Consider the following 70,847-nt stretch of genomic DNA (forward strand, 5'->3'; position numbering starts at 1 on the left):
TTCTAATGAGATTTTCACGTGATATAAAAAATTAAGTGTATTTTAGGTTTTTTATTTATCAAAATCAAATATATTCATAAAATTATTTGAAATTAAAAGTAAAATCACACATGATATTAAATATTAAAAAATACATATTAAAATTTTTAAAATTAATTTTTATTTAATTCACATAAATTTTTAAAATTAATCAAAATATCAAAACTAATTTTATAAGCTTACCCCACAGCAGCAACACGTATCTTCTCCATCGAACGAAGGGGAAGGAGTGTATCATACACCTTGACGTACCACAGCATTGTCTCTCTCCGTGTCCAATAATTAGTTAAGGAAAGGAAAGGAAAATAAAAAAAGGCGGCTCATTTCGTAGAAACGGAAAATCGAAAAACAGATCCAAAATTCTGTTCGCTCCAGCTTCTGCCTTCTTCTGCTGGTTATTCGCTCGTGTGTCACTAAACCAAGTCTCACTTCCAGAACCTTCTCTCTCTCTTCGTTTCCTGTTTGGTTCCTGAGAAAATTCAGGTAAGTAAAAAGAAAACAACAATTACTCACTATCTCTCCTTTTTGGTCTTTTTTCCTTCCGTTTTAAATCACCTCGCTAACTTCTTTTAAAGATGATTAATTTGCATTTGTTGTTTTGTGGTTTGTTTTGCATTAGTTATTTTGTTAATTAGAGTGTTGTTGTTGTTGTTGTTTTTTTCTCTAAGAGAATAGAAATTAGCTGATTGATAATTGCTAGTAAGTTTTTTTAAGCGCCTAATTTTATTTGCTTTAGTTGCTTTAATCAAGAATCCTTTTTTTGATATGTGAATTTAGATTTTCTTTATTGTTATTAGTTAGATTAGTCGGGATGAGCTATTTTTGGTGGTTTAAATCTTTTTTTCTTTTCCTAATCATCTGGTTTTGATGATTATTTTATAGATGAAATTGTTATTTTATGTAGTGTAAATACAATATGATAGTTATTAACATAAGCATTTGATATGAAAAGGTGCTTCTATGAACACTCAATTAGGGTTTTATTCTCTCTTTTTTTTAAGTTAGAAACTTAAAAGACTAATTTTTTTTTTAATTAAGGTGGTAAATATTGGTTTTCTTTTTAAGTAACTAGGGTTTTTCATATGCAGGGTAGTTGAGGAGGCTTGGTTAGTGGACTTGCTAGAAGGGAAGCTCCTTTTAAATTTGAGTATGGAAACAGATGATATGATTGGCCTCCCTGGTTCTATTGATTTTGGATATAAAAATGAGAATGATGAGCTTTCCAAGTCTGATTTTGGGCCAAGTGAATCTCGCTCTCAACCATGTAGTAATGATGGTAAAGAAAGTAAGGATGATGAGGAGGGTTTGGGGCTCTGTGAAGGTGTGGTTGGAAATGAAGGTATAGTCGATCCAGGGTGTTCAGGGCTTAATGTAGGTGATACTGGAACTGAAGAAGCTGCAACAGATCAGAGTAATTTGGTGCTTGAGGAACGTGATATTGGATCTAAAGGTGTCCAGTTTGCAGTGGAAACAGAGGCTGACATGGATTTGGTAGTTTCTCCTGTCAGACAAGTGAATTTTGATGTGGTTGATGCTGTCATAGTTTCCAAGAAGCCAGATATTTCCAGCATCATAGGGAACGTTAAGGACTGTTTCCTTGATACACAAAATAATAGTCTTGTCCAACAAGGCAAGGTGGATGGCAGTCGTATCCTTTCTTAACCTCTGATAACTTAATCATTTATTGTAAATTCTCCTACTCAACTCTAGATGAACCCATTAGATTTAGATCATAATTCCAAAAAAGCTTCTTATTCAGAAATAAATGCATCAAACAACCTTAATAAGTCAATCTCAATTTGAGGAATACTATATCCATGACAATCACCTTTTTAGTTGCAGTTTATTCTGATTTCCTCCCCTTTCTGTCATGTATTCCCTCAATCCAATATGCCAGATATATCAGGCGTTAAGAGAAAAAGGATGGCATATGATGAACAGCAACCTTCAGTGCATGTCATGTATAACTCCTTAACAAGGTCAGGGTGGAAGTGCTCTTAATAACTTGGCAATCCAAGAATATTTAACTGTATGTTTTGATTTCTTGTTGGATTGCTGTGACTGTTATTATTCTGTACTTATTGGAGGCATCATGTCTTATTAGAATTAGCTTAGATCCTCATTTGTTGAATTCTTGGTGATTGCCTTACTCTTCCCAGAGCTAGCAAACAAAAGCTTGAGGAACTGTTACAACAGTGGTCAGAATGGCATGCTCAACAGAATTCATCTCATGTAAGGTTCAATTTTCCTGCTAATTAAAATTTCAGTACTATGTAAAATTTTGTTTTTAATCTTTTTTAGTTTGGGTGCTTGGCTTGACCAATGCAAAGTTAGGAAAGTTTTTCAAACACATAATCCAGATTGGATTGATAGAAAATAATGCAGATATCCTATATGGTGAATGCATGCAATCTATTGTTGTTGCTCTGTGGCTTCCTATTCTTTATTAAACCAGTGCCTTGTCTCAATTATGTATCTCAATCTTTCAGGATTCTGATGAAATGTTACAATCTGGTGAAGACACTTACTTTCCTGCTCTACGTGTTGGCATGGAGAAGTCCTCTGCAGTGGTAATTTCCATTTTTTGCTTCTTTGGTCCTGAATGCATATAGTTTTAAGCCAAAAGGATTGGCCAGGTATTAGCTATGAAGAACTTCTTGTTCTTGTAACTTTAGATGCTTTAGGATGTATTTTCTGTGTTGCAATTAGCCCGTTGCTTCATTAATAAGCTAGTTGGATTACAAATATATATATTTGGTAAAGGGCAAAAAATATAGCGAAGATATTCTTAGTCATAAATTTTCTAGGTTCTCTTTCCTGGAATTCTTTTCTTGTGTGTGGCCTTAACCTTTGCCAAGCTCTTTCTTGAAGTTCCTCTCACCTCCAGGGAAAAAAAAGAAGAAAGAAAGAAAAAAACCTTTTTAACTTTAATTGGAATCCTAACCTTTGGAAGCAGATAATTTACTTGTTAGAAACTCTTTGGCATTTATCACTGTGCGATCAATGCACTGGTGTGCCCTTTTCTAAGCTAAGTCTTCATGCTAAAATTTGGAGCGCACAACTTCAGATTTTAGTATTCTAAACAATGACCATGGAACTCTATCTTGAATCATTAAGTATCATGGTTGTCATGGACCCATAGCTTTTTTAACATGGAATTTAAACAAGGAATGTATTATCCAACCATTATCTACTTGGAGCCCTATTATCACCCTGGAGGTTAGTTAAATTTTCTATCACCATTGAAAATTAGATATCCTCGGGTAGAAATTTTTTCTGCTTAAGTTCTCAGTTCTTACACAATGTATTATTGTGAGATTTTTCCTCTTTTCTCTTTATTTTACCTTTCTCATCCTATTTTGACCAGAAAATTTGCACTCTTAACTGTTCACTTTATTCATTGTAGTGCAGATGCTAAGGTTCTAACCATCATAGTGCATTGCATTTAGCTTCACTAAAAGAGGTTAAAATTTAGGATTTCATGTCTTTGCTTTTCATCTAGTTTTTCATTTGATTGGTTACTTTTTTTTGGTAGTCCTTCTGGATTGAGAACCAAGCAAGGAAACAACAAGACAATGATTTAATTCTTCTACGTAGTAATGCTGTGCCTCTATATGATCGTGGATATGTGTTGGGTTTGACTTCAGCAGATGGTCCAATTAATGTAGAAGGGTAAATGATCTTGACTTGTGTACCTTTCTTAGATTTCATGTTTTGAAAATGTTACTTTTTTGGTCTTTGTCCTACACGCTCAGAATTGTAGCAAATATCTAAGTTGCTCAAAGCCTGTTGATTGTTATGTATGTTGAACAAGCTTGGGATAGTAGCATTCATGATGATTTTATGATTGTGGCAATGGTATTGTATGTGATGTGTTGACAAATATAATGTGTTGGACAGTAAATAATCACAAGGGATATCCATGTGGACTTATTTCCAAGAATCTCTTGTTTTGACTTGTAATGCGAACCTCATTACAGACTAATTCAGGACAATAGCTTACTAAACAGAGGATCTGAGAAAGATCATAAAAACTCAAGTCTGTTCAGCACATTAGAATAGCTGCTGCATTCATATCCCTCATTTATGTAAGAAGGATCTCGCACATTACCTCATATAATAATCTGTTGGTGATTTTATACCTTTAAGGGGCCCAATTTTCATGGTGAAAACCCATCAAGGACCTAGTTATTCATTAATTATAATTCTGCTCCTATATTTTTACTGATCCAACCAGCTGTTCTTCTTGTGTTAAATATATGTTTTTGAGAGTTCCTGAATGTATTTTATCTTCCACTACCTATTGCCTTCCATTTTTGTAGAGGCTTGGAGATAGTGGATGCTGCTGCACGTTGTTTTAACTGTGGTGCGTACAACCATTCTTTGAAGGAATGCCCAAAACCTCGTGACAATGCTGCTGTTAATAATGCTCGCAAACAGCACAAGTTCAAGCGAAATCAGAATTCTAGTTCCCGCAATCCAACACGCTATTATCAAAGCTCTTCTGGTGGCAAGTATGATGGTTTAAAGCCAGGTTCTCTTGACACTGAAACACGACGACTTTTGGGTCTTGGGGTAAGAGCATACTAGATTGAATCAAAGCAAACATTTAATTTCTCCTGTAACATATTTAACACCCCCCATGTTTCTCTTACATCTAAGCCTAGAACCCATTAGAGCCTAGTTGACTCAAGTATAAAATCCCATGCACAATATTAGGCCATATCAAACTTCGTCTACAATTTACAGAGTACAAAGTACACAACGCATGAATTGGATAATGAGATGGATTGCTAGTTGAAATAGTATTGGTGTTTTGTTCATAAGATATTTGTTTTCCCTCCGTCTGATTTTGTTGAACAGGAGCTTGATCCTCCACCATGGCTTAGCAGAATGCGTGAGCTGGGATACCCACCAGGATATCTAGGTAATGCACACAATTCTACTTTGTGTCTGATATTCCAAGCCGTCATAGAATTGTCTATTATAAACTCACTTTTTTTAGTTTTTTAGTTTTTTTTAATGTTTACACTGGGATGAATAGTTGCGATTCCTCTGTTGTGTTTGATTTTCTTCTATGCTGTCTGGGTGTTCCTCTTTATGTTTGAAATTGTCATTTTATTGCCAATTTCCCCGCCAGGAAAAGTGTGGTCTTTAAAAGAATTTGAATAAGGTATTCAAGGATTATCATAAATTCTCACTGTTGCCCTTGGTTGACACATGGATTGGAGGCCTAGTTTCATGTAATTGATGTTAATGGATTGGTAAAATGTAGAGTATGACTGGATTGATTTTATAAATGTACTCTAAGCTCATGAGGCCCTAAGGCCAGTAAGAATGAAAAAGGCTAATGTAGCCCAAGGAAAATACAATTTCAAATCCTTGCTATCATTTTGCACTTCATAATTCAACTAAGCTTTAGCCAATCTCAAATAGTTTGGGATTGAGGCTCTGTTATGGTGGTTTCAACTGAGCAGATAGCTCAACTGGCTCTAGGCTCTAGCCCCGGGTCCCTCCCGGTGGAATAAGTCAAGTTGCAGGATCCTGAAAAAAAATAAAAACGAAAACAAAGTGTGTTTCTTATATCAAAATTAAAAAAAAGAAAAAAAACAGAGATGTCTCCGGTTCAAATCTCTACTTTGTAACAAAAGAAAAATCTCTGATTATTCATTGAAGGCAATAATCATATCCGAAGTCCTGCTACTGTAAATTTAGATCAGTACTTTTGTTTTCCCTGAATTTGAGGCTATGCATATAAAGGACTAGCCTCAAATACCATTGAGCTTTTTAGAAATTATGCTTGAGCTAATCACCTCCCACATATAAGGAAGAATAGACCACAGCAAATCATCATGATTCCAGAAGGGCAGTACATTGCAATAGACTAAAATTGCGGTCTTTTGGATTTCATATGCTACAATTTTCCCCATGTTGATGGTGGTGGAGTTCATTTTGCTGTTGTTGTCATCCCCAATAACTATTATTGTTGTCGGCAGCTTTTATTTATTATTATGGTTGCCATTTTAAGTCCTTTACATTCATATTTCAGATCCCGATGATGAGGATCAACCTTCTGGGATCACAATATTTGATGATGGAGATGTAGAGGAAGAACAGGAAGATGGGGAGATCATGGAAACAGACCATCCTGAACCACCAAGGAAAATGTCAGTTGAATTTCCTGGAATAAATGCACCAATTCCAGAAAATGCAAATCAAAGATTTTGGGAAGTGGGGCCTTCAGGTTCTGATCCATTTAGGCACCGATCACGCCATAGATCAAACCATTCTTCAGAAGCTACAGGCAGATGGCATCATCATGAACAGAGACAGTACAGGGATTTCATTAACGATGGGCCTCCAGGTGTTGATCCCGTGTTTAGTCCATCTATGTCAAGTTATCCTCCAAGGTATGGTCATCATGACTCTAGTCACAGTTCTGACAGCCCTAGAGATCTGAGCCCTGCCTTTGGGAGGTCCAATTCCGATAGAGGGAGGGGTGCTTTGGTATATGAGGATTTTGCAAGTCAAGGTTCTTCATCGTACTCATCCTCACGGAAACGTTCTTCTCCACAGAATATTGGTTCAGCCAGATACGAGACTGATAACAGCCGGGATGACTATGACACGGATTATTCATATCGGGATTATTCATTTCGGAGTGAGTATGACAACGATCGCTATCGCCGTCGTAGTAGGAGGTAAATGGGGGTAGTCATGAGTGTGACGGGGTAGCATGGATGCGATATTCTTTGTACAACACCCCCTATCCTCTTCATTTCTTTATTATCTAGGCTAGAGTTGCAGCACCGATTCCTTTCTCCATCAACTAGAGGAGAAGTCTTAACTAGTTTAAGATGTTTCTGTATCCATACATCGTTTGCAATACTCCTCCTGTGGGAGCCATTTAATTTTTATTATTATTTTTATTTTTTTGCATCTATCTTTGTTGCTTTATGAAAATTGCGAATTCTCTGTGGGAATTTCTAGAGGACCTCGTGGATGTGTCCATCGAATTTATTTTTCTGATAGACTGTCAAATTGTGATAGGATAGGTTGATGGTTTCTGTTAAATTTTATGTACAACTCTATGACGAATCCCACGTGCATCTTGAAAAGAAGAATAAAGAAACAGAAATGAAAAAGATAATTCGGCGTCAAATTAGTTTTTTTTCTTTTTGAAAAATGATTTTTAAAAAAATAAATTATTTTCTGATGTTTAATAGTATAATGAAAATTTTGAAAAATATTTTCCAGTATTTGGTTATGTCATAGAAAATGAGCTGGAAAATAACTTATTAATGTTTTATTTTTCTCAAGTTTATTAAAATAATGAGGAACAAATCTTACAAATTAAAAAATTAAATGAGAATAAAATTGAAAAAAAATATAATTTCATAAATTATCTCAAATAAAATAAATAATAATCAAAATAACAGAGATCAAATCTAAAAAATAAAAAAAATAAAAGATGAAGAAATTAAAATAATAATAATTAGCATTTCATAAATTATTTCAAAAAAAAAAAAGTAACAATCAAAAGAATGAAGACCAAATTTGATAGATAAAAAATTTCAATAAAAAAATGATAAGGGAAAAACAAATAATAATTATAAAAATGAGGACCAAAGTTAATATAAAAATTAAATTTTAAGAGATGAAATTAAAAAATAAATATTCAAAACAATATATATATATATATATATATATATAGCAATCAAAAGTTTGAGGATTAAATTTGATATAATCAACAAATAATATGACATTTCTAAATTTTTCACAACTTCCGGAAAGTGTTTTCCGCCCAAATTTTCCAGGAAAACACTTTCCTGGAAATCAAGCCAAATTTTTCTTTGACTGAAAAGTGTTTTCCGTTGACCAACTTTTTTAATGGCAAACAAATACAAGAAAATTTGGAAAGTATTTTACCGGAAAATGAATTCCAAGAAACAAACATAACCTTCAATATTTTACGATTTTAAATCTGATGGCTAATCCCACATGCATTTTGCAGTATGCTAATTCAACATCTTCCAATGTTTAGTCTATGTTTAAAATGAGATTTAACATGGATAATGCAAACCTAGTAAATATATTTTTAACAAATTATTTCAAATTATTTATTTGATAGTGCTCAAAGACATATCATGAAGTAAAAAATTATCAAAGGACCTTTATACTAATGCAGTGGGGTGTTTAATTTATGTTATGATTTGTACAAGACCAGATTTAACACACGCGGTTAGTATGGAGAGAAAATTTCTATCAGATCTGAACAACAATATTATGATGCAATCAAGTACAACTTCATATACTTGAGATGTACTACAAACTATCATGTTTAATAGATAATAGGATAATCCTTCAATTGTGAGATATGTAGATGTAGACTATGCATAATATTTGGATAACATGAGGTCTACCACAAGTTATGTATTTATTATGATAAAAGGGCCTATTTGTTAGAAGTATATGGTTCAGTCTCTAGTTACACTATTTACTACTAAGTCAGAATATATGACAGTAACTGTCAAGAAAGTTTTTGGTTTACAGGTTTGGTCAAAGAGTTGGATATTCAGTAAAGTGGAGTTCAATTGTATTGTGATAGTCAAAGTTTTTTGCAAAGAACCAAGTGTATCATGCAAGAAACAATTACAAAGATGTAAGGTTTTATAGGACCAAGGAATTGGTTTCTTCTGATGAACTGTTGCTTAAAAATGTTCGTACTTCTGACAATGCAGTAGACATGTTGACAAAATTTGTTATCACAAAAAAAAATTTTAAGCATTGTTTGAACTTGATGTAATGTTTCCAGATGCTAGACGGAAGACATCCCAACTTATTTTTATCTTGGGTGAATTTGTTTTTAATTTTCTTCCAAGAGGTGAATATTCGTCAAGGTGGAGATTGTTATAATTTATGGTTTAAAGACAAATGTTAGAGTGAAGTTTGGGGTGGGATTTATTTCTTGTTTTGTTGTCGGAGATGATTAATAGGTTTGAGGTGCGGGAACATCACCCTCACAGTATGGTAAAAAAATATTATGAAAATAGTTAGGATTTCTTAAACGGTTTAGTTCTAATATAAATACAGTAAAAATAAAAGTTTATTATGAATATAGATACAGAACCTTGTTAAATTTATGTTTTTTTTAATTTCTCCTATTACAATATTTATTAATAATTACTACACGTTCTTTCACAGCAGATTTTAAAAATAATTTTATATTAATATCCAGTACAGTCATCGTAATCATAAAGTGCCAACGGCTTTGCCGCAAGGGCAAAACTTTTCAGCTATGTGAAAGGTAATTAATGTAGTTGCGTATATCCCGAAGCTCATTAGCAGTGATGGTGGTTGTCATTTTGCTTAAACCCTTGTTTCCCACTATTTTTTCTGACAAAACATGGAATTATTACTCGGAAATAATTGTAGTTCAATACGCATTTTGCAGATGCCATGATGCAGAGAAAAGCCTCAAAGAGTAGGGCTCACGCCTCACACTCCTTACATACCCAGGAAAAGCATTTACTGTGAGAATCCCTACTATATTTACAGTGATCACTATACTTGTAATTGCGAAGACGGCACATTTGATACCTTCTTCATTCTTCTCTTTTCAGGTTATGGTGAATGGGATACGGTCCGTTACTGAGGATAATGATGCTATTTTAGAAAACAGGCATTCGAGAATCGACATACTTTCTTGGGTCTCTGTCAGAAGAATCATTATCAGTTTGACACACTTCGCCGAGACAAGCATTCATCAATGATGATCCTGCATCATCTCCATAATCCAACACTGCCTGCAGCTGGATCTTATTAACCAAGGAAATACGACTTTGCACTATAGTTACCTCAGCACCATTAAAGAATCCCCAAGGAATTCCATCAATTCTTTAGTTTCTCTCACGCTGAATTGAATAGTAGCCTCAAGTCATCTTCCCCTCCCCCATCCTGACTTGGTCGGTCTTATTTCTGTTGATGCAAGGAAGTGATAGGTCAATCAGTCCCGCCATTCCAGATTCAAGCAAAAAAAACCTATCTAGTCTCCGATCTGGAGAAGGAATGCTAACTGGGACCAAGCCAAGTATCGTCTGTTAATCATTCTTTGAATCCCAGTTGTATTAGTATCCATCGTCGTCAGCGGGCTAGGGCTCCTCTGCGATTGCACGACCTTTCCTCACCGTCAGGAAAGACCGTCTCCGCTAGTAATTAATGTGCAAGTTGGGCATGATTAACATCTATGCTCCAACGGGGTAGTGTTGATATACTAGTATACTTTTGAAACTTGTTTCTGGCCTGTCACCACAATGAATTGGTAAAAGCTGTTCTGCTCGAAGCAAGAGTTTTAACTTTGCTGTTGTTTTCATACATTGTCACAAGTAAACTATTATAATGTCATGGTTACATGTCTCGGCATAGGTATTATTTCAGCTTGGTATGATTCCTTAAAATCCTTGAATTTACTTAAACCTCTCGCATCACTTCATGAAACAATCATTGAGAAATATTAAAAATTCATGGACTCGTTACTTAATTGAGATGAAAAATAGGTTAGGGGCCTAAACATTGACTTTAAAGGTAATGAGAATTGGCCAAAAAATCAGTGTTCATTGAGCAACCAAACTATTTCACAAATCAATTTCACTCCTAGGTACATCTACATGATGCCATCAAAATGAATGACAAATTCAAACTAAATCATTGATTATCCAATAAGGTGTTCTTGTTTTCATAGAACATCGCCTCTTCACTCTTCCTTGTACTCGAAGTGGGCATCATACCACCTAACAGGCAGAATAGCTGACAAAGAACAAGGACTGAGACCGCAGTTTCTTCAAACGTCACTCCTGCAAGGTGAAATAATACACGTTTTGATACAACCATTTTGGATAATGTGGAAGATTGTATCCAGTGTCTAATATTCACTGGTCATTGCTACATCAAATGATCTACCTTGTTCTAAAAGATAGCAGCTCCAAAAAATCCTGAATCCTAACAAACCAAAACCAGGGGGGAAGAAAACCAGATCCCTTGCACCTGGGTTAAGCCTTGAAATCATCATAACAGTTAAACTTTTTAATACACACTACTTCACATCAAAGACCTCCTAACAACAATCCTAAAAAAAAATTGGAACAATCAAGAACCCATTTAAGTCTCACCCAACTGGAGCACAAGATTTACTATCATTACGTCGTCAAGAAAGTCCAGAGCTTCTTTCCTATTGAGACTTCACCAGGATGCAGAGACTCTTCCTCGTCATCATCTTCATCCTCATCTTCATTTTCACCTCTAGGGGTTTCACTTCTGTTCTCATCTGCAATACCATACTCCCCAACCCCTTCTGGCGTTCCATTTATCTCTTCACTCAGTGCAGCATTCTCATCCATCCTTCTTGCACTGCCATCACCGTCCAGAGTGTCCATAATATTTGCACACTGTCCACAAAAATACATCATGTCAAATAAAAATGAGAAAAGAAACACTATTGCTGCTCACACAACGTTCTATAATCATTATCCCAGAGAAAATGACATTAACAGCAGGTTTTTTGGCACTCACCCTTGCAAAGTGCATGCTTTCACCATTCTCACTGGCAGCCCCTGCAGAAGCTGCTGGAGCACTTCTCAATAGATTTCCATCCTGTGGACTACTAACACCATCATCCTCTTTCTCCTTTGCATTGTTCAGGTTTGATGAGGCTTTAGCAGTTACAACAGTGACTCCACTGACAGCCATTAAATAAATCCATTTATTAGTGGCCAGCCTTGACTGCTGGAGCACTTCTCAATAGATAGGTAACTGCCCTTCTGAAGTGCCATGCCTTTATATGGCTTACAAGTCTACTTGGAATATAATAAGGTCTATTTGGAATATAATGAATGAGAAAACTTACAGTTTGCGTAGCCGAAGATTATATTGTGTTTGGCCTTGAGTTTGATTGGGAACAACCCTTTGCCGTCTCTTCCTGCGATCACCAGCAGTGACACTATCAGAATGACCTTCACTGTCATCACCGTAACGGTCGGTCACTGAAATTTGAGATGTCTGAGTTCGACTCCGCTTCCGGGCATTTCTTGGACCTCCTTTATCAGCAAGACTTGATTCATCACGGCTTTCCGATTTCAGATGGCCAGAATCTTCAGCCTCATTTAATTCCAAAGCACCCCCCAGGAGAGCTTTGGCATCTTGGACAACTTCCTTGACAGAGCGTGTTCTGCTACCTCTTGGCCTACCCCTTTTACGAGGTTGGGGATCACGCTTTAATCCAGAAGGTTGGGAATCTTCCTGAATTTCTGGTGCTGTACCATTATTGTTGCTCTGATCATTAATCGATAAATCATGTCCAGCTTCAACCTCTCTGATGCTTGTATCAGAGAGCACCCTCTGGGCATCAAGTGAATCATTGACAATTGCAAAAGATAGCTCTGGTTCATTTTCAGTAAAATCTAATCTTTTTGACATTTCTTCTGCATTAACTTGCTCACCAGACAGGGGTGTGCCATCAGTCAAATTTTGTAAAGCAGCAGGCTCAATCCTTTTACCAGCAGAGAACTTAAGTATCTTTGATGTGCACTTGCGCAGCCAAGAAACTGGAGATACAGAATGAGCTAGAGTGGGAGATACCTCGCTATCGTGCTTCTCAGAAGCAGCCGGATTTCCATCATCAGTGGTCACATGATTATTAACCAACTTTGATGTAGGAAGGCCGTCAGCTTTCTCAATTTCTTGTGAAGATATCAAATCAGAAAGCACAAACTCAGAGGTCAATTCACCACAGTTTTTGCAACCCTTGTTTTGCTCAACAAATACAATGAAACGCTCTTTCTCTTTAATAAATTGCTCCCTGTGATCCTTCAACTTTCTACTAAGATTGCCCAGCTTATCAATATCTTCTCGCATTTCAATTTGTTGCTCTTGAAGATGCCTTTTTTTTTCATCAACTTCTTGCTTCTCTTTCTCTATCCTAAGCCTTTCCAGTTTCATATCTTCCATTTCTCTTCTAGCTACATCTCTTAAGAAATTAATATTCTTAAATTCTCTCTCTCTCTCTTCCTCAAACAGTTTCTCCTTCTCTTGCAAAAGCCTGTCCATCTCCTCCTGCCTTTTTTGTAATTCATTCTCAAGCTCAGTCTTCTGCATCTCGATGCTATGTAGCATCTGGTTTCTCTCATTTTGAGCTTTCTCAGCCATCACAGACCGCTCATGCTCCATGTTGGCCTCAAATGATTCCTTGGCCACTTGCAGAGCTTCCAGATCTCTTTTTATGTAGTTTTCTGTTTCCTTTCTTTCATTTCTTATTCTTTCTTCTTCAGAGAGTCTATATTTTTCAAATTTTTCCTTCTGTTCACAAATGCTCTTCAACTCTTTCTCAGCCTCAGCCCTTTTTTCATCCAGATCTTCCCACTCTCTCTCAAAATTCCCTTTTTGCTGCTTTAAATCATCAGCCTCCTTCAAAAGCAGCTCTTCCTGAAGCCTACATTTATTTATTTCCTCCTTGAGCTCAGCTTGCAAGCGGGCATACTCAGACCTCTCTTCCTCGCTCACTTTGAGACGCTCCTTCTCTTCGTTAATTTTCAAAAGCTGTTCTTCATTTGAAGCCCTGGTTTTTTCCAGTTCAGCTTTAAGATTTAGAAAATTCTCTTTAGCAGATTCCAGTTGGTTTTTCTCTCCCTCCAAATTCTTCTGTTCAGATCTGATGGCCTTCTCCCTCTCCTTCAGAGATTTTGACTTTGATTCAAATTCATTCTCTTTCTCCTTACACTTCTCCAGTTTCTTATCCAATGCCTGCTCTCGTTTTGCAGCTTTCTCTTCCTTATGTTTGATTTCAGTTTCCCTTTTTTCTAGCTCAATTACCTTGTTTTTGAGATCCTCATCCAAAGACTTCTTCTTTTGTTCAGCTTCCAACTCAAATTCATGCTTCTTTACATCCAAAATGGCATTGTGTTCATCAGTTAGCTTCTTAATCTCAACCTTTCGATGTCCCATGCAAAAGGAAAATCAAATTGCATGATAAGTAACAGCTAATTATATTAAAAAAGGTAAAAAAAAAATTGATAATTATAGATTTGATCTTTAGTGATCAATCAGCAAAATTCTAGATTAGTGGACCATTCTGAAGGTTTAATTTTGGAAGTTTATGTACTCTAATAAAAAGATGCACAAGAATGATGCAACAGATGTAGAGAAATGCGAGGATAATTCTCACACACACATCACCAAAACCTCACTCAAATGGGAAGAGTGAGAGAAAACTTCTTATTGGAATATCTAGATCAATTATGGTGATTTATTGTTTGCTGAACCACTAAGGAAGTTAAATCCAAATCTGATTGTCATTGTGTATGACTTATAAGTTACTTGTGGCATAGAACCAGAACAACATGCATGTAGAGCATTTAAAACATGTCATCATATGAGAACACCAAAAAAAAAAGTATTCTGCATAAACTCACTCTCTCTCTCTCATTTAGCTTTTCTTCTAGCACACATAACTCTACTTCTTTCACCTCTAATTTCTTTCTTGTAGCATCAAATTCCTGCACAGATCAGACAGATAAATTAGAATATACATTTATTACTGATTCAATAACAGAAACTGTGAAGAAAAAACATGCCTTTTCCTTTATAGTTAGATTAGTGAGCCGGTTACTAATATCATCTTCTTTCCTCTTCAAAATTGAGTTTGCATCCTCAATCTTCTTCTGAGCCTCTTCAAGATCCTTCTCTTTCTGCTTAACGATCCTATCGTTTTCATTTGCCCTTTCTTCTCTTTGGTTAATAATTCTTTGACTCTTTGATAGCCTCTCTTCTCCTTCTTGTAATTTCTTCTCCCATTCTTGCAAGTCCTCCCTTTGCTTAGAAAAAGTGGTCTCGTACACCTCTTTCCTGAGAGAAATGTAATGTCATCAACATAATTAACATGTGCACAATTTGAACTCTAGTAGTACTGAAGAGTGCAGACAAAGAAGGGAGGAAGCAGATTCAACAGTAATTAGTAAAGGTAAAGTAAATTGAGCATACTCTGCAATGAAGGACAAGCGCTCCCTTCGAAGAGAACTTTCTCGAGATTCCACATCCAGCAATTTCCTCTGAATCTCAGAACTCTTTCTGCTCACTTCTGCAAGCTTGGCATCAGCAGCACGCAATTTTGCCTCTACCTCCAGAGACTTCTCTTCAATACTCATAACTAATGCATTTGCTTCAGCCAGTTTTGAATCGGCTGTAAATTTAATGTCTGCATTTTCTGAACGCATCTCGCGCACTGCCTTCTCTAACTACATCAGCCAACAAATTCACAGATTACTCAAAGAGATTCACGGAAGAAAAGTAGAAGCAAATTGTCATTAAAAGGCGCATTTACACTAGCATAAAAAATAAAATCACAAATACGCACAAGTAGTGAGGGCAATATCAAAACTCTTAAACAATGCATGATAACATTATCTAGAGCAGGAAAAAGTAATCACAAAGTCGGACTTGAGCTGTTCATTTCACCCCTCATTGGAGAATTATTCAATAAGAGGAAGTCAAGGAAATGACCTCCGAGATAAAATATCTGACAAGCCTTCTTACATTATCAGCAATGCAAGTCATTCTCCGGGGTTTGGCAACATTCTACCTTAGGGAGTTTCTAACTTAACAGATGCTAACCCTTAACATTCCCTATGATCAAAGTATGTTCATTTGTTTAAGTTATCAATGATTAAGGGAGACAGATTATGCATGACAGCAGTCTATTTAAAAAACAAGTGAATTCTGTGGAAAAAAAATCATTTATATTATCAAAGAAAGACATTAAAATCTTACATCAAGCACACATTGTTTCTCAACACCCAAGGCTCTTCTCAAATTCTCTTCCTGCTTTTCAGCATCAGAAAGTGCAATCAAATGTGCAGCTTGTTCCCGTTTGACAGCTTCCGTTGCTTCTGTAAATGCTTGCATGAGTTCTTCATGCTTAGAACCCCACTCCTTCTTCTCAATCAAGAGAAGCCCCATATTGTACTGGTACTCAAATAGCTGGGATACAGATCAGTGGATCAAATGAGCAAAACAGTATAAAGGCAACCAACTTACAGTCAAAGAAAGACTTTGTCATTATCTGTTGGAAACTTGCATTTGTGTGGTTATGCAGTCTCAGTCTATATGAAGTTAGCTAGGACTTTATCTTATTATATGCTACTTCTTAAAGATAGCAGAACAGTGCATTCAACAATCCCACATGTTTTGCATAACAAATTGTCCAGCCACATCTTGTAGTTTCATAGAGTGCCATTTTAGTCTGTCGTTTAAATGTTTCACGAGGAAGTCTACAGTTAGGAAAATAAATAGTCTTTTTATAGCACATAAAAAGAATTCAAGTCTTTTATGATTTGATTGCATAATTAAATACTTTGATTGAGTTCTACTAATTCATATTTAAACACTCACTCTTTATCTCTTTCTTCTCTGTTCATTTTTTACTCTTTTTTTCTGAAGCAACTAGTTGTTGCAGCCAGAAAACCTAGCAAGTCATTTTTTTCAATCAATTTATCAATTTTCTAAACCAAATTTCATTTACCAAGCATATACATAACCTGAACAATCAAGACAATCCTTATTGGTTCAAACCCTAATTCCCAAGTTTTAACCAATACAAACACACAAAAGATTGTTTAAATCAGTTCAACTTCAACTCTGCATTAGTTTAGATGCATAAATGCAACAATACAAGCAGGCCTTAGAGAACAATATTTATGGACACACAGCATCAGAATTATTAAAATCAATTTCATTTGCTTAATTTCAACAAATTTATTCAATAAAGCAAGATTTACTTGCAGCATATTTGACATTGATCAGTTGATTTAATTTAGCTATCTCATCTCTCTTCTTTCTATGGGGAGAGGAGGTGAGAAGTGGTTGAATTTCAAATCAATGAAGACTTGAGATCAAACTGCTTCCATTCCACACTACTAACCGGAAGCAAAATCTAACCAAAACCTAAACACAATAAACATCGTTCTCAATAACTAAATTTGCCACCCAGAAACATAAATAATGATAGCATTTATAGCTCCGAGGAGCTTAGTGACAGCAATTGATGTAAAATGTGCAATTAAGCACTTTATTGATTTACCAACTTTAAACTCCACTTTCTTGCTAATCAAAATGGCATACGCAGACATTATCAGATCTAATCTAGTCACAGCACCACATCCAAATCAAATCTCAATAGTTTTCTATAGCACAGTGAAGGGGGGGGGATCACAATCCACAACTTCCTATTCTACGTCCCCACCATCCAATCTACTATTACAAACTAATTCCATCAACTACTTCACTACTATTAGAATTAACCAAAAATCCTCCAATACAAACCCACCAGACTAAAAACAATAGGAAAAAAAAAGTAAAAAACTTCACACTCTATGAGCACTAAAATCACAAAATTAAAAGAAAAAACTAAAACCCCATCAAATTCAAAGAAAACCAAGCTACAACAAATCACAAGAATCTTTGAAACAAAACGAAAGGCAAAAAAATAAAAGGGACCCAAAACCAGAAACTAACCTCATTCTCAAGCTTTGAAACCTTATCCGCCAAATATTCACCGTCCAAATTGGGTCGCACTCCATTAGGCGTCACTTGTTCAACAAAACCCACACTCTTTCCCTTCGGATCCGACCCGGACTCGCTTCCATTCTTTTGACCCGCTTCGCTTCTCGGCGTCAACGACCACCCCGACCACACTTTCTTCTGTGGCGTAAACATCGGAATTGCCCCTCTAACCTCACTAAATCTACAAAACCCAAATTTATAAAGGCCCCAGCAGTGAAAGAAACCCTAGAATTTCTACAGAATTGAGGGTTTGAAACTGAAGACCATCAAAAAGACTGAGAGAGAGAGAAACAGAGAGAGAGAGAGAGAAACCCTAGAATTAGAAGAGGAACTAGGGATTAATATTATTATTATTTGAATTGAAATTGAAAAAACCTAGACCGGACGTGAAATAGGTGTGAGTAAATTCCGGCGGAATGTTGCTTTGGAGTCCGGTAACGTCTCTAAAACGAACTTTTCTTTCTTCCTTTCTCTCTCCACAACTTTATATCTGTCGTACTTTCTCTCTCTATGCAAAATTTTTGAGCCCACACTTTTTTTTTTCTTTGTGTGTGCTTTGTGAGTTCCACTCACGCTGCCTTCTTTTATTCTCCTTCTCTCCCTTTTTTTAAATTTTATTTTTTAATTAGTAATGGGCCCCGCCAACATCATTTCCTATCCCAATTACCATCTCACCCTTATTCCTCTTATATTTCTGGCGTCATGCGAGGGTGGTTTGGGGATTTGAAAGGTGACTTCTGGTTTCGGAACGTGGGGGTTTAGACATAGTGACGGAAATGCCCCCGTCTTGGTGGCTGAGAGTGAAGGCGATGGAAGGGTGGTTTGGAGATTTGAGAGGGGCAGAGAGAGAGAGAGGAATATGCTGGCATGGAAATGCCACGGTGTTTCCGAGCTGTTATGAGTAAAAGAAGCATTGGCTTTGGATTTGGATTGTTGGGTGATGAAGATAAGCATCTATTTTGTCCCACGTGGATTTCAAGGACACACACACACACACACACACACAAAAGCACACGTCATCATATGCCTAAACTACTCTGAAGTCTTTCTTTACCAAGACTGAAGAACATGGACCTACCGTCTCTTTCCACAGAGAAAAAAGGGATAGGAAAGGTGAAAAGAATTCAGGAGCCTCATGTGAGTGTTTCTTTTCAAGTAGAGGAAGGACTCGAGTAAAATGGTGACTCGTCTTTCGTGAGATGTTCTTCCTCGGGTAAAGTATGACAAGTATTGATTAGTGCTTGTGCTTTTATTGAAAATGATAGTAGTAGAGATAATAATATGATTTTATTCTCATGAAAAAAGGGGTTATTAGAGATGCACAAATGTTAAAATCAGGAATGTTTGATTTTATCCAGGTTGTGGGCCTCATGGAGAAGAGTTTTTTCAAGGAAAAGTTTTTGTTTTATTGGGTTTTTTTTCTAGTTTAGAAAATTAATTTTTATGCTTAATAATTTTATTTTTTCTGGTTTGTTAAGGGTTTTTATTGTTTTTCCTTTATTTTCATGTTTTCTAGTTTGTTTAGATTAGTTTTGAAGTTTATTTAAAAAGTTGTAAATCTCTTAGTGAGACAGACTACTTTAAAAGAAATATTCAGTAATAAAATTATAAATTAGAGTTTTATGTGACAACCTTATTCGATTTCAATTATGTCTTTCTAGCTTGTTCTCTTCTCGTTTGTGTTTCCATATGTATTAATTGGTGTCACAACCCAATCATCTTAATGTTTATTTGCTTGTTGTGTGATGAAAAAACCTTGGGTTAAAAACGAGTAATAAAATACATGTGGAGATAGATTGCAAAATTATCCTGTCAGTTGGCGGAGGTCAGGAGCCCGGTGGATCATGAGAAAAGTGATCACGGATCTATGGGTAATTTTGAGAAATCATTTCAGAGACATGAGTAGAAAAGGCAACTTTTTGATCATGATAAAATGATGTTGAAATTTAATGTTTTGAAGATTTCAATTTCTTTATGGATTTGAATAAATCATTAAAATCTGATGAGGATGATGCTAAAAAAGAAAATTTAAATGCAAAATTCTTGGTTTGTGATGTCAAAAAGAAGGGAACAAAATTATATATTGTTCCAAAGATGATTTTTTATGAATCATATTGTGATAGATGTGTCTCATATGTGCTTGAGGATAATTTTTAAATTGATGGAGTCAAAGTTAATGTTATTGTGTTTTGGATAAAAGTTGTGAAGTAGATTTTCAAACCTCCTCCCGACGCTAAGATTGGTCTCGTTGCTATGATGGTTGAACTTACAATTAACAAATATGATGTTTTAAATAGAAAAGCTAAGCACGTAAAGGGTTACAAATTTTTGATTGGACATCCATGAAATTGAGACAACAACAATTTGAACTCAATGACGAGTTCTTTTCAACCTAGAAAGAGTGATGCAGGAGGATTTTTTTAGCAGATGTTATTTGTTTTCTTAGTTATTTTAATTATTTTTTATTTAGTTTAGGAAATAAAATATAATGCTTAATAATTTTATTCTTTCTAGTATATTTAGGACTTTTATTTATTTTCCTTTATTTTCATGTTTCCTATTTTGTTTAGGTTAGTTTTTTAGTTTATTTAAGGAGGTTTAAACATTTTAGTAAGGTAGACTACTTAAAGAAAAATATTCAGTAATAGAAATATGAATTAGGGTTTTGTGTGACAATCTCATTCAACTTCAATGTTGTCTTTTTGTTTGTATTTTTATCTATGTTAGTTGACATTAGAGCCTAACAATCTTGATGGTTATTTTTTTATTGTGTGATGGAATAACCATTACTGAAAGAGATAGTGGAATATAGTGTTCTTGTATTAGAGAGGATATATACAAAGGTCCTCCACGAGAAAAAATATGTTCAGAAACTGGTGTTAGGAGACATGTAGAGATAAATTGTAAAATTGAAAAAAAAGAAAGGAATTTAGGAACTAATTATAGAAGACATGCAAAGATTAATTACAAAATTAATCCATTAGTTGATGAAGGTGAGGATCCATAAGATCATAAGAAAAGTGAACACGTATCTATTGCTAATTTTGAGAAACCATTTAAGAGGCATGAGCAAAAAACATAATTCTTTTATTGGGATGAATCTAATGTTAAAATTGAAAGTTTTGATGATATTAATTCATTTATGGATTAAAATCAACCACCAAAAATTGATGGGGATTATAAAAATGGTGTTGAATAAGTAGAAGATTTGGATGTAAAATTCTTAGTGTGTGATGTCCACAAAAAAGGAACAAAATTAAATATGGCTTAAAAAGTGATTTTTTGTGAAGCATATTGTGAAATGTGTGCCTCACATGTGCTTAAAGAGAATTTTGGAATTGATAGGGTTAAAGTTGATGTTATTGTACTTTAGATAAAAGTTGTGAAGAATATTTTCAAATCTCCTCCTTAACACTAAGTTTGGTTTCGTTGTTAGAGAGGTTGAGCATGTTATTGACATGTATAATATTTTTAATGGAAAGGAGACTAATACAAGAGGATTTTTTTAAAAAAAAAAAGCTATTTTTTTTATTTATTTTTTTCCTATTTAGTTTAAGGAATTAAATATTATGCTTAATAATTTTATTTTTCCTAGTTTGTTTAGGACTTTTATTGTTATTCCTTTATTTTTTCATGTTTTCTAGTTTTTTAGGTTAATTTTAGGGTTTATTTAATGAATTGTAACACTTTTAATGAGGCATTATACTTGAAGAGAAACATTCAATAATAAAATTATGAATTAAAGTTCTATGTGATAACCCTATTCGATTTCAATTCTATCTTTCTATCTTATTATATTCTTGTTTGTGTTTCTTTTTGTGTTATGATGAGTTGCATGTAACTACATATGTAGGCATGTAATGTTTAAAGATTTCTTAAAACCAACAATTTTCTCAAATATAATTGTGGTTTGATTAAAAAAACATTAAATCATTTGTCCCATGTCATTTAAATGTGAATGTCTTGAGAGTTATTAAAGTGTTGAATATATCTCTTTCATTCAGCAACTACATGAAATTTGATATGTCAATAGTATTATTAAATCCGGCTTAGATATGTGTGGTTGATCTAAAACTTGGCTTGAACCGAGTTTTTTTTTTTTAAATGGTGAGAGTTAACTCGTGTTACTTGACGAGTCAATTGGTGACCCAATTAAGCTTATTAAAACCCAATTTGATTTAAAAAAAAATAAAATCATTTTAATGTGTTTTTTTAAATTGAAGCAACATTATTTTGATTTTTTTTCAAAAAAAATTAAAACATTAATTGATCAGGTTAACCTAAATTATCTCATTCAACTCTTAACACGGATTGGGTTTAATAACTTTGCATTAACAATAAATCATTGATCTTCTTATGAGTTAAACTTTAATTAAAAGAATTAATGTTGGACTTTGTAATCCAACATACGTACTTTAACATAAAATATTAACATGGTTTTAAAAACCAATTAATTAAAGATGAATGAGAAAGTATTTTCAATGAACCTTTAGATAACAAAAGTTTCAAATCCAAAACAGCTTTGTTGACCAAGGAATAGGCTTGTGGGCTCAAGAGTTTAGGTTTAGGTTTGATTAATAAAAAATATTTTGCTATTAAATCCTTGTTTAATCGATAATTTTTTTGGTTCCTAACATAAATATCTTAGTACATGAACTAATATATTAATTATGTGATAAAATAAATGTATTTATGAATTTTCATGAACTTTGAACATTCATCATAATTAATAAATATTCATAAATTATGAGTAATTAATGTTTTGGTTTCCAAGTCCTATAAATAGATGACTTTGATGGGTGAAAATTCATAAATTATGAGTTATTTCCTTCCTTTGTTGTTATTTTTTAAAAAACTTGTTTGTTTACTCATTCTTTTCTACTATAGAGCTTAGGTTTAGTCTCTATAGAGATATATTGAGTATAGATTTTTAAGTTAATTGGTCCTTATTTAGGAGTGCACCTAAACAAAAAGAAGTTGTTAGAATTTTAAGAGATTTATTGAAGTCAGTCCTTTTACATAAAATGATGAACAATAAAATTTTAAGGATAAATAATTGATCATTAACAACGATAAAAATTTCAAAGTAGATATTTTCTAAGAATTTCAACAAGTACCTTAAACTAGTTTTGTTTAACTATAATTTTAAAACTTTTTTTAGTTTGCATGTTAGGATTGTTTTTTCTATATCTTTTGTAAGTTTATATATTTGTTTAGTATGTATGATAGTTTTTTTGTAATAATTGCAAAATTATCATGTTTTATATGTCTGTATGATTATAAACTAAATAGATATATCCACTTGTTTAATCATCTACTCATTTGTGATTACTGGACAACACTTCATTTATATATTTTAACGTATTTGATTGGCATTTATGAATTAATTTTTTTCCAGGAGAAACTATCATACAACTAGATTTAGGGATTTAAATCATGTATCGATTTAATCAAAATATCAGAGCAGCTACTCAAGATCCATATTGTGAACCCTTAAAACTTTATTTTTTTAATTCAGTAAAAAATATCTTCAAATTAGTTTACATGTATGTATCCTTCGTATTAGTTTATAGGTAAATTAAGATCACCCTTTTCAAACAATCCTAAAATTAATGTATTTGTAATAAAAACATTAACAAGCAATACATTTTAAATATTTTATTTCATTGTGATTGTCATGTTAATATTCTAAATTTGAGGATTTCTTTGAATTATTGATTCATCATTATTTATTAGATTGATATGTTACAGAGACCATTATTAATAGTGTTGCACTAGGTGTGGAATTGTGTGATGTTGCAAGGGTTATATTATTTCTTTGTGTAAAAAATAATATTCAAGTATCGGAAACATGTTTTGAAGAAAGAAGAAAAATATGTGACTCGGTTCATAGATTCAACTAAGTCAAAAGATTAGTTTTATTTTAATTAGACGATAAAAAAATAGACAATGACAAAAAATTAACCAATTTTTTAAAAAATCTATCATGATAACATGAAAAAAAATAGTTTTTCAAAAAAGGACAAAACAATTGTGTAAAAAATGACATAAAACAATCGACTTGAGTTAACTCGAGTTATCATGACAAACCTGTAACCTTTAAAATCAGGGCCGAGTCAACTCAACTTATCTCGTCAAACATATAATCAAGGTCATGAGTTCGAGATAACATGATAAAGAAAAAATGAAGAAAATAACAAAGACAATTTTTTTTTTAAAAAAAAACTAATCCACGTTAACTTTTCAAACATGTGATTTGAGTTATTAGATCATAAGCATCCCATATGGAAAAACCATAAAGTCCAACTGTCAATCAATCAAAATATTTAAGGATGAAATTGAAAAAAAAACTCAATTATACAAAAGGATTCAAAATTAAAAAAAAATAACAATTAAAAGAATAAGGATTAAAATTGAAATACAAAAAAAAATTAATTTAAGGGTGAAATTAAAAGAAAATTCAATTTAACAAAAAGATCTAAAAAGAAATTAAAACAATCAAATAAATGATGATCAAATTGAAATAAAAATATAAACAAATATTTAATCGAATGGTAAAATTGAAAATAAAAATCAATTAAATAAAATAAAATAATCAAAAGAATAAGGACCAAATTGAAAAAAAATAACATATACCAAATTGTGATTAAATAATGAAATTGAAAAAAAAATAAAATTTTATAAAAGAACCAAGAACATAAAATTTAAAAACAAAAAAATACGGATCTAAGTGGAAATACCCATAATTAAAAGGGTAAGTCTGAATTTTTGCATGATTGACGCGAATTTCGAGGGGAGAAAAAATAAAATAGGAAAAAAATAAAGTGTTGCTGATTATAAACCACGTCAACATCGACCCACGTGCTACCCCAAATGATAAAGGATACCATAATATTTTCAATGACACAGTGAAAAGAGATTTTAGCCGATGGGAGGCACTGCTTGAAAGGTGCAGGTGCCTCCCACACATGTCAATCACTTTTTACTTTTTATTATTTTTTATATTTATTCAAATATCAAACTGTCTCTTATCTGACCTAATAATGATGAAAAAACCATTGTAAAAACACAAAAAAGACCATTGACACTAGTTTTAAATTTTTTTGCTTTCAATGACATTTTAGTCTTTTCATTGAGCTTTTTGTTTTTATTTATTTAAATATAAAATTACCTCTTAATTGACTTTATAGTGACAAAAAGAAAAAACATGTTTTAAATATTTTGCTTTCAATGATATTTTGGTCATTTTATTGTGCTTTTAAAATAAAAAAAAAGATTTATTTATACCCAAGCAATTTGGTAATGACTAATGGTATTGTGAAAAGACCTCAATGCTTTTAATAGCCAATTTTAAGTTTTTTTTTGAGTAAAAAAGCTAATATCTTGAAAATACCATTTCAATAAACTCTGTTTTCAGTAATAATCTACAATGTTTTCCCCTTATATTTTAGGTTTTATTAATATAGATTATGGTAATAGTACCAAAAAGACAAGAAAAATTCTTATAATCAAATTAATTTAATTTAAAAACCTTGAATAAATTTACAATTAAAGTGATATTTATATTCCTATCTTGTTTTATTAAAGATCTCAATCTTAAGTAAAAGCTTATTCTTAAAAATAAACTTTAAAAACCCATCTAGTCCTCCTTTATCAATCCATGACTAGTATATAAAAAGTGAAAATATTATTATTATTAACAAAAACTAATTCTCTTAGGAAAAAAAACTATTTCAATTCATATGCACTCACTTAGTTGCATTATAAATTGGAACAATGCAATTAAGCAATTCTTTTTTTTATTCCTAAAAAATTATTTTGTTTTGATTATTATTTTTCAATTTTATTTTTTCATGTTAAATTGATAAAAAAATTGGCCTTATAATTTATTTTTTTCCGCATACAATTAAGTTCTTATGATATATAAAAAAAATAGTGTCATTGTTAAATTAATTCTTAATTTTGTAGTGTGGAACTTAACTTTAGAATTTTTTTAAAATTAAAACACTAGGAACTAGATTGTAAACTAAAGCAAAAGGACATACTTGTTTTTATTTATTGTTCACGAGTAGTTGAAAAGTATATTTTGATCTTTGAAGTTTTTAATTTATTAATTTTTTATCCTTGTTTTTTTTTTCAGATTTGACATTTTAATTTCAAGCTTTATTTTATTCACATTTGAGTTTATGGGTTTGAAAAAAATAAAAGAAGTTATTGGAAAATAGAGGAGAAGAGAAAAATGATCATTGACCATATTCTTGCAATAAAAAAACTAATTTGTGTCAACATGTTTCATTTGATGAAAAAAAATCATTGAGATATTTTTTTTATCTTATGTCTTTCTAAAAAAAGAGATGAGGACTTGAGAATTTTTTTATTCAAGATAATTTTTTAGTTTTTTGATAAATTAAAGAATGTTTTAAGATAACAAATAAATTTATTGAGATTTCTATCGTATGTCTTAAATGTTTTTAGATAAAAACATAATTGTAAAGGAGGGTTTTTTTTTTATCTAAGAAGTTAGGACCTAACTTTCCGACCACTTGAGTGGCCAAAGTTTTCAACCGTCACAAACAATAAGTCATCTGTTGTTTTTTAAAAAACAAAAAAAGTCAAGGTGCATTGACTCACCTGAGTTCAAGCATTTGGTCTTTTTTTTATAAAGGTTTTGTGGAGTTTTTCTTCATGAATTTTAATTAAAATCTATTAAAATAAAGTTTTTATAAATATATTTAGGATGTTATTTTTTTAAATATCATTTAGTTTTTATTTTTTAAATAATATTATAACATTCTTTTTATAATATTTGCAAACTCTTTTTTTATAATCCTTTATGATTTTTTTATTATCTTTTTTTATTATATTTTTTTTATTGTTTTTCTTGTGAATATTTATTTTTATTGTCGTATAATTTATAGTTTCTTGTGGAAACACGTGAGTAATGTATTATTTTTATATATATTTTAACACATGAGTATTCATGTCAAAATCTAAAAAATTGTTTTTATGATTCTTATATAAAAAAGAGAGCAAATTTGTAAGATAAAGAAATTTTAGTTAAAAAGGTAACTTTTTTATTTTTATTTCAAATCATTGAATTTTATATATTTATTCTAATTGCTTTTAGTATTTATAAAATAAAAAACATAGTTAAAAAAGTTATTTATTTTCTTTTGAGAAAATATAGATCAGTAAAAAAATGTGGAATTATACTAGAAAATTATTTTATTTAATAGAATTTAAATTATTATTTTTCTTAAAAAACTTTTTTTCATACAATTAAATAAAAAAATTTAAATAGCTTCTCACAACACAAAATAAAATATATTAATACACATCTATCTTATAACCTATTGATTTATTATTTAATCAACACTAACAGTTATATTTAATATTTATTAATATATATAACTTTTTATTTATTTTATTAAATACACGCCATTCCTTTACATTTCACAATTAATTTTTTATTTATAATAAATGGCTTGCCATATAGTGCTGATCAATTGGGTAGTTTAATATAAAATAAATTATATTATTATTATTATTATTATTATTATTATTATTATTGAATACTGTCCGAAACTTATAAATTACAATACAGATAAAGTACAACTTGAGCATATTTTTCCAATTATTATAGTAGTTGGAACAAATACTTACTTATCCAGCAATTTCATTACACAGAGGGACCGTCACCAAACCAAGAAGACTCGCCACCATAGTTATTAGACCCGGTCCGGGGTTGACCCAGCCAAGGAGCCGGGTTCTGGATTTTAGGGGTCAACCCGGGTCAACTCGGGTTAACCCGAATTAACCCGGAAAAATTAAAAAAAATAAAGTTTTAATATTTCATATGAAAAAATCCATATAAATATAGATTATACATATTATGAAGTTTAAAAGAATATTTTAAAAAGTTTTTTATCCCACATTAAAAAGATATTATGTTAAGCTTTTAAGTTAAAGTATTTAAACTAAAAAAGTTTTTTATCCCATATTGAAAAAACATAACTTTTTCCTTGGAAACATAGAGTATATATACTAATGGGTTTCAAATCCCACATTGAAAAAACATAACTTTTTTCATGGGAACATGGAGTATATATATGAAAGGGCTTCAAATCCCACATTGAAAAGATATTATGTTATCCTTTTAAGTTGAAGTATTTAAACCACAAGGTTTTTTTATCCCACATTGAAAAAACATGGTTTTTTTCATGGGAACATAGTGTATATATATGAAAGGGCTTCAAATCCAACATTGAAAAGATACTATATTATCATTTTAAGTTGAAATATTTAAACCAAAAGGTTTTTTATTCCACATTGAAAAAACATGGTTTTTTTCATGGGAACATAGTGTATATATATGAAAGGGGTTCAAATCCCACATTGAAAAAATACTATGTTATCCTTTTAAGTTGAAGTATTTAAACCAAAAGATTTTTTATCCTACATTGAAAAAACATGGTTTTTTTCATGGGAACATATATATAAAAGGGCTTCAAACTCCACATTGAAAAGATATTATGTTATCCTTTTAAGTTGAAGTATTTAAACCAAAAGGTTTTTTATTCCACATTGAAAAAACATGGTTTTTTTCATGGGAACATAGTGTAAATATATGAAAAGGATTCAAATCCCACATTGAAAAAATACTATGTTATCCTTTTAAGTTGAAGTATTTAAACCAAAAGGTTTTTTATCCCACATTGAAAAAACATGATTTTTTCTTGGAAATATAGAGTATATATACTAATGTATTTCAAATCCCACATTTGAAAAAAAAAACCGGGTCTCGTCCGGGTTTAGCCGGGCTGTTGCCACAGCCAGTTTTTTGTTAAACCCTGACCGGTCCAGCCACCTGGTTTACCGGGTTCCGGGTCGACCCGCCGGGCCGGGCCGGGTTGGGTTTAATAACTGTGCTCGCCACCACTATTAAAGCCAAAAAAAGAGAGAGAAATACGGACCCTTTGCATCTATCTGCATGTACTGTTTCGACCTTGACAAAGGAACAAGAAAGCATCAATCTTTATTGAATTAAGTTTTGAGGTCATGGCAGCAGCAACAGCGGAGGCAGCCAGATCTTCTTCAAGTAGTGGTGGAGGGGCATCAGCTGATTCCTATGTAGGTAGCTTGATTAGCTTGACTTCAAAGTCTGAGATTCGTTATGAAGGCGTTCTTTTTAACATCGATACTCAAGAATCCACCATCGGTTTAAGAAATGGTAATTATTTCAATCTTTCATTTTTGGGGTTTTCTTTTCTTTTTGCGGGACTTTGCTTTCTGGGTTTGTGTTTTTTAGGTCGTGGAGACAGGGATTCTTTCAATCTTGAATGTTTTTTTTAATTATTATTATTATGTGTCAATGTGATTTTGTGATGTGGGTTGGAGCTTTGGAGTGCTTTGCATTTTGGTTTAGTCATTTATGTATGGATATGGATGTTCAAATATTAATTGTATTCAATACTGAAGCTTCATTTGTAATTGGGAGAATTTCTACTGGTAAAGAAAATTTTGGGAGCCCAGTTCAATGCTGTTTGCTGAATGGGAAATGGTGAAAGATATTAGCATTTAAACATAGCTATATATCTGAAGAATAGTTGTTGTGTTGTTTAAGAGGATTGAACTAAGGCAGCTATGGTTGCAGAATCTGCTTCATGGTCCTCTTTGGGATTAGACATTTTTGTTTATGATTCAAGGTATACTATTATTCAATGAGAGGAAGGATGCCATGTTGGTAAGAAGAAAGAATGAAAGGGAGGGCATAACACTCTGGTGCAATCTTTTACAATTTTCAATAGTGTCATGTCTTAATTGGAAGGATCTGTTGGTTTTGTAAGTCCAGAAATTCCGTTGATAAACTAGTTAAACATCAACTTCTCCATAGAATGTCACTGATTTTGCATATTACGTAAATGTAAGTTTGGAAAGAGAACACAACTGGACCAAGGGAGTGTGAATTACATCTCACTTCTGTTTCCATGAGTTACATTTCATGAATGATTTGATGAGATTTGTATGTAATCTGGGATAAGTTCTCATCCAAAGTAGATCATAGAATTTATCTCTTATCGAGGTCAAAATGCTTTTTTTTCTTAGAATGGTTGAAAGAATCCCTTTACACAGGATAACAGTATTGTTTCTAACAGTTGTGTGTGGCTGTTGCAGCTCTCATTTCTGGTCATAACATTGGTATTCTTCACTTCCATGACCCAACTAAATTGCTTATCTGACATCATTTTGTTAGATTTCTCTTCCACATTAGGGGAGGCAAGACATACTGGCAACTTGCATTCCATTTATATGGTAGTGTGTTGAACATTCAAAGGCCTAAAGCATTCTGGTGCCGCACAAGTTTTTTAAATTTGAAAATCTGGTTTTTAATTCTTTTCCGATCCTGGATATTGGTGTCTTTTATACTCAGATCTTGATGAAATCATCAAAACCAACCAGGAAGATGTCCATCTCTTGATTTTATGGTCTTTTATTTCAGTTTCAGTTGTTTTTCTACATGTTTCTGTTTCTTTCTGCTTTCCTTTTCATGAGGATCTCTATTTCACCTTGAAATTAGTTACTAATATACCTTTCTTTTCATAAAACAGTAATTGGAGATGCCCTTAGGCCTTCCATTTTCAAGTTTACATGTAATTACTAATTAAGATGGTTTTTCCTTTTTTAAAATTTGCTAAACCAACCATGAAGCTGTTTCACCTGTCAACTCTCTTTCTAAGCTACTAGTCCAAGGTTTCTCTTACATCAATGGCCAAAGAAAGGTGTTTTTCTTAAATTATCTCTTCTTTGCAGGAAAAACAGCAATTTTTGAAAAGTTAAATACTCACTGAAAACCAAATATTGTTTTGGTGGTAGGACAGCAAACCGACAGCCTGACACAAATAAATTTGTCTAAAGAAATGTACTGCATAATAAATTATTATAAGCACAATTCAAGTTGCTTCAGCCTTTTACATATGCCATGTGCTTGTCTTGTGCCCTCTTTGCATCTCTAATGTAATTATTTATAGGAAAAAATGAAACCCTCTCCTAATGCTAGATAATATTGTTAACACATACGGCAGATATCACATCATTTTCATATGAAATCAGTGATATTTCCATGATAGAAGTGTTTTCCTTAGCATAACAATAGCTTTTGTTGCTTTTATGCCTGCTGAAATACCATCTATTGTTTTCACTTTACCATACAGTTTTTTTAATAGAAAGTTTTATACTTATGCTGGAACCATAATGTGGTAAATTTGGGTCACAATCTTCTATGTTTTGTGCTAATCCTATTTTAAATTGCTATAGCACCAACCACATTTTTCTAGAATCAATGTGATTTAATATGTTTTTCAGCCACTTCAACTTTCTTGTATTTCTGAGGATAATGAAATTGTGAGTCTCAAAAGATATTAAAAGTAAGTCTTTGGTTAGAAGTTCTGTATTTTATTCCCTCTCTTTCTTCTGGTTACTTTTTAAAGATGCAGAGCATATCTTTTGGTTTTAAATTGCATCACTTAAATTTGCAGTAAGATCATTTGGAACAGAAGGGCGGAAAAAGGATGGTCTACAAGTTCCTCCAAGTGATAAAGTTTATGAGTTCATACTCTTCCGAGGAACTGATATCAAGGTATACTGATTATCTGCAATGAGAATCATATGCTGTGCATATGAAAAACCAAAGTCTGGACTAGGTGTTAAGAGGCTCTTTCTGGAAACATGCATAATATGTATTATGATCATACTTGCTATCATTGCTTATGCTTGATTTCTTCTTGGATAAACTGTCTGTATTAGACCACACAGTTTGGAACTAGAAAACATGCATGTTTTTTGTTTTTTTTTTTTCGTGTTGTTTGTAAGTTCAGAATTGTTGTCTCTGGTCATTCCTGCACCATGTTCAAAAGATTGACCGTTTATCAACCACACACTTTGGCACTGTATAGATGGTCTAAAATGAGGCATACAACTTTGAACTTGTCAGCCACAGACAGACTAGGATTTTTTTTTCATGGCTGAGTTTTTTGACACCATGTTGCTACTTGTTGGTAGTTGTGATGGTTTTGTATTTTTGCTGTGTCCGTCTCCTTTATTTATACTCCAGATGAAGTTCTGGCTAAGATGTGCTAGGCTTGATTCTGGGCACGAATTCATGAACCATGCTTGCCTGCCCTGGACAGGGAATTATATACTTGTTAAGCCCCTGCCTCTGCAGCAAAACTTTTGGTGCAGAATATCATAAATAAAGTGCCACTACAATTCTTGACACTGTTTCTTAGGACATCTCATGCTTAAAATCAGTTTCAGTTGGATTTATTAAAGCTTTGTTGCACACCAGCTCACATGAACATAAAGAAATCCTTCATTTGTTGAGTTTTGGAAAATCATGTTGAATATTTAAGGAGTTACAGTAGACCATCATTGATTTTACTGTTTATGGGCCAAACATTTTGTTAAGTTGGCCTCTGATAGTCTTCATATTTAAATTATCATTGGATAGCTCATTTGTATTCTTTCTTTGGTTCATTTGGTCACAGGATTTGCAGGTCAAATCTTATCCACCTGTTCAGACTGCAACACCAGTACACAATGATCCTGCAATCATCCAGGTGAAGAAAATAAAAATCTGAATTGTGCTTGTTGTATCTTGGCTTGACATGGACTGGTGAAAGAATGTCTTGCCTTGCTTACTCACAACATCGTTTATTTGACTTCCCTGCGCAGTCTCAGTATCCTCAAGCAACAACTGCATCCATGAATTTGCCTTCTTCTGCTAATGGACCGCTAACAGATCCAAGTTCCCATGCTTCATCCAATGGTCTTCCCAGGGCAACATTTCAAGGGAGTCTTCCCCAATATCAGCCTGGTGCAAGTTTAGAACCGTGGGGTTCGTCACATCTTCCTCCAACCACAAACACTAGTGGGCTTGCCATGCCAATGTATTGGCAGGGATACTATGGGCCCTCAAATGGAGTTCAGGCCCCGCAGCAAGCTTTGCTTCGACCCCCTCCCAACTTGTCAATGCCACCTTCCATGTTGCAATATGTTCAGTATCCTGCCATGAATGCATCCAACACTTCAGCTTCTGCACTCTCAGAAAACCCCCCTCCTTTGTTGCCACCATTAAATTTACAGACTTCTACCCTTCCATCACGGTCTTCTGCAATGGTTTCAGACTCAGCAAATTTAATTCCTGATAGGGTTTCTACTCAAAATCTTCCTAGTAAATTGCCATTGGCTTCCCCATTGACCACTGCTGTAGATAAAATTGCCATTGCACCATCAGGTTCTGACATACCCAAGACAGTGCCAGATCCAATAATGCCTTTTAAAAGTATTTCTGAACCTCCAACCTCCATTATGAGGGCATCAAGTTCAGTTATGAACGAGGGAAAAACACCTTCTCTAGTTACGCCAGGCCAACTTTTGCAGCCTGCCCCCCCTATAATGCCCTCACTGCAGTCTTCACATATAGCTCAAAAGGATGTTGAGGTGGTGCAGGTATCATCACCAGAATTGTCAGCACCACCACCAACAACAGCTGTGACTGAAGTACAGGAATCCATATTACCCCTACCTTCACAACCTGAACATAAGGTATGCAAATTTGCCGAGAGCTCTATTATTGTTGACTTGAGAAAATTTGAAATTGATCACTTTAAATTCATGTTTCCTGGTGCCTTGTTTGGTGATAAATTCTTTTCTACAAGTTTCTCACATAAATTGTTTGAATTGTAATCTACCTCATCTGTTTCTTTTCCCCTTGAAGGTATATGGAGCTCCTATGTACACTTACCAAAGTAGTAGAGGAGGACGTGGAAGGGGAAGAGGAAATGAGGTATTTGTTGTTTTGCTTGCATTTTTCCATACTGGCAGATTTAACCTTTTTCTTTATCATGATCAGGAAATTTGACTTTGATTCTGTATGACATGACCAACGTAAAATAAGAACCTTACATTATCCAATGAGCTGTTACTTCTAAGGAATATTAAATGGAAAGTTTCTGAAAACATCCTACTTTAGTTTCGCATGGCTCTAATTTCTTTTCTCCCTTTCTTTATTCGTTTTTTTTTTGGGTTATTTTTACTTTTTTTAACAATGCAATTACTGGTTCTAGGTACAGAATAGTCTCAGTTTTTGTGCTTAATTTCTTCCTTTCTTTCTCAATCACTGCTAGTTCATTGGTAACATCAGAAAAGCAGTTTGTCTGTATTGCTTTTCCAAACCAAATTAGTTATGGCCAATATTCTTTGAGGTGATGATATTGGCGGACTTTGATTTTCAACAAACCAATCTTTTGGATTGCAGATTGCACGTTCTGCTACCAGATTTGAGGAGGATTTTGATTTTACAGCAATGAATGAGAAATTCAACAAGGAAGAAGTATGGGGTCACCTTGGTAAGAGTCACAAAGCTCAAGACAGGGATGATTTACTAGATGAAGATGATGTTGGATCGTCAAAACATGAGGCCAAGGTAAACTCTCTCTCTCTCTCTCACACACGCACGCACACACACACGCACACACACGCACGCAGGCACGCATGCACGCACACACACACAAAGCTGCAAAGATTGAAAGGATCTTCTGTCTCCAATCCATTGTACTTGTTCTTACTCTGCATTTCCTGTTCTGCAGCCTGTTTATGTGAAGGATGACTTTTTTGATTCCATTTCGTGTGGTGCTCTTGATGGTGGATCACGCAATGGGAGGGCTAGGTTTTCCCAGCAGTCAATAAGAGATACCAATGTCTGTGTTGTTCCCTATAGTCCTCATCAGTTTACTTTTTCTAATTTTATAATCTAATCTGATAAAATTTGTCAATGTTTTTACTGCAGCTACGAAATTATGTTGGATTGTCTAAATAGTTTTGTTTTGTTTTAGAATAGAAGTTTCAAAAACATTCTGAACTGCTGAAATGATGAATTTTTGTTTTCAAATGCCATGATCAACCCTGTTTCTCTTTGTTCTGGAATAGTTTTTGTTTCATTATCACTGAGCTGATTTCTCTTGATTTAAAATTGCAGGCATTTGGTAATTTCTCCCACCATCGGGGTGGTCGAGGTGGCTGGGGACCTGATCGGGGTGGTCGATCACATGGTGGTTATTATGGAAGAGGTTATGGCTATGCTGGTCGTGGTAGAGGTTATGGCAATGATGCCTTCTAATTATCACTCGAGTTTATAGTGTAATATTTGGTGATATTTAGTTCCTGTCGAAGTCATCTCACACCAACCGACACTGAGTTTGTAGGGTAATGGTTGGTTTGGTGCTTGGAGTTTGCAATGCAGTGATCAGGTGTAACCTGTCACCTAATGGTAGTGCCTGGCCGAATTGGAGATATCCATAAATGGCGATGTAACTTTTTCTCTGGTTGCTTGGAAATGTACTGAAAATAAACAAAAGAACATATTTTGTTGAATGACTAATTTATTTGTGGAGTTCCCCCACCTTTTATGTATTGTTTCTTGGCCCAAGTAAAAATTCAAGACTAGCAGTTCTCTTGAAATTATTCCTCTTGTTTCCTTGCTGTGCTCAAATAACAAGAGCATGCCAGCAAAACAGCAGCAACTCTATTGAAATGGTAAAAATTGAACCTTCATGTTGCCATGATTGCAATTTCATATAGGGATAGAAGGAAAGCAAATCCTCCATGCCTGGCCACAACTTGATCATTGAAGGTATCATACGACATGTGAAATTTCTCTGTTGTTCTGTTTCCTCTGATCACTGATCTGTCATCATCTGTTCCACTGTTACCTTCTCTATGCCTCGTTATGGAGCTGCACCACATTATCAAACTTTTTCAGTTTAGCAATGTATCAAACATCGGTAGCATAGGCGGAGGCAAGCCCTCCATTGTTAAAATGATAATATTATTGGCATGTATTTTGTAAATTTTAAGGGCTCAACCCTCTCTAGTGACTTCAATCTTTTGTTACAAAAGTGTCAAATTGAACTCATTAGGCAAGAACAAATCAATAAACAAGATGAAAGTTCCCTTGAATGAGAGAGCTAACCTTGCTATAAGCCCACGTATATGACTAGATTTTTGTTTGACTTTCAAGGTCACATAACCATATTAACTGCCTAATGCTTTTGCCGCCCAAATTGTCTTCAAGTCCTCTCCTCTGGACCCTCCGGAGACCATCTCTCTCTCTCTCTTTTCTTCACTCTCTTGACCTTGCAAACAAAAGAAACAAGAAAAACTAGAACAAAACTTTGACAGACTCCTTCCATGTCAACCATGCTTCTCTTCCTTCTCATTCTCCTTTTAATCTCTTCCTCAGTTCTTGCAGCTTCTAACCCTTTCTCGAATGCCATGGAGATCCTCTCAACCTCTGGCTATCTCTCCATGGCATTAACCGTTCAAATCACTTCGAAAAGACTCCATCTTGAATCATCTGCTGCAACTATATTCGCTCCATTGGACATTGCATTTGCAAGATTAGGCCAACTTTCTGTTCTTGATATCCAATATCACATCTCGCCAGTGAGACGTTCTGGGTATTACCTCGATAGTCTTCCTTTTGGTACAAGAATCCCCACGTTGTTGCCAAATCACTCATTGATTGTCACTACAAGTTTGAGTTATTTTGATGGAAAGTTGTCAATCAATGGAATCTCGATTGAAGAATCTGCCTTGGTTGATTTTGGGTCTCTGATCATATTTGGGATGAGTGAGTTCTTCAATTCTTCTCTAGAGATTTCTCCTAATTTGACTCCAGCACCAGCACCAGCGCCAGCACCAATTCCTAGTCCAGTTACTAGTCTTGGCAATACTTCTCAGAATGAATCATCAGGCTTGGATGTCGATTTTTTTGGCCAAGCTTCACATTTACTACTTTCTAGAGGTTATTCAATAATGGGAACATTTCTTGATGCGCAACTGTTTGGGATCCAGAACCAGACAAGATTGACAATCTTTGCACCAGTTGATCAAGCAATGGATGCATATGCAAAGACTGTTAGTGATTATTCATCGATCTTTCGGAAACATGTGGTTCCTGGATTGTTTCCAAGGCAAGATTTGGAGGGGTTCAATGATGGAACAAGTTTGCCAACTTTCTCAGGAGGGTTCATGATTAATTTGACCAAGTCTGGTGATGTGCTTGTGCTTAATGGTGCTCCTGTTATCTTTCCCGACATGTATCAAAGTGACTGGCTGATAATTCATGGCCTGAACCAGCTGCTTATGCCACCATTAAAGGAGGAGTTAGTGGGGGAATCATTCTCAGAACTCGATGGGGCAGAAGATCAGCCAAATGTGCTTGATTTTGATGATCGTCAAGTGCAATTTTACACCTCCAAATCACACAAAGCCCTCTTTGCATTAAAAATCTTCTGCCATGAACATGATTTCTGTTCTCTAGGAAACATAGGAAGTGAAACTTCAAGTCTTTAGTTTATTCTCAAACTTGAGACAAGTAATTAAGATCCATAAGCATAGTTTTAAGACCTTGGAACAAAACTATTCACAATATAATTCAATACGTTGCGAGGCATGAATTATTAGACGAGGAATTAACTATGAAACATTTAAGTATTATGTTTTAAATTCTTATGAAAAACTAAAATACAAGATCATGAACATAAATTAACACAACTGTATAATCCTTGAGAATGAATTTTGAAGAATTAAATCTAGCTTTGATGATGCTAAAAAAACACATCACATGAAGAAGTCACTATGAACATCGATTGAGGAAAATAACCATGTAAGCTATCAACCTTTTTATGCATTCATTCACACAATTCATTTGCATTTTTTTTAGAAACATGCTGGCTATATTAAAAAAAAATACAAAAATTATCTAATAAATAAACATTAATTGTTTGCTACTTTATAATGAATAAATATTTCACGTCATAGTTATAAAATTAATTTGAAAATCGACCTAGTACAAAGCTCGGATTATATATAAGTGAGGGGTTGAACATGGGTTAACACAGTAGAGATATCAAAAACTTCCTTTATTGTTCTGTACAATCAGGATACGCATATATACAAGAGCTCCTATACTATTTATGAAATTAGTTAAAAAAGGAACAATTTAAATAGGCTAATTTAGGAAGTTTGCTCTACTAACAATTAGCCTAATAATCTCCCTCTTGTTAAGAGAAATGACAGCGCTACGATCACTTGTCAACTCCTCCTTTCAAGTTGGAAGTTGGTGTATAGATATGATTGATGTCCAACTTATCAAGAGATTCAAAAAGAAAAAAAAATTAATTTGGATCCTGCATGTTTTGTCAAAGAACTATCTCAATTCAAAAGCTTAAGCGGTTAGGTGAGGTCCTAGGATATGATTTATATTATTCTCTAACACACCCCCTCAAGTGAAAGCCCTTTAGGTTTGAAACTTGCACAAGCTCACATTACCTTTATGCTTAATTTTTATCAAATAAATGGGGATGATGAGATTCAAACTCTAGACTATTTGGTCATTAAGGCTCTGATACCATGTCAAAGAACCATCTCAACCCAAAAGCTTAAGCTGTTAGGTGAGGTCCTAAGATATGATTTATATTATTCTCTAACATGTTTTAATACATCTGTAGTTAAGTTTCAGACTTAACAAAAGGTAGAGCCACGATATTGGTATCTAGTTTTTCTCAAATAAAATGATGATATAATTCAATGTATTTTGTGTGATTATGTTGAACTAAATTATTAATAATTTTTCTTACAACTTTATTGTCACAATAAAAGTTTATAAATCCTAAAGATTGATAATTTATTTCAAAAAAACAACAATCGTAATCACAATAACTTACAATTATCATGAGTCATACCACAATACTCAGCTTCAATCAAAGACTTTGTTATAATATTCTACTTTTTTACTTCATCAAATAACAAGATTTCCTCCTATAAATATAAAATATCTAGATGTAAATTGATATTGATGATAAGAGAAAGAACATATCCAATCAACATTTATATATCTTTCAAAATCTATATGTCCATGTTTACGAAATAGTCCTTAGATAGAGGTTGATTTGAGATAACTTAAAATCATCTTGACTATTTTCATATGTTCTTTACTTAAAAAGTGCATAAAATAACTTACCAATCTAATATCATAGACAATGCTAAATCAAATACAAGATAAATGAATAAACTTCCCAATTAACTTTTGATACCTATATTTATTGGTTGGTATTTGATGAGGGCACACTTATAAATGATGTTTCTTTTTTCTTTTTTTTTAAGTGATGTTTCTTTTTTTTTTTTTTGATTTGCGTGGGGTGTCCGGGCCAGCTTACGCGCACCACGACTATTCCCCACGGTCCACTGGACATCCTGCAAGCCCAGGAGCAAGTAAGGCACCGCGGGGGTGACAGGCGTGCACATAGAGGGTCGAACCCGGGACGGGGGCGGAACAAGTCACACGATTGACCACAGCAGCTAGACCCTCAAGTGCTTAAGTGATGTTTCTTAACAATAGGTGCAGTGGATGACTTATAATCTAATGTATCAATCTCAGCTAACAAATCAATAGTATATTTCTGTTGGGAAATGAAGATTTCTTTAGCAAATGAGCAATTTTAATTTCCAAAAAATACTTGAGACTTTCCGAATCCTTCATCTCAAATTTGGATATTAGATTTTTTTTTTATCTTCTCATGATCATTTCTTGTAAAAATCATATCATTAACATAAATAATTAATGAGGTAACATGATCACCTTGTCATTTCATAAATAAGATGTGATCTGAGTTACTTTAATGATATCTAAACCATTTCATGGTAGTAGTAAATCATCTAAACCATTATCTAAATAACTGTTTTAATTCATATAATGTCTTTTATAGTCGAAAAACATCCCCACCACTATCATTAGGCTCATATCTAGAAAAATCATATAAACTCTTCACTATATAGAAAAGCATTTTTAACATTTTTGAATTGTTTTAGCGGGTCAATATTTGTTGACAACTAGTTTTTTTAATTAATATTCCAATATTAGTGTTTTTCATAAAAGAAAACTTATGTAACCTGAAAAACCTTCTACAAACATTTAATTATTTCAATAAAAAAATCACATACAATTAATCTACTGATTTTATAATTCATTCCCAGTTCTAGTTAAATTATATATATATATATATAATGTTTTAATCACACCTTCAATTCTCTAATAAATTTCATCGACGTATACTTAATTTATTAATCACGTTAAAATCTTCAGTGACCAGAAACATATATCATTTCATTCTGTTAAAATAAATAACCATAATATTTATGTCCTCCATTTTTATTATATAGAAAGTTATCCAAGAAATTATTAAAAGTAAAGGAAACCCTGCATGGCGCTGACGTGGTAGTCAGTTGTAAAACCTTAAAAAAAAGTGAGTTGGAATTTCTCTTCTTCCAAGTCCTTCCTCTCTCTTAGACAAGAAGTAACTAGTGTTAGATTCTGTCTTTGGGAGTCTAAACATAAACAAAGGCAACCGATCAAAGAAAGGAAGGCATAGATCCAAAAGCCAAACCCTTTAATAAAGCCAACCCCTTTTTAGCTCTACATTTTTCTCCTTGTATTTGCAGTTATTTTTTCTCCCCATCTTTGCAGTTATTATTATTTTTTAAAAAAAAGAAGAAGAAGAAGAAGAAGAAGAAAGAAAAATGGCAGTTCCAGTGATTAAATTCCCAATCTTGATGAGGTTGATTAGGTTAATGGGGGTGTTAGTAACTGCTTTGGTGTTGACATGGACTGTTCATTACAGAGGAGGACTGGCTCTTGTCTCTGCTAACAAAGATCTCATCTTCAATGTAAGAACTCCAACTCCCCCTCTCATTGATGCTGTGATTTCAAAATCTGGGCTTGGATGATTGGTGGACTTAATGCAGTTTCTGTGTCCCATTTGTAGGCACACCCTGTTTTAATGGTGATTGGGCTTGTACTCGTGAATGGTGAAGGTAACTATCCCTTTTCAGCTCTTTTGGCATTACTGGTGTGTGAATTCATTTGTGCTGGGGACGAGATGATTAATCAAGAGAATGTAGATCTAGTATCCTTTTCATTTCTGGATGTAGACAAGAGAACTCTCTCCAAGTGTTCTTCTAATTGTGAATCTAACAGATAAGATAATTAAATGTTCCAAGGACAAGCGAGGGTGTAAAACATAGATTGCAGGCCATGTTTATTTGAGCAGAAACGTGTCAATGATTATAGGATGAACGATTTTGTCTTGTCCTGGAGAAGGTGAAGAGAGAAAACTATGACTTAAATTTGGCATGTTAGGAACTTCTCATGTTTCGTTATCTTAAATTTGAACTGACTCTTCACTGGTGGCATGTTGGTGTTTTCTGATTTTGTGTTTCAAATGCTTGTTACGGACTCGTGCAGCCATGCTAGCCTACAAAACGGTGCCAGGAACAAAAAGCTTCAAAAAATTAGTTCATCTGACACTACAATTCCTCGCATTTTGTTTAAGCTTGATTGGCTTTTGGGCTGCTTTGAAATTCCACAATGACAAAGGCATTGACAATTTTTACAGCCTGCATTCTTGGCTGGGACTAGCTTGCCTTTTCCTCTTCAGCATCCAGGTCTTTTCACTTTTCCTCTTCATTCCCTTTCTTGATTGCCCACATGCACTACGCTTCTTCAAGTTAATGAACTACTCATAATCGTTTCTTCATTCCAGTGGGCTTCTGGGTTTGTAACCTTTTGGTATCCAGGAGGTTCAAGAAACAGCAGGGCCACCTTGCTTCCATGGCATGTGTTCTCTGGGGTTTATATTTATGCCCTATCTGTTGCCACTGCTACTACTGGTATCTTAGAAAAGGTCACTTTCCTCCAAACCAACAACGTGATATCACGCTACTCCACTGAAGCTTTGCTGGTGAACTCATTGGGTATCTTGATGATTGTTCTGGGTGGTTTCGTTATTCTTGCATCAGTTACTTCTCTGAATAGCAAAGGCGACATCCCTAGAAATGCAACAGAGTAGGCACAACATGTACATTTCTACAACTGATGATTGATTGAGTGGTGTATTCTTATTGCATATGAGTCACAGGTTTATAATTTATTGTTAAAAGATCAATGTACCACAAAAAAAAAACTCGCTTGGAGTTCTATTTGTTTGCATTTGCATGTTGAACATTGAGAAAAAATTTCTGAACTTGTTATTTTAGCAAAGGTTATGCAGAGTGGTTTCTTTAAGGCTGCAACTATAATGTTCTTGGTGTTTAAAGGAAGAATCATAATTTTCTTTCTGAAACCCTTAAACCAATAATTCCGGCACCTGGGAAAGGAGGAGCTTCTTGATCAAAATGTAGCTATGGCTTGCACCTTTTCTGCAAGGATCTCGTTATATATGCCATTGTCAATGGAGGTCAATGAACTTGTTCATGATCTTGAGCAACTGAGCTAGGAGAGGATCTAGGTTAAAGGCAAAACAGCTGGCTTTCCCAGCTTGAAATTTCTTGACTATAGTTTAACTGGATTAAAGATTTTCCAAAACCACCTGTTATGGAATAGATGAATGAAATTCTTTAAGAGGTACATGAAAATGACACGAATTTAGTGTTATATTGAGGAAACATAAAATTGATAGCTCCTTTGGATGATTATTGCAGGCTACACACACACACACACACACACAAATATATATATATATAGTCTTATGTTTAGACTTGGAAGATAACATGGCCTCTACTTAAAAATTAAATAGTTGTTGATGTTGCATGCATGCATAAGCCCTGAAAATGAATGCTGTATTAATAAAAGCTGGTGAATGTTTGATCACGGATTAAAATACAAAGCAGTAAATACTCACTTAATCTCGTACTAAAAGTTTTGAAAAAAAAATTAACAATACTATCGATATATATAGAGTTAAAAGATATATATACTAAATGTTTTAAAATTATTAGGCGAAACAAATAGATTTGATATATATATATAGTAATAAGACCATTATTATTTAAAAAGTTAAAAGATAGTTTTGTTATATAAAAATAAAAATTAATAGATAATGGAAACATATCCAGCTTTTATGAGAATCTACATAATCCCTTTATTTTAAAAGTAAAAGCTTTTAAGTAATAAATACTTTTAAAAAAAAAATCAAGATAAACAGAAGCTTTGATTATACCAAATATTTGTTTCCTGCCAAAAGTTAATGCACAGATGACTTTCAGCAGTGCCAACCACGGAATGGAATAATAACCTCATAGTACAGTCTACTTTTAGAGTAGGTCTGAAAAAGGTATAAATTTTCCATCTAATTCGTACAAATATTCCTTCATGTAATGTACATGGAGTCAAGTTGTACCAGCTGCTTGTATCACATGAAAAGGGCACGAAGAAAAATAGAAAGAAATAAAAACAGATGAATGGTTTTCTTTTCAAGTCAGAAATTCAAAAACAATTCAAGGTGTAAGCTTCTGGCAACAAAATTGTCATCTGCTGAAAAATATTTGTTTGACATCCCAAAAGGGATGCATCTCTGTCACAAGTTCACAACATAGATGAGTACGCACGGCTAAATCTGCCCGGAGAGGCAAGAATTGCACTCTACACAGTCAGGAAATAAGAAACAAAAATGTCAAAAACTCAGCATCATTCCGCAATTGAGACCAAGAGAAAGAAAAGAAACCAATTGATTAGCAGTTTTACTAGCATTATTGCTCCAGTTGCGTTGTCTGGGAAGGTGGATATCGGCAAAAATTTTGAGGAACCTGGATGATATATCTGCATGCATCTATATCCACAAGTGTTCTCTTTGATAATCTCTTACTATGACAGGCACACTCGTAGGTGGAACCTGAAAGCACCAAATAATACAAGTCAATAGTAGCTTCTATTAACAGATGAAAAAAACAATTTGAACATTAAATAAATAAAGTTAGGATTGAAATAGCAGGTGCTTCCTCTCATTTCCTCTCATTCCCATCAGTCTCAGGTCCAAGGACACCAGATAGATCACCTAGCTTGAAAGTTGGGAGGTTTCAAGCAGACGTGTATTGATGTGGAAATGCACATGTATCAAATTTCAATTGGAATAATGCTCTAAATACAGACAAGTGGAACCACCATTAACTTTCATAATAGCATAAAAATTAGCTCGAAATCAGACAACCTACCATGCCATAATCAGTGATTATCATTGAAATGTAATCTGAAGGTGTTGCATCATAACTGTCCGGCATATAAGATCCAAGGTCAGGTTCAGAAAACCAAAATATTTCATAAGACCAATTAGTATCAAAAGAACTTACATCAAATTCAGAAGCTGGAGATTTTCACTATCAGTCGATCCATCAAGGAGATTGATATCCTCTCTTCCACGAACTTTTGAAATCACATCTGGATCACCTGCAAGAAACAGACAGGTATTGGAGATATTAAGCATGCAGTTAAAAGTCAGTCATTGATTGAATGAAGCACCTCCTATAGCCAGAAATGCATACCCAGCTCATTAGAACATAATGAGTCAAGCTGTACCCTTTCATGAAATTTATATGCTTCACAACAAACTAATACTGGTACATGGAATGCATGAGCAACCATAGCAACACAAGCAGTCCCAACTCTTGAGTAAACTGTTCCATTGGACAGGACTGACGATGCACCCAGAAAAACTCGAGTGACTTCATGCATGATATAAGAAATGGCATTTACATGAGTGTAGGTACAGTTGATTCCCTTTCCAACCAACCTATGAAGCAAAAGTTGCCCTTCAAGCTTTGGACGAGAATCCACTACCACAACACGGAACTGTTTGCCAAGTTCATGAGCATGCAGTAGTACCATTTCAACTGCAGAAGGCGATCCATATGTAAGTAGAACATCACCATCACTGATCTTTGTAACAGCATGCTTGACTATCACCTTGTCTGCAAGTATGATCTTCTCATTTATGAATCTATCGATGTCTGAATGAAGAGTTGCTTTTACTTCAGCTTCGGACAAAGTCAAAGGTAACTTGGCGATTCGATTCTTTAGAAACCTGATTGCATTCCCCATGCTGATTGAAAGGGGGCGGCACTCGATAAGAAAAGAAAGGTAACTACCTATTTTTGCTGTTAAGTCTCGAGCAAGAGTTTTTTCAGAGGGTGTTGAGTAGTCTTTAATGGCCTCTTGGAATGCTTGAAGCATTGCAATGCAGCGAGCATTGCCACCACATATGTCTCCTGACAAATACTGTAATCCAACCTGCCAACAAGAAGAAAAGCTCAACAATTGGACAGCAAAACCAGAATACCTGATCCCTTATATAATGAACTTCAGCAAAAGTCCAAATAACCGATGCAGGAAAGCTTTAATTTGGGCTTAAGAGTTACTCTACCATCAATATAGGTGGATAGTGATTGGGAGGTTTAGGGATTCATAATAAGGGAGATTAGGTTTTGAAACTAGGTGCTTAAATGGTAGAAAAGGAGAAGGAAAGGTGATCTGAGTCTGCTGGCAATACATTTTAAGAGAAAGGGAAAACTTTGATGTAATCCCACCAGTAAGAACTTCGCAAAATTGAAAAAAAATTATTCTCAAAATAACTATGTTTAGAAGCTGGTACAATGTTGGAAAGTATAGAGTCAAAAGAAATCCCAATCTAGGAAGGAAAACTAGATGCCACAAGGAAAAGTAAAGAGTACTCTTAAATCATTAAGAACAAACCCTCCTAATTAATCATTCTAATATCAAACAAAACAAAAACCACTAATAACCTTAATTTCCAACAAGCATATTACTGCAAAATTGCAGAAATACCCCTGCTAAAGGTTCAACAATAACTGTCATATACTCTCATGACCATCTAGCTGAAAGTTGCGTTCATTGATTAACTTCTACATAGAATCACAATGTGGACTAGATCATGGTTAGCAGATACCATACAAAAGAACAAAACACCAAAACAGAAACAACACTGTGTAGACTTGAACTGTATCTAAAACTATATTCCAGTTCACATAGTTACCTAGGATTATTTAATTCATTCAATGTATGATAACCAGAAGATATGTCCACCAAAGGTGCAAGCTAACAACTTCAAAAGAATACCTTGTAGACAGCTGGGTGCATTGGGTCAAGCTCAAAGAATTTGGACTCAAGTTCAGTAAGCTGAGTTCGACGATCATATTGAGGCAAATGCCTGAACAACTCAACTCTATTCCTAGCTTCTGTTTGCTTTACCACAGCACGCCTCTTAGCCTTTTCCACCCGACTCTTGTCATCATATTGCATACGTGGTTGAGGGACTTCCTTCTTTCTATCCTTTTCGGGTGGCCTATCACCTCCCTTCTTCTCCGAACCTGCAACTGTAGCACTATCATTCTTCTGTGAAGGTGGCGGCTTCACAGATTTAGCTGACTTTGCAGAAGCTGCAGCCCCAGATGCAGCAGCAGGTGTCTTGCCACCTTCAGCTAATAACACATGATAGAAACCATAATTAATGATAGGATTGTTATGACAAAGCCTTAAACCAGCTTTACTTGACAAAAGAAAACTGATGGCCATAATCAAATTAAACATCAAAGGCATAGTTGCTTTTATTCCATGGGTAATTTGATTGCATAAAAACCAACCAAACAAGGGACAAGTGACTCCATGTGCTCATAACCAAAACAAAAATTAATGTAATTAAGACATCTGAGCACACACAATAGCAATTAAACATAACTAATTACAGGCACCATCACTTAAACAAACTTTAGCATTGAAAAAAAGGGAAAAACTTTGATGTTTTAAAAGAAAACGAAACAGCTGTGTTCACCTTTGGCAGCGGCTTTCGCAGCTCGTTGAGCTTCTTGAAGTGCACGCCTCTCTGCTTTTGTAGTCTTCTCTTTCAATGACTTCGAACGTGAAGATTGATCATTTTGCATTTCCACCGCCACCCCACCACCCTTCTCTGCAATCACGTATATTTTTTACACTCCTTTCCATGCAGACTTAAATCACCATGAATTTTTTAAAAAAAAATTCCCTAAAATGAATCCATGAATTACTTCAACTATACAAAATAACACATTACCAAACATTCTAAAATGATTTATTAAGTTAAACAATCAGCTCAGAATAGATAATAATTGAATATGATAATTAAATTAAATTAAAAAGGAATACCAGAAACACCAATAGGCAAATTGTTAACAACGGAGACCGTAGTCAATCCACTCGCGGGAACACTACTCGCCGCTGATTTAACCGCCGCAATATCAAACCCTAACCCTCCCGGCAAGCTACTCGAAGCAGCAGCGACACCCCTCCGCATCATCGCCGACGCCACATCATCGGATAAAGAGGAGGAGGCGGTGGGAGAAGCAGGAGGGGGGAAGAATTCAGCGGAGTCACGGCGGAGAGGAGAGAGAGTGGCGGAGGAATGGCGAGGAGGAGGGATCATGACAGGAGAGAGAGAGTTTCCGGCCGAAGGAGGGGAGTTGTCGACGATAGAAGGAGGAGAAGTGGGGAAGGAGGAGATTGGGTGGTCGGGTGGACCCCGTAGATAACGGTCTGGTGGGTCAGTAAAAAACCCGACTTTACGGACCTTCGGGTCGCTTACGGTTCTTGGGGCTCGCCGAGGGTCCATAATGTTGGAGAGGGCGAGGAAGGGAGGGAGGGGGGGAAACTAGGGATTCATAATTAAAATGGGGAGCTCGGATTTTGTTGTTGGAGAGAGAGGAGATCAATTTGGGGATTTTTATTACAGTGATACAGTTGCGACGCCGAAAGCAGTTCACTCTAAACGCTGTCGTTTCTCTGCATTTCTTATTCTTCTTGCTGTCAAAACGACCATCGATTTGACTGTTGATATTAACAGTTAACCGTATTAATATATTATTTTAATTGTTTAATAACATAGTGATTAATTGCATCAGCAAGTAATTCTTTCCCATTCTGCAGAAACTTGCAGAAATGGTGTCCTATCCTAGAGCTCCAATCTCATGAAAATTTTATGGCAGACCCTCCAGTTTTCTTTTCTTCTCTTTTTCATACCTGTCAATTGATGGGACAATTAAACTTGCCCTCGCAACTTTATTAGTTTTAATTCAATTATGCAATCTATCTTTTTATATCTTTCATCATTAATTCTTAAATATTTTTTTATATAGAAAAAACATTTTATTCCCTTCAACAAGAACACATCCTTTTCTCAGCGAACTCTTTCATTTATACAAAAGCACATAATAACCAGCTATTAAAAATTATTGGATGATGTTATCAACTTATACAAATACCATTTAGCAGGTGGTTCAATAATAAAAATTTAAAATTAAAAAGTTTATTTTTTTCATGTTTGCTAATATAATAGTCACTATAGGCTTACATGGTCATTAACTTCATGGTCCATGAGATTAGTTAAAATATACATAAATTGGTATAAACACTCATGTTAATAAAAAAAAATACAAATAAAAATAAAGCAAACTAAAATGATAAAATTGAAGTCAAATAGGATTGTCAAACAAAATCCTAATTCATAATTTAATTACTGAATATTTCTCTTCAAATATTCTATCTCTATAAGGTATTCATAATTCCTTAAAATAAACCTAAACAAAATAGGAAACTTGAAAAAAATAAAGGAATAATAATAAAATCTCTAAACAAGTTAGAAAAAATAAAAATATTAAGCATATTATTTAATATACAAAACTAAATAAGAAAAATAATTTTCCTCCTCCATCAAAAGTCAGTTTACATATCTTTTTTTTAACAATAAATAAAACCTTTATCTGATCAATAAATTATGGAGCACATTTTAATTCTATTATTTTTGTCATATGTTTTGAGCTTCTTCTTCTTTTTGCATAGTTGTTTATGTTCAACCTATGGATCCAATTTGTCTTACAAAATCATTCGTATCATATGAGTTTCAATTTGTCTTAAAAGTGTTATGTTATATATAAAGGTAAATTCGTCTATTTTATTTTATTTTAAATTTTAAGTTGACCTATGATATAAAGTGCAATTTTCGAAGGAATTGAAGTAAAGTAAAAATAAATAAATAAATAAGAGGGGTTTTTTTGTAACTATCCTTTTTTATTAAATAATAAAGAATATTCTCTTGAATCACTCCAATGTAAATCAAAACTAAATTTTTTTTCAATGATCTTAATAATACATCTTTTACGTTGAAATTAAAAAAATAATTATTTTTTTTAGTAACAGCTTGATCTTTGATGCAAATCTTTTTAATCACACCCCCAACCCCTAAAAGTTTTTTCTTAATACATTTTATAAATAATATGAATTTTCAAAGATATGGGTCTCACCATGATTTATGACGATTTCATTTGAACCCATGTATATATATATATATTCAAACTAATTCGAATAAGTTTGATAATTACTGGATAGTTTATTATTTGGGTTCGGTTAAAATAAATATAAAAGGACAAAGTCGAGTATTGAGTGAATGGATATTGCTCAACATGATTGGAAGTATGAATTGAGCTTTATTTGTGTACTACATTTGTATTTATGTCTATAAAGTTGAAGAAAACTACTTTATTATTAACAAAAATCTATATGAGCTTAGGTTTGCATTGCCGAGGTTTTTATATTTTATTGTGGATTTGTATAGTAAAATGATAATTTTTCTTTATAGTGAAAACTATATTCCTATTATTAACCATATTAAATCTATGCTTGGATAATTGGTATTCAAAACCCGATCGACTCGGGTTTGGGTATCTAAAATCCATATCCTTGGATGATGAGTTGAGTATAAATATTAGTTTTGAGTTTTTATATATATATAACCAAAACCCAACTCATGGATATCAACCATCATTTCTCATTGGTATATATTTTCAAGAAAATGAAATAAATGGAAAAGTCTACTGATTATAATATTAAAATTAAAATTATTAAAATATAATTATGTTACGGAAATACTATAGATTAAGACAAAGTTCAATATGGATTTGCACATGTTTTTCTTCTCTCTTTTTTTTGTCATTAAATATTTTTTATTGTAGTCATTGAGTTGTTTTTGTTTTTATTTTCATGATTTGACATTGCATTGATTAAGAATTGATCTTGATAATTTATTTTGATTGGCTTGCTATAAGGTTGTCATGGAATAAAAAACATGTCTCAACATTAAGTTAGTGCTCTATTTACAAAATATAATTCAATTTAATTGCTTAAAATAAAATTCAATTTAATTGCTTAAAATAAATTGAGACTTCGATGATCAAGTTTAAAACTAAAACAAAAAATGAGGCCTTTTTCTTATTTTTTACTATTCATGAGACACAAATTTTAAAATTTTGGTCATCAAAGTTATTTTTGTTTTTCAATTTTAATATTTTTTTTGAGGTTTTGACATTTCAGCCCTCCACTTTTTTTGTTTTGCGTTTCAATCCTTAATTTTTTATGAGGAGAGAGATAATTGCTGGAAAATGATAGAAGAGAGAGAAAGTTGTTGGTTGTTCACATTATAGCAACCAAAAATATTGATCTTGATGTTAATGGGTTCTGTTTGATAAAAGCAATTTATTTAAATGTTTTTGACCCTATATCTTGCCCCAAAAAAAAAACTAAATCAAGGATGGATAAAAGTTTTTTATTTGAGATTATTTTTGGTTTTTTAACAGATCAAAGATTATCTCGAGGTTAAATATGATTTTATTGAAGTTTATAGGGCTTTTCTTATGTATTTTAAGATAAAAGGGGTTATAAAATAGATCTTTTTGGTCCAAGAAGGTGAGACCTACTTTTCAGCCACATCTTCAAAGGCTGGAATATAACCAGTGAATGATGAATTATCTGTCACTATAGATGATACGTCATTTACTTTCTTTTTTAAAGAAAAATGAGCGGATAACGTATTATCCACTCATTTTAAGAAAAATAAAATAAAATGGCCAAGGATACCAATCTAGCCTTTTTTTAATGAGCCAGGCGCGCCATGCACCTAACTTATTTTTTGGCCTTGGTGTTTTTTTCCTTTAATTTTAATTAAGATTCATTAAAACAATTTAATTAAAAAAATATATTTGGGATATTTTTCTATTAAATAGTACTTAATTTTTACTTTGTTTTTTTTATAAAATTATAGGATTTTTTTTAAGATTAGCAAACGTTTATACATGTTTTGATGATTTTGTTTCCTTAAATTTTATTTGGTGACTTTTGTATGCGTTTATTTTCTTTATTTTATAATTAAATATAAAAATATATTAAAAAACAAAGTTATTAAATTTAACTAGGTTGACTCATGTTGTTGGTTTGACTGCTTAACTCGGGTCAATTCAAAAGTTATCACTTCAATATTTAAAAAAGAAAAGTTAAGATAATGTTGTCTTAATATTTTGTTTTAAAGTTAGACTAGGTTTTAACTAGGATGACCGAATCATGTTCAGACCTGCTAAATCAATAAAGTTATATTATATCAACTCCTGTCCTGTTTAATTTGAAATTTATGTCAGTCAAGGAGCCAAGACGAGGGTCTCCAAGTTGACTCGCTGAGCCATACTATATATAATAACATTGTCATGCTTAGTAACTGTATTATTTTTATATTTTTCAATATATTCATGTCAATATTATCCTAATATGTTTTTTAGTAGAACTTGCTTTTATGATTATGTTAAAATGTTGTCTTAAAAACAAATATTCTAGTAAATATATATATATATATATATATATATATATATATAATAGAACACATTAATAAATTAAAAGGGTTTTAATTAGAAAAATACATTGTTTATACTTATTTTATTTAAAATAGTCTATTTTATTTTATATTTGTTCTAGTTGCCTTTGATTTTTATTAAATAAAGAATATATATATATATATATATATATATATATATATATATATATAAAGTTATGTTCTCTTGCAAAGAAAAAAAAATATTAATAAGAAAATGAAGAATTATAATACTAAATTATTTTTGTTTCAATAAAATTTAAATTATTAAACTTCTAAAAAAACTCCTAAAAACCTCCGTAATATCAATCACATGCTAATATAATAGCACACGGAGCAGGTATGAAAGCAAGGTAAGCTTCTGCTGTCGATATGATATAACAGGAGGCGAATTCTTCGAAGGATTCAAAATGGAATGCAAAGTGTTGATTTTGAAGTTTGATATTACTTGCACCAGTACTATGGTTTTCCTCGGCAAAAACACAATATCATACCAACATCGATACTGATAATAGATAAATTAAAAGGATCCAATCATGAGGCCAATATCAAAAAATAACCGAGTTGGATGTTCACAAGTTTTAACACAGCCAAATTCATCAAAGTAGAAATTACCCCTACGTTTTAACCACATCGTTTTGAGTACAAATAATCAGAGGCATTGCTGAAATGCTCATCAGATCACATGAAGCTTTTGCAGGCTGGCCCTTTAGACAATCCAAGACGAACTTCCATCCCACTGTGCATGTCCACTGGACGGAAAGTTTCAGACTCACGAGGATCTGCAAGTGTCAACACAGAGGACTCATCAACAGAAGTCACAGCAAAAACCTATGTGAGTTGCCATTTCCTCTGAAAACATATGCCAAATTTAACCAGGTACTTTACCAGGATCAAATCAGGGAGAATTTACAGAAACAAGTTTGGCCCATGTTTGGAATATTTTTATCAATTATAATTTAGCTATCACACAAACTAGACTGCAAAATACCCGTACCCTATTCAAATAGCTATTCCGAACCCCAAAGTGAGTACACGATCTGTAATTAATTTACTAGAACCATAGTTATCGAAAAACAAATGAATAGTGATATGAAAGATTCATTAGCATTCATTGAAAGTTTTACCAACTGTAGAACCTTAAAATTCTATGAAAGACGGTCAACCTACCTTTGGTCATTATGAAGAAGGATAATTTATTGAAATGAAAGTTAAGTGTGAATTCAAGAAAATATAACCAGCTCTATAAAGAACAGGCAGGTTCAAAGGAATAATCCAATACTATCATACTGAAAATAACATTTTTCTGGTTAGCAAATAGTAGTTACCATTCAGATAATCCTCGAAACCAAAATCCTCCAAACTTCCTGTCAAAGCCTCTAGTCCTAGCATTGAAGATGGAATTGGTCCTTGTGGCCTCTGGAATCTGCAAAGTTCACAGATAAATATAGATAATGCTAAATTAGAGCATAATCTGACAATTGTAAAACTAAGAAAGATCTCACAAGTTATCATTGTCTATTTGAAAAAAGTAGAACCGCTATTTTGCTTCCATAAACATTAAGGCTCCCATGAAAAGCACCACCAGTAATCCCTTTCACAATTACTACAACAAGCTAAAAAGACAGAATCACACACTAGCGAATCCACAACCACCTACAACAACAACAACAACACCACCAAAGAAGCTCAAGAAATCCAATAATTCTCATATACACCCGCATAACTCAACCACATTCACCCTAACACAACTAAAAACCTAAAGCAATGTTAATCAAGATCCGCACTGTTTCAAGTTTTATGGCCTTCCATTCATAATCTAAAGTCCAAAGCTCCTCTAAACAACGCATTTGAGCAAAATTTCCCCAATCTGCAACTAAAATACGATCTTAGTGCACTTTTCTGATTAAAAAGAAAAGCTAAGGATACAATTATTTAAACCAAAATTCACAACGAAACAAAAGCCCTTCTTTTTACCATATATAGTATATTAAAAAAACCAATAAGCAGTCATCAACAACAGGTTATTTTTTCAACACAAAGTAAATCAGCCAAAAACACATACCTAGAAAGCATCTGCCTTTCGATGCCCATCTGAACGGGAAAGGCTGCCCCATAAACGTTCGCAAGTGTTATTCTCTTCATATGCTCTTGATTTCTCTCCACCTAAAAAAACCCAAAATTATCACCTTGTTAAGCAAAGAAACCAACTTTAATTTCAACAATCTATTTCAGACAAAACCCTTAGACCCCATTATCATACTTATGAAAGATGATAAACAAAAGGGTATAAAACTAATTTTGTTTCAATTTCAAGGCATAAAAAACAAGAAACGAGAAGAAATCATTACAGAGAGCAAGGCAGATTCAAGAGGGTGAGATCCAATGATGTCGCCTCTCTTGGTATCGAGGCCGAACCGAAGAGCATCATGGATGTCTCCAATTTGATGCTCGATCATCTTTGGTGCTTCCATTCTTTCTCGTTTTCTTCGATTTGTGAGCAAGCTACAGAAGGAGAAAGTTTGGAGGCATTTTATTATAGAGTGTGCAAAAAGAAAAGGAAAAAGAAAAAGAAAATTTGTTGTCACGAAACGACGACGTAGACTCTATCATCTTAGGATTCTTTGGGTTCGACTGCCTTGTTAAGTAAGTCATGAATATAAATTGATAAAAAGAAAAAAATGTTATAGGAAAGGCTATCCATGCATTCCAATATCCTGCTTGGAAACGCAAGTACTTTTTTAAAAAATTAAATTTTTATGTTAAAAATTAATTTTTTTTTATATATTTTGGATTGTTTTAATACGTTAATTTTAAAAATAATTTAAAAAAATAAAAAAAATCATTTTAATATATTTTAACACAAAAAATACTTTAAAAAACAATCACAACCACACTTCTAGACTTTAAATTATATTCAATACGACAAACTTCAATTTGTTTGAATACAAAATTAACATATGTGAGAAACATAAAGTCTAATGGTTTATATAATCATTTTAAAAAAAACAAAGAAAAGAAAATATGTGAGAAATATAAAGTCTAATGGTTTAAATAATCTCATTTATTTTCAAGAGAATAAAAAATATATAAAATTTCAAAGTATTTAAAGAAATAAAGCAAAGGGAGAGAAGTGTGCACCGAGAGAAGAATAAAAAAGTATGAATAAATTTTATTTCAATGTCTCATTGATTCAAAGAGGCATATCTTTTAATAAAAAGTAAAAAACTTTTTAAAATATGATGTCACAAGTCAATTAATTATTAACACTAAACTATTTTCAATATATAATAGAAATAAAATAGCCGCGCTAATTTTTTACCAATATAAAAAATAATCATGTTATAGCAACGTTTTAAAAAATAAAAAAATCTAAGAATTTAATAAATTAAAAAGGTCGCACTTGTGTTGTATGAGTAGTAACCCGGAAAGTAAAAAAAATAAAACACCATAAAACAAGCTTCTCACACTTACACTCACATAATTAATTTAATTAAAAAATAAAATTCATTTTAAAAAAGCCTAATTCAACAAAGGCTAAAAATAAAAATCCAAGTTAACCATTATTACTTTTAAAATAAAAACAAAACCCCATAAAAAGCAAATAAAAAATCTAGCAAAATGTTAGTAGATGAAACTAAAAAAAAATGAGGTTTAAAAAAAATCAAGTAAACCCGTGTGAACTTTGTAAACTCGGGTTAATCTCTCAAACTCATAACCCATTAAATTATAGACCTAAATTCAACTAAGAAGTTCAACACCCACTCGATTAAATGATGGAGGATAAAATCAATAAATTTAATTTAATTAAAAAAATTACTTTTTTAAAAAAGTTAGATATAAAAAAGACCAAAAATAAAACTGAGGCAACATATGTTATTTTAAAAAGACAGATAAATTTCATAAAAAGAATGCTAAAGGATAAAATTAGAAAAAAAACATAAAAAAAAAGCAAGCATAAGTGAACTTGTAAACCCGAGTTAAACTTTTAAATTTGCAAATCGTTAAATTTTTTACTTGAGCTCAACACTTGAAAACTTAAATGTTGAAAGATGAAATCAATTGACTTAATTTACTTTAAAAACAAAATTCCTTTTAGAAAAGTTAAATCTAACAAAGACAAAGAAAACCCCGAAGCAATCTGTGTTATTTTTAAAATGATTGAAAAAACCCATAAAAATAAATTAAAAAAACAACAAAATGTTATAGGATAAAACAAAAGAAATAGCTTAAAAAAGAGAAAAAAAAAACCAAAGAAGTCAGGCGAACTTCATAAATTTGGGTTAATCTTTTAAACTCGCAAGCCGTAAAATTTTAGACTCAGGCTCATCAATAAAGTTAAACACCTTACTAATTAAATGTTGTACGATGAAACAATAAAAAGAAAATCAATCTAAAACAATCTTGTAAGGTAAAAAAATAGCAATAATCACAAAAAAAAATTATATTTGATAGGAAAAAAACTCAAGGATTAAATTATATAAAAAAATAATTCAAAATCATCTTAAATAAAAAAGATAGTAATCAAAAGAACGATAACTAAATTTAAAAGAAAAAAAATCTATGAATAATAAAATTGAAAAATATTTAATTTAATAAATTATTCTAAATAAAAAAATATATTCAAGATAATGAGACCAAATCTTAGGGATAATAACACGAGGGGATGAATTGATAGGGGCGCCAAGACACTTTGATCGCTGCTCTGAAAGTTAGGTTTTGACCACCAAACGATATTGCATAGACTGTCTAAAGACGGTAATTGCTATTAATTAGTTTTAATTTTTTATTTATTAATTTATTAAATTACCTTATTGCTTTTAATAATATTTAATACCTATTAAATAACCAAATATAAAAGATAAAAAAACTTCTAAGTCATAGGAATTTTTTTAATTTTCAAGGGTAATGAAGTGTTTGAAATCATTGAAGATATATGTAAAGTATATCGTCGAGCATATTGCCCATGAATTTCATGCAATCCGTTACTATGTTTTTATGTTTAAATAGAAATCCTCTGGATGAGTTTAAGATTACTTGTTGACGTCCTTTTTTCTATGATAAAAAAATAGTTTTTTGTTTTATTCAAACAACTCCATCATTTCCAATTTTTCTTCTTATCTGAGCAAACTCATTTTTCATCCGCGGCTAATCCTTCCAAGATGCCAGCAAACTCATTTTTCAAAGTTGCATTTACTGTGCTGTTCAATGAACTGATGAAGAGGTAAAGAGAGAGAATTGGTCAAAATGAAAGCTTGATGGGAATTTGGAAAAGAAACAAGAGGATTAGGTGTCAGCAAACTAATTAGTGTACGCGTATGATTAATTTATGGTTTAGTGTATTGATAGAAGTAGTAAACATGAGCTTCAACTCTCATTAATTTCCTCTAAAAATATCAGCAAAAGAAATAAGCACAGAAAGTTGGTGAAATTAGCAATGAAAAACTGGAAAGCTGGCAGAGACATACGATCTTAAACAAACTTGAACTGTATAACTCGCAAATTAGTTCATATCGTTCTGGGTAAATGAAACCAGAGATAGACCATCTTCTTTCAAGAGTTTGAAGTCTTGTATAAAGAACGTTGCATGGCTCCCACTATTTTATAGCCATTAACATCTTGATGGAAGCCAAAGCCAAACACCATATCAGGACAATTAGTTCATGTTGGAGAATTAATCATAGCATAGGGGAGGAATCAATATTGTCTTGTTGCCGGATTCCGTTAAACAACTCGTGTGTTGCCACCATAAGACAGATCACTAAGACCAGCTAAACCATTACTATAACCCATAATATTTGCTATTTAACCCATGCGGCTGTATGATTTGAAAGGCATGTCTTCATCATTGAGGTTTGACCATGGAGCTTGAGGAGGAGAGAAAGCTTCAGTCTTGACGAGTGATGGTGGCGAGTGGTAATTAATGCTGCTAGGCCTTGAGATTAGAAACAGCCAGTTTTTTGATACGCACTTGAATAGAAGCAGATTTTTTACTCGTGATCTTGATAGAATCTCTATGAAGAGAATCTCAATTTTTTCCTCTTGAAGAAAGATAAATCAGAGCTTAGAGGAATGAAAGCAAAAACTATCATTAGGGTTTAAGGGTTTGCAAATTCATCGTTTAATCACTACCCTTATCTAATCTTATTTCAAATCCTAATCGAAGTTGATTACAAGAACTGGGAGCTCGTACATGGGCTGCCCTGAAAAGAACTCACAGGCTAGGGCCAGTATAGGACAGCTTTGCCATGATGGCCCACGACAATACCATGTCGCCACTACTTTGGTCAAATCTCTGGGTTTATTGTCTTTAAAAGAGTGAGAGCTAATGATGTTATAGGAGACACTAGCTAGGTAGCCATGTTAAATCTTTTATAATATATAAAAACATATAGAAGTGATGATAACTATAATAATTTAATATAAAAAGTTAAAATAAAAAAAATCAATTTTTTTTTAAAAAAAATTGAGAAAAAACCCCTATTGTACGGTAGCATGTTTAATGTTTTTTCTTTAAAGATATTTTGGTTTTTTTAACTATTTTGAAAATACTAAAAAGAAAATTAAGTTCGAGTAATAATTTTTTTATTATAAAAGTAAATTAGTAAATATGAAGAGATCTATTTACCTATTTAATTTGGAAATACAACTTGTAACCTTACAAAAGATCATTTTACCTCTAAATTTACATTTTTTTTTATAGAAAAAACATAATTACATTGTAGCAATCCATAGTATAATGAATCTATTTTCAAAGTGAATCATTCAATATCTTTAGTTTTTTTTTTAATATTTTTATTATTTTGAAATAGTATAAATTCATTTTAAATTTATTTTAAAATCAAATTTATTTTTATTTTATATATCTTTCTTTGCTCATTTAACCAAATACTTTTTCTTTATCAATTATTTTTATTTATAACAGTAATAAATATTGCAAACTAGTGGTTGAGACTATAAATACTTGGAAGTGTAACAACGATTACTTTTCAAAGTGTTTTTCATTTCAAAACATATCAAAATAATATTTTTTTATTTTTTAAAAATTATTTTTTATATTAGTATATCATAATGATATAAAAATATGAAAAAATTATTAATTTAAAAGATAAAAAATTAAAATTTTTTAAAACACTTCAACGAAATTCCAAACATACCCGAAAAGTGGGTTAAGGTTAATGGAATGCAAATTGGGTGGAAACGATGGTGAATAAAAAGAGGGAGAAACCTTTGTAATTACAATTGAAAAATGTTTTGTAGTAAAATCACCTCTGCTCTTCTTCAGGAAACTTCTGCTCAACTTATTAACAACGTTTTAGATAGTTTAAAACCAGAATAAGTTAAGAATAACTGAAGACATCGATCTGTAAGAGAGAGAACTTTCACAATTTATCCTAAGTTTGAGGTGATCATCGCACAAATCTCTCAACGAGGACATAGTTTTGGTCGGAGCTAGCATGCCTTAACACATGCACTAAGTATTGGCAATTAGTCTTTCTGCTTATAATCATCAAACAGAATTTACAGAATTTTTCTACTTCAAACACGATCTATATATATATATATATGATTATTCTTTTTGCAAGAATTTCTCTCTCTCTCTCTGTTTCTCTCTTTCTTTATTTCAACTCACTGCGCCATTGCAGCTTGGTCAAGGGCCCTCACCAGTCACCACCTAAACCTAATAACTATTTTCCCCTTATTAAATACCTCCAGGCCTCTCAGGTACTAGCAGGACTAGCACTGCTTTCCTCACCACACCATACTCTCTCTGGTGATTAGCTGCTAGCTCAAGATTTCTGGATCGACGTCGTCGAGTGGATTTCCCATCTAAATTAATAAAGTACACACACGCTTTACCTAATCTGTCAGTAGAGTAGAGGCAACCAGACTAAAACAAAAAAAAATATCCATCAATTCTTTTGACTGTCGAAAGCTGATTCCTCAAGAATAAGATCTCTCTAGTTTATATATAAATTAATAGGATATCTCGTAAATAGATTGAGACTCCATTTGTGTGTGGTCTGTGTTTGACTGTAATAACAAATTTAAAAATACTTCATTAATTAAATCACACTTGCATGAGTTCCACTAAAAAATTAAATAGTTAAAAAAAGTTATAATTTATTTATTTTTTATTTTTTAAAAAATCTATATTTTCAAACCATAAGAAAAAGTATATATCATGGACAATATGGAATATGAGGTTTTACTTTTATTTACATGGACAATATATTTACTCCACAAAAATGCATTTCCTTTTTTGTGGCTCTGTTTATTTTTGCGTTTCAAAAATATTTTTGAAAAAATTTAATTTTTTTTATTTTTTTGCTTCAAATTAATATGTTTTTGGTATTTTTAGATCATTTTAATGTGCTGATATCAAAAATAATTTTTTTAAAAAAATATATTATTTTAATACATTTTTAAATAAAAAATATTATAAAAAATAACCACAATCATACTTCTAATTAGACTTAATATTGTGGGCTCTTGTAATTCCGTTTGAATCCTAGAATGTGTTTAAGAACATGATAAAGATGAATATGGTAAGTTGTTTCATGTGGAACCTTATTAAAAAGTAAAAACAAAATTATGTAAGACTTGTTTTTAATGATAATGTTTTGTGCATTATATGATATGTATTTAAAAAAATAAATAAAAAAACTACCGTATCATAAAATATAAAATATTATTTTAATATATTTTTAAATAAAAAATACTTTAATAAACAAAATAATTACAATTAACTTGCACGATGTGCATCTATTCGGCATTTATCCTAGTCCTTGAAAAGGAAAAAAAAAAAGAAAGAAAAAGAAAAAAGACACTGCTAAGCTACCAGGACCCATGAGCAGCTCCTACTTCTGTAGACTGCAACAACTATATATATATATATATATATATATATATATATATATATATATATATATATATATGTATGATGTCCATATAAAACTAACTACTACGTACTATGAACATCTGCAGGACTCTCAGTCTCACACTCGTTCAAGTAGCGAACAAACTCTTCTCTACAAAGTTAATAAAAAGGAGGAAAAGTTCAAATAGTTCTCATTGTTAATATTATTGCTAGCTAGACGTTCACTACTTCAAAAAGAGCTCAGGCTGCTCAGCCATAAAGATTAACGGTCACTTTTCTCCTTGATCTTTGTTCGTCAGATCCCAAGAGATTCACAGAAAGTAAGTCATAAGTACTTACCGCTGCTTTCGTGACTTCTGCTTCTTCTTCTTCTTCTTCTACGATTTTTGTTTCATTTGATGTCTCTTTCATTCCCAAGCTTTTCACTGTTTGATTTGAATGTTAGTACTGTTGCTTTCTTGTGGTAATTTAACTGTTACTGTTTGCATTGCTTTGTCCTTGACGTGTATATATAACTACGTCGGTAATGACTGGCTACTGAGAAAATGGTGGAGAGAAAAGGAAAATCAAAACAAGAGAAGAAAAGAAGTTAAAGCTAGAGTTTTTTTTTTTTTTCTTGAATCCAAATCAAAGCTCTGATATACTTTTTCCTTATCTTGGGTTTTTTTTTCTTGAATCCAAATCAAAGGTCTGATATACTTTTTCCTTATGTTTTTCTCCAGCAACATGATGAATTTGAATGGAAGTTTCAGAATTACATGTCGAAGCACAAAAAAGAAATGTATATATATATTCTTTGCCTGCAAACTGAATTGTTTGGTTATTTTAGGGAGTGAAAATGGCACTATTCTTTTTCCCACTACTTCACTGTTTTAATGGCATTCTCTTACATTAATTGGCCAGTGCTAACAAAAAATCCAGCAATGAGCATTGATGATGGAAGTGAATGCATGTAAGGTAAGACAGAAACGGCCAAGAACGTTCCCCCCTGTTTTTTTTTCTCTCTTATATTTTGTGCAATATTTGCTTTATATATATTAATTATATTGATGCTAGGCTTTGGCCTAAGAAAGTATGTGTTCTCCCACAAGTTTAGAAGCATTTCTGAGATTTGTTCTAGTGAGATTGCTTTATCAATGGCATACATATAGTTGACGTGCATGGAAATGACTTAATGAAATTGTGTGATTAATTCTATCCATGTATATATTGACGCAACATATAAAAACAAAGATACTTATAAATCAAAATCTTTAAAAACTAAGAACAGAGAAAAATACACAAAATATTTAGTTTTTATTTGTTAGTCATTACAATCATTCAATTATAATAACTATAAAATTTTAATTTGAATAGAAAAACAATTCCTTTTAATTAAAAACTCTAATAATACTGAATAGAAAAATAAAATACAAATAAATAAATAGAATCCTAGAGTTATAACTATAATTTTCCAATAAATCACTTGCTTACTTAAATAAAACTCATAAATCTTAAGAAAATTATCAACTAAATATATAAATATTACAATGAAATTTTTTTATTTTAAAATAATGAGATTTATGTCCCGCATCATGTATCATTCTTTTTAATTCGTCTTGCTTTTTTTTTTTAAAAAAAGAAGCAAAACGAATTAAAAAGAATGAAAAGGAAAGATGGAGGTCAAATTAGGTGTTCGATAAGGCTAGGAAGGGTCATACGACAGATAAGCAAAGCCCTCCCCATCCCACCTAGTAGGTGAACTGTTCTTTTACCCTATATATTCATCAGTTTTCCTCTCTGTCCTCATGGTTCAGAATTTACCAACTTTATCCTTTAGTTAAATAAAAAAAACAACAACCAATTTTACCTTTAACAAAAGGCTAACAAAAAAAACCACGTTTTTATATATTTTTTATATTTCAATCACCTTTTGCTCTCAAATCTCCATATATATATGTTATAAAATCTAAAAAAACACTTAACGGAAGAAAAAAAGAAGAAGCTAAAATTTGCTAATTGTTAGGGAGAAAATTGAGAATTTTAGAAATTAAAAAAGTAACTTTGAGAACTTTTAAACTATAAAAGCAAAAATAAAACATTAATAAACCTGAAGGGCAAGTTTCTTTTACCTTATATTGTTGTTTAGGTATAAAGTTAAGCTACAACGAGCCATGTACATTTCAAGTAAATTTATGTCAAGACATATCATATATTTAAAACTTAGTTATAAGAATCTACTTGAAAGGTCTAGGTTGCGAATTGGATGAATTGATTCAAATCAATAAAGTTTTTTTTTAAAAAAATTTAAAATAATATTATTTTAAAAAATATTAAGTTTTTCACTTGCCTGAACCGGCCTTTAAAACAACGCTCACTAAGTTGATTAACTAGAGCACTAATTTAAGTCTTATAAGTAGGATTTAAAGTATCAAAAAGATGTGATGGAATTTAGGAAAGGAAACAACAACCCTATTGTTTAGTCCATGACCTGTTATATATATAAAAGATTAAGATCTATAATTTGAACATAAACAAAAATTGTAAATTGATAGATGCTATGGAAAAAATTAAGATTCAATTAAGAAATGAGAAAGAAAACAAAATAAGTATGATTGTAATATTGTTAGATTCTGGATTTTTTTTCTCTTAAAAGTCAATGGTAAAGAAAACAGTGTAAAAATTATGATATAACAACTCAAAATTTTCATGTAACTTTCGTATTTTTAATCATTTTATTTGAGTATGATGTGGTAAATAATTATTTTGTGTGCAATTTATCTAAACAATTCATTCCATTATTGATCCTTTAGGTTACCAAATCTGTAGTAGAGTTTCCCTTATAATTTATATATTTTCTCAATTTTTTTTAATCTTTTGGGTAACACAATATCAAATAACTCTATTCTATACATGCAATAGCCTTTAGTCACCCACTAGTTTAATTGTTTCTCCATTTGATTCTTTTTCATCACTTCTCATAATTCATCTTATATTCCTTTTGTTTTTTTTTTATGCATTTATCTTATGACATTTAAGTTCATATTTGTCACTTTTGACGTTGTCTTTACTTTATGAAGAATTACATAATACATTTAACTATGAGGTTACTGATTACACGTCACTACATAGCAACTCATTTTCTTAATTTCTGATTCCTCGATCAACTAATTAATATTTTTTTTCCTTCGTTATCAATTTTCTTGGGTACAATCCTTAAAGTAACTATGCATATTAGTCTCTATTTATTATATTATCACCCCTCTTAACATTTGTTTTTACTTAGTAGCACATCAAACGATATTAAGTTTTGAGTTGTCAATCAACCCCTCTATCATATATATTTTTAAGCATTGATTCTTCATATTACACAATGGTTTTCATTGTACAATCGAGGATAGTTTCAATAGTTTTTGTTACTTGGAATCAACAACACCATGATTTTCACCCACTTGGAAAAGACAACGCAATAGTTTTCATTTATTGGAATCAACAACACCATGGTTTCAACCCACTTGGAAAAGACAATGCAATAGTTTCTAATTATTGAAAATAACAACACAATGGTCTCCATTAAAAAATAAAGACAATAACATGAATTCTCTTTTTATTATAAACAACTAGGAAGTAACCTTCATTGTCCACAATTTAATTTAAAAGACTTATCAACTTAAATAGAAGCGTAGAGAAATGAGAACCTACATCATTATCCTATCATTAACCAAACCATACTTCACTTTTTTAATTATCATTCTTTTGGAAACTAAACACCAACACTTGTTATATTTTAAAGTACCAATAATTGATCATCAACTATCAATTTATATCTGTAATCATTAAGTATCGTTCCTTTCTTATTCTTAATCCTCATATCACGGTCACCAAGTATCATTCCATATATTATCTTAGTCACCAATACTATGACCACTAAGTATAATCCGACCGCTCCCTCACGGATGCCAATCATTCCGACCATCCCCTTATAAAAGCTAATAAATCTGATCATCACTTCATGGATTCCAATAATTCTAGTTATCCCCTCACGAATGCCAATAAATCCGGCCACCCCTATACGGATGCCAATAAATCTAATATATTGGTACCCTTATACCTTTCTTTCTTTTGCATTTATTTCTTTATATATATATATATATATATATATAACAAAATATTGACAATAAAAAATAAACAAAATTAACCCTATTTAAATACGAGGAAGGTGTTGATCATCTATCTAATTTAACTATTTCATCAAATTTCTCATGCACAACCTCATTCTATTTTAAACATTTACCATGTCTATGCAATCTATATTCATTGTCTCAAGTTTCCAACTTAAACTCATAATCACATTAACACATAGTTTCCATTATATCTAATTCAATTCATAATCACATTATCACATAATCCCATAATGTCCCGTTCCTTTCAAAAAAACATTAGTACAAAATCCCATCAAATACAATATCAATTCACAATTATATCATAGTATAGAAATCTTGAATTTCATAAATTAAAATTGTATAAATTCTAAAAAGATAAGGTTTGAATCATGCATCTCAATCTTTTGTACATATTGTCGCTCCTTGTTGTTGTCTTATTAATTTCTTTAGCCTCACTTATACCACCAATGATACATTTATCATCAACAATGTAACCAATATCAATATTTCATTTCAATTCTCATTCAGTCATCATTTTCAAACAATTAACAAGGAAAATCCTTAAAATTCCATACACATACACATTTTCCATTTAGAAATTTCGACATCAAGGTTTCCAAACCTTATTCCTGTACATTCTAAACAAATATCATCATATGCCAAGTATCCATTTAATTCAATAAGTCTACTTTTTTATTTTTATATAATTTCCAAAGCTTTCACATTATATCATAAGCATTCAATATCTCAAATTCAATCAACTTAAATCAATAATTTCACAAGATCTCATCACATGTCTTACATCAATTCACTTTTTAAATATCAAGAATATACTTTTCAACATTCTTTTAACAATTTAAGTACTTGTCCTGCAAGAATACACGTACTCTTAAATTATCATACATTAAACTTAAGATTTAAAACTCACAATGTTCTAATTTAAGCAATGCTATTATGTAAGCTTCTTTCATGCATACACATATTATGTTTTTCTTTTTCCCATAATAATCATTCATATCCCTTAAATAACACAAATGAATTAAAGAAAGTCAAGAAAAGATCAAAACATAAATTTGAGCTACAACAAAACAGTAGACAAAATGGTCTCATCATTTTAATAAATGGTCTAACTGTTTCTCAAAACAGCTAGTTTGTTTTTGGTTTACATTTCTAGCAGCAGTTTCAAACACCAATAATTAACAAAAACATGGTATTCAAGCCAATCCCAATGGTCAAGTTGTAGTTCATCATAATACTCATAACATATTCAAATATCAATATCATCCAACGGTTAAATTACTAGAACAAGGTGTTTAACCAAACTGACCTTAAAAATTACAGATCTACTATTAAGGAAGAACAATATTTACCTGAAATGTTTGTTTTTGATCTCCACTGTTAACACTTTAGAGAACACCTAGATGGACAATGTATCAAAATTACAACCCATTTTAACGGTTGATGAAGGAGCAAACATCCGACGACTACAACTGTGTAGAAGAGTGTTTTCTCTAGAAATTGTCCACTGGCCATATTTCTCAAACGGAACCTGATATAAAAAATCCCTTTGGTTAGAATTTAACAAACATTATGATGAACAACATATCCAAAACAAAGCCTGATCTAACAGTGAAAAATAAAGATATAGATGTCAAAGTTCCTACTCTCAATGTGTTTTCTCTCAAAAGAAAACTCAATCTCACTTAAAGCTCTCAATCATCTCCCTAACCCCTTTATTGTGTTAAAATATTAAGAAAAAAAATGAAGGAAAAAAGCTGTCTCTCTTTACAAACTCATAATCTCACTCAATATTGTTTTGGCAAGGAAATGAAAAAAAAGATTCAATGAAGAGGAACAATGAAGGAAAATGTTTTAGGGGTGTGAACCCTAGGAGAAAAGCAAATGAGTTGATTTAATTTCTTGTCTCATTGTATTTATACCTCCCCTTTTAATAACCCTAGGCCTTGTTTGGCTAGTTACCATTTTACCATCATTCAACCTTTTTTTCCTATATTTATTATTTTTTAATTAATAATTACCCTATTTAACTCATATTTATCTTTTTTTTATTAGGGGTTTTCATATGATCTAAATAAGATAAACTATACTACTACATCTATTTTAGTTTGTTCATCTAAAAATGCCATCCACACTAGGATAAAGATCATTACTAGTGTAAGAAAAATTCGCCTTAGTAGTCTGCAACCATGTAGATAGACGATGTCGGATCAAAACAAAGATCGGGTCCCAATCTAGCACTTTGCTATTGAAGATTAAATCATTCTTAGCAAGCCAAATACCCTAAATCACTATAGCCACATCCATAAAACAATATTCACTAAAATAATGTTTTATGATTTTTTAGTTTTGTTTTTCAATTTCACCTTTCAACAACCCAATTTTTTTTTAGTTTTTCTTCTTAATTTTATCTTTTAATATTAGATTATTTTGGGAAATGTGTTTCATAATTGTTTTTTATTTTCTTTCTGTCAGGTTATATATGAGTCTCATTGATTTAGTTTTTTATTTATTTCAACATTCAATATTAGATCTATTGGACATAATTTTTTTCAGTTTTTTTTATTAATTTATCTTGATTTCATGACCTAGGTTTCTAATTTAATAGTTTAGTCCGAGTTGACGTGAGTAATTTCTTTTGTCACTTTTTCTAATTGATTATTTTTATTTCATTTTTAAACACTAGGTTGGTTAGAAATTAGTCTTCATAATTTCCTTTTGATTTTAATTCTATGAGATTATCTCAATCTTATGATGAAAGTCTTGAGTTTGGCGGGTTAACCTCAGTTGACTCAGTTAATGTTTTTTGAATTTTTTTAATTGAATTTTTTTTTTCAATTTTAGCCTCCAACAACTCAATATTCTTTTCTTTTCTTTGTTTTTTTTTCAATTCCATCTTTCATTATTAGGTTGCTTGGAAATTAGCCTTTATGAATTTTTTTAATTTACTTTCTGTGGAGTTTTCTCGATATCATAGATGTAGTTAGTTTTCTTTTCTTGATTTCAACCTTTAATATTGGGTCTATTAGGAATAAAGATTCATAATTTTTCTACTTATTTTTTATGAAGTTATCACAATCTCATGATTCAGGTTCCAGGTTTAACAAGTTAGTTTGGATTGACTTATATTATTTTTTTTATCTTTTTTAATTGATTTTTTTAATATTATCCTTCAATACTAGATTGATTTGAAATTAAACTTCATAATTTTTTTTATTTACTTTCTATATATATATATATATATATATATAACTTCATATCTTTCAAATGAGAAAAAGAGTTAATTTATTAGGATAGCTCCATCGGAATGCATAATGCAATAGTTTTGTTTTAGCATAATAAATTCTTAAGATATGTGTCCTTTCTAGGAAAACAGATTATAATTAAGAGCTTGAATTGTTTCAAATATCTATATATTTAAATATTTCTCAAGAAAAAAAGAAGATAGAGAAGGGTCATTATCTGTTTCATGTGATGCTTATTTTTAAGTATATTCTTAAATGCAAATTAACAGAATGATTAATTATACTCTTATTGTATATCAAACTGTATACACAGACGACAATATGATATTCAAATGTATATCAAACTGCATTTTTGCTGTCAGATATAACTAGTTACATATGCAGGTACTGCTTAATTACAAAGCATTAGGATAAAATGGTGGCCTACTTATTTACAAGCTATTCGACCTTTGAGTCAAAAAGGTTGTTGACTTAAACATAGGCTTCTGTCTGTTGGTAGGAAGACATAAGAGAGTGGAATTCATGGAGATTTTATAGGACTGCTGTATAACTTGGTTAAACATCTATTCTCATTTTTCATACTCAATGCTACAAGGCAAAACGTACTTGCTGTAATGCGTTAATTAGATGTCCCAGAAATTAATGTTGTTAGATGTGATGAAAACTGTCACAAACATCATGGAAAGCATGATGACAGGAAATAGTAACATTCTCTCTTTTTCTTACATCAATTTATTTAAGTGACAATGATATATATATATATATATATATATATATATATATATATATATATATATATATATATATATATATATATATATATATATATATATATGTCATGTTAGAAATCCAATCCCATGTAAAAGAAATAACTAGAATATGTAAAAATAATGTATAAAGTTAAATAACTTTATTTAAGTGACAATGATCATAGTTTTTTAAATGAAATCTAGACTTAACTATTAAATTTATTATTTATTATTTGAAAATCACCTTCCTCTCAATTATGGAGTTCACTTAATAGAAAAAAATCAGGAGAAAGGAATAAAACATATGTTTAAGAATATTAGCTAGAAAAATTTGCATGGCCTCAATATAGGGAATAAAAGAACATCCATACTATATACATACACCCTGTACAATTTCTTTTTCTTTTTTTTTTTGGAAAAACAAAGTATGCTGCAAATTAATTCATCTGCGATAATGAGAAGCAACAACACGAATACCCATCTGTAACACACACACACACACACACACAATATAGGAGTGTAATATGACACATCTCATTCAGGAGGAAGGTAGGTACAAGTGCAAGCAAATAACTTGAGGTAGATCTCCATATATGATTCTATGGGAAAAGTAACAAGTAGTAAAATGTGTCTATCTCTTCAAACTTATTTTTATTTCCCAGAAACTGATGAACACATTAATTTTCCCATAATCAAATTGGTTTTAGTATATCATTTTGTATTGAAACAGGAGATATATCATTTTTCTTTTGGTCACACGAATGAACATGATTGTAGCAGCAAGTTCAAGCATGGATGCAGCAACTTTCAGGATTTCCACCACAGACGCTTGAAGGTAAATAAAGTATGAAAAGGGGGGGGGGAAAGGAAACAATTTAAACATGTCTTAGTTTGTATACCGAGATTTTTTTCAGTTCACCAAAATGTGATTAATTCTCTTTTTTATAGTTGTAATTTTTCTACTTATGTGGGTACAATAAAAGGTAAATTGGTAATGTCATAGAATGATGAATATTTGTTTTATAGATAAAAAACAAAGCATATAATTTTCTAGCAATTTCTTAATCTGTAAATCATAGATTAGTATGCATATATAAGAGGGTTTTGTTTCTCTTAATTATACATGTTAACAAGCTTCTAATTTTTAAAATCATTTGATTTATATAATTTTCTTAGTCAGACAAGAAGAGGAAATTATAAAATTAATTGATGTTTCTAGATGAGGTAAGTATATAGAAATGTGAAATCAACAAATATTGTATAGAAGTGGTCAAGTTTACTTGAAAGTGAACACAAGCTAGACCTTCGTCTACATACAATTAAATTGCCAGTAAGGATTTCGAAGCATTAACTTAAATCCTGTGTGTTTTACTATTAATAATTTTCGTATAGCACAGTTGAATTGCCCTAATTATTTTCAGTAAACTCTAAATTATTTTTATTTTTTATTTGTAGGGAAGTATATGGTTTTAGCTCCAACTTTATTTAGTTTTAGCAGTTCTCAAGGCATGCAGCATGTAGAACTTTGGAGGTAGAATGTTCTGAATGGTGTCTGCCATAATCAGTTCCAAAGAAATCCAAGAAAAAATGGAAAAGAATAAATCATCCTCTAAAGCTCAGTGGTTGTTAGTTCCATAGACAGCTTGAAGTTTTTTTTTTTTTTTAATTTTGTTTAATGCTTTTAACCAATAATTCTAGGAATGAAACATCCTCCTTGACAAAAGTGAATCCCTATTGTCCATACTCATTCTTCCAGTGTGTGGTTGCTATGGAATCAACTTCTTATGTTGAAAATAAAAGGGAGATTCTGGTGTTGGGAATTTTCTTTGTAGAACAAGAGTAGGTAAATTTTGAGGAAACTTTTAGTAGTAGCACTCAAATAAAATAAAACATATGGAGAGCCATATTTTAGCTAAGTTTGTACTTTGATTTAGATGCAATATTGATGTTTTAAAGCACTTACTGGATCTGTATGCCAACATTAAGTTGAGTTGTTATCTGCTAAACCAAAATGTAATTAGCAAAATATCATAGAATTGAGGGAGACAAATATACAGAGATAAGAGATTAATTAATTTATTTTTATTTGAAAGGTACTCTATTTCTAGGATACCAAGAGATACAGCAAGAGAACTGAAGCTTACATCTTTAAATAGTATTGTTCATAACACCATCTTATACAATACTGTTGACATCAATTGTTCCCAGTCCCCCAAAGTTTTCCATTCAGTTGTATTTCTGCAAAAATTGAGGTTGAGATTGAATCAATTGCGACTGAAATGTGAGAAGTTTTGTGTTCTCATAACAAACCTGTAGACGGATTCATGTTGGTAAAAGGACGGAAGCTGGAGTGCGCAATTGCACTGCTAATGTCCCAATTTTGAGCTAAATTGGGTAAGTAGCTGCTGTTGCTGTTGTTGTTGCAACTTGCATCTTTTAACATTAGAAGGTTTTGCTGATAACCCATTGTTGCAGATGGCCTCAACTTCCTCCTCATCACTATCGATTCTTCGATGATGTTTCCTTTAGGAGAATGATTG

The 70,847-nt window shown here is 32.1% G+C and overlaps 8 protein-coding genes and 1 long non-coding RNA gene across 12 annotated transcripts in view; 5 read left to right on the top strand and 4 right to left on the bottom strand.

Moving 5' to 3' along the window:
* The first annotated feature begins 320 nt into the window (after positions 1–320).
* Positions 321–6,978, top strand: LOC133671556 (uncharacterized). The gene is made up of 9 exons (XM_062092331.1): positions 321–522; positions 1,128–1,687; positions 1,937–2,018; positions 2,199–2,271; positions 2,529–2,609; positions 3,575–3,711; positions 4,362–4,614; positions 4,903–4,966; positions 6,089–6,978. The coding sequence occupies exons 2-9, from the start codon at positions 1,189–1,191 to the stop codon at positions 6,742–6,744; spliced, it is 1,845 nt and encodes a 614-aa protein (XP_061948315.1). The 5' UTR covers positions 321–522; positions 1,128–1,188; the 3' UTR covers positions 6,745–6,978.
* A 2,431-nt stretch (positions 6,979–9,409) lies between these two features.
* On the top strand, positions 9,410–10,377 carry LOC133671215 (uncharacterized). Its single transcript, XR_009834227.1, has 2 exons — positions 9,410–9,572; positions 9,663–10,377. It is a non-coding gene; the product is annotated as an uncharacterized LOC133671215 (long non-coding RNA).
* A 256-nt stretch (positions 10,378–10,633) lies between these two features.
* On the bottom strand, positions 10,634–18,214 carry LOC133671214 (protein CROWDED NUCLEI 1). 3 transcript variants are annotated; one of them, XR_009834226.1, is made up of 9 exons: positions 17,599–18,214; positions 15,856–16,065; positions 15,070–15,323; positions 14,664–14,934; positions 14,502–14,585; positions 11,942–14,019; positions 11,608–11,773; positions 10,999–11,483; positions 10,634–10,892 (listed from the first exon to the last, which is right to left on the bottom strand). XR_009834226.1 is itself a non-coding variant. In XM_062091898.1 (9 exons), exons 1-8 carry the CDS (start codon positions 17,797–17,799, stop codon positions 11,235–11,237), a joined length of 3,513 nt encoding a protein of 1,170 aa, XP_061947882.1. In that variant the 5' UTR covers positions 17,800–18,214; the 3' UTR covers positions 10,634–10,892; positions 11,208–11,234. The 3 variants fall into 3 exon arrangements, 2 of the variants coding, with proteins under 2 accessions (XP_061947882.1, XP_061947879.1); XM_062091898.1 differs by having other exon boundaries at positions 11,208–11,483; XM_062091895.1 differs by lacking the exon at positions 10,634–10,892 and having other exon boundaries at positions 10,915–11,483.
* Positions 18,215–21,151: 2,937 nt separating this feature from the next.
* Positions 21,152–41,827, top strand: LOC133670918 (transmembrane ascorbate ferrireductase 2-like). The gene is made up of 5 exons (XM_062091521.1): positions 21,152–21,164; positions 40,268–40,431; positions 40,530–40,578; positions 41,009–41,208; positions 41,307–41,827. Exons 2-5 carry the CDS (start codon positions 40,285–40,287, stop codon positions 41,610–41,612), a joined length of 702 nt encoding a protein of 233 aa, XP_061947505.1. The 5' UTR covers positions 21,152–21,164; positions 40,268–40,284; the 3' UTR covers positions 41,613–41,827.
* LOC133671282 (protein decapping 5-like) lies at positions 27,283–35,115 on the top strand. Its single transcript, XM_062092006.1, has 9 exons — positions 27,283–27,358; positions 28,575–28,876; positions 31,182–31,282; positions 32,190–32,261; positions 32,377–33,249; positions 33,422–33,490; positions 33,962–34,129; positions 34,293–34,403; positions 34,682–35,115. The coding sequence occupies exons 2-9, from the start codon at positions 28,705–28,707 to the stop codon at positions 34,820–34,822; spliced, it is 1,707 nt and encodes a 568-aa protein (XP_061947990.1). The 5' UTR covers positions 27,283–27,358; positions 28,575–28,704; the 3' UTR covers positions 34,823–35,115.
* On the top strand, positions 35,902–37,059 carry LOC133670814 (putative fasciclin-like arabinogalactan protein 20). Its single transcript, XM_062091418.1, has one exon. It carries the CDS (start codon positions 35,902–35,904, stop codon positions 37,057–37,059), a length of 1,158 nt encoding a protein of 385 aa, XP_061947402.1.
* A 1,219-nt stretch (positions 41,828–43,046) lies between the features above and the next one.
* Positions 43,047–47,356, bottom strand: LOC133671678 (uncharacterized). Of its 2 annotated transcripts, XM_062092501.1 has the most exons (7): positions 46,733–47,355; positions 46,383–46,517; positions 45,671–46,032; positions 44,080–44,824; positions 43,888–43,984; positions 43,753–43,807; positions 43,047–43,433 (listed from the first exon to the last, which is right to left on the bottom strand). In XM_062092501.1, the coding sequence occupies exons 1-7, from the start codon at positions 47,193–47,195 to the stop codon at positions 43,371–43,373; spliced, it is 1,920 nt and encodes a 639-aa protein (XP_061948485.1). In that variant the 5' UTR covers positions 47,196–47,355; the 3' UTR covers positions 43,047–43,370. The 2 variants fall into 2 exon arrangements, with proteins under 2 accessions (XP_061948485.1, XP_061948486.1); XM_062092502.1 differs by lacking the exon at positions 43,753–43,807 and having other exon boundaries at positions 46,733–47,356.
* A 4,404-nt stretch (positions 47,357–51,760) lies between these two features.
* Positions 51,761–53,807, bottom strand: LOC133671206 (cyclin-B1-2-like). The gene is made up of 4 exons (XM_062091880.1): positions 53,624–53,807; positions 53,338–53,438; positions 52,601–52,698; positions 51,761–52,054 (listed from the first exon to the last, which is right to left on the bottom strand). The coding sequence occupies exons 1-4, from the start codon at positions 53,744–53,746 to the stop codon at positions 51,954–51,956; spliced, it is 423 nt and encodes a 140-aa protein (XP_061947864.1). The 5' UTR covers positions 53,747–53,807; the 3' UTR covers positions 51,761–51,953.
* Positions 53,808–70,359: 16,552 nt separating this feature from the next.
* LOC133671151 (transcription factor CYCLOIDEA-like) overlaps positions 70,360–70,847 on the bottom strand; it is a 1,683-nt gene continuing 1,195 nt past the window's right edge. The window contains exons 1-2 of the mRNA XM_062091804.1: positions 70,618–70,847; positions 70,360–70,545 (exon numbers count right to left, since the gene is read on the bottom strand). The exon at positions 70,618–70,847 is cut by the window's right edge and continues 1,195 nt beyond it. Coding sequence (XP_061947788.1) covers positions 70,502–70,545; positions 70,618–70,847 — 274 coding nt within the window. The 3' untranslated portion in view covers positions 70,360–70,501. The remainder of the gene's footprint in view (positions 70,546–70,617) is intronic.

Source organism: Populus nigra, chromosome 13 (genome assembly GCF_951802175.1).
Source record: "Populus nigra chromosome 13, ddPopNigr1.1, whole genome shotgun sequence".
In the NCBI taxonomy this organism is placed as follows: domain Eukaryota; kingdom Viridiplantae; phylum Streptophyta; class Magnoliopsida; order Malpighiales; family Salicaceae; genus Populus; species Populus nigra.

Coding starts and splice junctions, on each gene's coding strand:
- LOC133671556 (XM_062092331.1), top strand. CDS start 1,189: ATGGAAACAGATGATATGATTGGCCTCCCTGGTTCTATTGATTTTGGA. Junction 2,610..3,574: donor TGGAGAAGTCCTCTGCAGTG/GTAATTTCCATT, acceptor TTTTTTTGGTAG/TCCTTCTGGATTGAGAACCA. Junction 4,615..4,902: donor GACGACTTTTGGGTCTTGGG/GTAAGAGCATAC, acceptor TTTGTTGAACAG/GAGCTTGATCCTCCACCATG.
- LOC133671214 (XM_062091898.1), bottom strand. CDS start 17,799: ATGTTTACGCCACAGAAGAAAGTGTGGTCGGGGTGGTCGTTGACGCCG. Junction 16,066..17,598: donor TTTCAAAGCTTGAGAATGAG/GTTAGTTTCTGG, acceptor TCTGTATCCCAG/CTATTTGAGTACCAGTACAA. Junction 11,484..11,607: donor AAAGCATGCACTTTGCAAGG/GTGAGTGCCAAA, acceptor TTTTGTGGACAG/TGTGCAAATATTATGGACAC.
- LOC133671282 (XM_062092006.1), top strand. CDS start 28,705: ATGGCAGCAGCAACAGCGGAGGCAGCCAGATCTTCTTCAAGTAGTGGT. Junction 31,283..32,189: donor TCCGAGGAACTGATATCAAG/GTATACTGATTA, acceptor ATTTGGTCACAG/GATTTGCAGGTCAAATCTTA. Junction 34,130..34,292: donor CGTCAAAACATGAGGCCAAG/GTAAACTCTCTC, acceptor CCTGTTCTGCAG/CCTGTTTATGTGAAGGATGA.
- LOC133670814 (XM_062091418.1), top strand. CDS start 35,902: ATGCTTCTCTTCCTTCTCATTCTCCTTTTAATCTCTTCCTCAGTTCTT.
- LOC133670918 (XM_062091521.1), top strand. CDS start 40,285: ATGGCAGTTCCAGTGATTAAATTCCCAATCTTGATGAGGTTGATTAGG. Junction 40,579..41,008: donor TGTACTCGTGAATGGTGAAG/GTAACTATCCCT, acceptor GGACTCGTGCAG/CCATGCTAGCCTACAAAACG. Junction 41,209..41,306: donor TTTTCCTCTTCAGCATCCAG/GTCTTTTCACTT, acceptor TCTTCATTCCAG/TGGGCTTCTGGGTTTGTAAC.
- LOC133671678 (XM_062092501.1), bottom strand. CDS start 47,195: ATGGACCCTCGGCGAGCCCCAAGAACCGTAAGCGACCCGAAGGTCCGT. Junction 43,985..44,079: donor ATTATGTTCTAATGAGCTGG/GTATGCATTTCT, acceptor TGTTTCTTGCAG/GTGATCCAGATGTGATTTCA. Junction 43,434..43,752: donor TAATCACTGATTATGGCATG/GTAGGTTGTCTG, acceptor TGGTGCTTTCAG/GTTCCACCTACGAGTGTGCC.
- LOC133671206 (XM_062091880.1), bottom strand. CDS start 53,746: ATGGAAGCACCAAAGATGATCGAGCATCAAATTGGAGACATCCATGAT. Junction 52,699..53,337: donor GAAAGGCAGATGCTTTCTAG/GTATGTGTTTTT, acceptor TGAACTTTGCAG/ATTCCAGAGGCCACAAGGAC. Junction 52,055..52,600: donor TTTCGAGGATTATCTGAATG/GTAACTACTATT, acceptor TGACACTTGCAG/ATCCTCGTGAGTCTGAAACT.